This window comes from Taudactylus pleione, unplaced genomic scaffold (genome assembly GCF_031769625.1).
Source record: "Taudactylus pleione unplaced genomic scaffold, aTauple2 ptg000092l, whole genome shotgun sequence".
Taxonomy (NCBI): Eukaryota; Metazoa; Chordata; class Amphibia; order Anura; family Myobatrachidae; genus Taudactylus; species Taudactylus pleione.
In genome coordinates this window covers 4,017,961-4,090,049 of record NW_028284494.1, presented here as the reverse complement: position 1 = coordinate 4,090,049, position 72,089 = coordinate 4,017,961, and the positions used below count along the sequence as shown (strand labels likewise).

Below are 72,089 nucleotides of genomic sequence, written 5' to 3'. Positions count from 1 at the left end.
ACCGAGTATTCATAGGCGAAGCATTTCCACTGGTTAAAAGGCGCAAACTTTTCGCACCGGTGAAATGTCAGACAAATTGAATACGGGGATACGTTGAAATAGGCGAAAATGACGTCATCGCCAAAGAAATATCGCGGAAACAGATTTTTTGCTTCTAAATGAATTCGGCCCTTAGAAGCATTGCTGCAAGTCATGTATTTATTATTAGATGACAAGACCCATATGACTTACTTCCATTTTTGCTGGTCACATGTAATGAAGTCATACTAGGGATTTTTCTGTGATTACATTGTTCAAAACACTGCTTGTGACTGAGATGACTTCACTGCATATTCTCAGCTGATGCAATGCTCCTGTGCGAGTGTGAAACGGCAGAAACCGGCTGGATCATTTCACTGAACTGTCCCCTACAGTTCTTCTCAAACCTTATCTAGTCACGGCACAGAAGGGACAGTACATAATCTACCAAACACATACCAGCTAAAAAAAAAATATACCATACATACATATAGCCGTATATATGTATTACTACTTTCTAATCAGCGGTTAGCTACAGGAACAGAGAATAAATTGTTTGCCTTTGCACAGTTACTGTAACTTGATTAATTGGACACTCTGATGCAGATGAACCACAAAAAAAGAAAAAAATATATAACGGTTCTCATGGTGAGTTGCATGCAGTGACGGCTCTAGAGGTGGGACCGCATGCACAGTCCAAAATTCAAATAGGGGAGTCACACCAACTGCCAGTGAGTCCCAGCTGGCATTGTTTGGCAGCGTTTGGGGTGACAGTTGGTGTGGCTCCCCTATCTGAATTTTAGACTGCGCTGTAGCCCCACCTCGGGAGACGCCACCAGTCGCATGTAATTCCAGACACCGCGATTGCAAGTCCTAACTGATTATGCACCTGTATTCTGCGTCATATGCATCTGTGACTGCCGTCGCCCCCAGCCCTCGCTAGATGCAGCCACATTTGGATTTCCATGCAGCTCAGGATCAGGTACAATGTGGCCCTAGTTATCACATCCCAACATTTTTAGATGGTTATACTACTGTCTGAGGGGCCTATTCATTAAGCGTAAAAATTCAATGGAGATAATTAGCTTTAGAACTCTCATGGAGTTCTAGCTAATTATAGGTGGAATTCATCATTCCACCTCTCCATAAGTATCTATTCCGAAAATCTGTCATTTTTGCGATGACAGCTTTTCGGGAAATAGATACTTTTCCCTGCCTACACTAACTTATCGCATCTGGAAACAGTGCTGCGCATTCGCTGTTACATCTGTAAAACCAGCGCAAGCGCAGCACTGCCTACAGATGCGTTAAGTTTCGGACCCCCCCCCCCCCCCCCCGACCCCCCCCGCCCGACTTTCCTGTCCGCGCAGCAGCCTCCGGCTCCGTCCTGCTGGTCTGTCATGTGGTTTCCCAGCAGACCACATGACAGATTAGAAAAAAAAAAAAAAAAATCTTTTTCTAAACTTTCTTGTGCTCTGCTGGGGAGCACACATGACAGACCAGCCTCCGGAGCCTGAGGACGGAGCAGAGTGCCGGAGGGACTCGTCGGGGGACCTGCACACGCGGATACAGGTAAGTGGATTCTGCTATTCGCCACCTCACAGTGGCGAATAGTAACTGCATCAAATTCCGAAAATTGATAATTTTCGGAATTTGATGAATACCACAATTTCCACATCCCCATACTAATGTACTAATGTATGGGGAGTGTGGAAATTAACGCAGGGGAACTTAGCAAGGAGATATCTGTGATATCTCCTGTGTTAAGTCTGTTCATGAATACCAAAATAACGTTATTTAAGGAAAATGTCCTTAAAAACGTTATTTTAGTGTTGATGAATAGGCCCCTAAGGGTCTTATTCAGTAAGGATCGCTAATCGCAGCTGCAATTTAGAATGGAACGCAGCAGCGAAAATATGCTAATGCCTGCCAAAGCAGAGTTGTCATAAAGACACCCCTTGCTGCCTTCTCACATGCGTATGACGTCGCTTACCTGCATAAACATTGGTACCATCGAGGAACATCGGCCAGTTACGCACATTTACAGCAGGTCTGACCTTCCGCAGACACTGCAAGTCTCGTTGCACACAGTCAGTACTAAAGCTGCATTTGCAATCACAGTGGCTAATTTATGCACGCCCATGCAACGGCGTTCAAACGGACAGACACGTCTGCATTTTTATGACCACTCCCCTGTCACCACCCCCAAACACTCACTGCCTGTCACTCACTATGCGATGGCTTCCTCTGTGCATCCGTGATCGCAGTGCGATCACAGCGCACACGCAGTTCGGCTTATGCGCAATGGCTAACAACTGCTCGATCTGAGGGCTTGATTCAGACCCGCTCGCTAAGATGCATACTCTCGCTGCTGCCGATGGTATGCATTGTGCGTATTCATCGCAGTGCGCATGCGCATATCTTAGCGAAAGTTCACAATGCATTCGCTCGCTGCGCATAGACAACCCAGCAGAGTGAGTAACAGGAGAAGCCATTTGTAGGTGGTAACAGGGGCTGCCATTAAAAACGGGGAAATGGAGGTGCAAACACAGGCGTGCCTGAGCATCTCAACGGCGGTTTAGAGGCTTGCATAATCTAAAGACAGCATCATAGCACACGTCACCTGGCTTGTTTTTACACTGAAGTGCTCGCAGTGCTTGTGGCAGGGTATGGGCAACCTCAAGCGCTGCGATTGCATCCGATGTTACCCGATGTACCGATGGTTGCCTACACTTCCTGGACATGATGTACACAAGTGATCACTCTAAGAAATACTGGGCGTGCTAATGCATTTCTGTGTGATAGCACTGCCTACGCAATTTGCATACACGTCGTTCAAAAGTATGCATCTAGCGAATGGGTCTGAATCAGGTCCTGAGTGCGCAGTTGTATTAGCGATCTTTACTGATCCAGGCCCTAAATGTGCAAAGTGGAAATAACAATTTTAGTCCCATTGTGTTTTTCTGGTAATGGAAAGAATTTTATGGCAGGTGAAAGCTGAATAGGCTTGAGAATAGATAAGAATCCTAGGTTTTTTGCTGATTGGCTGGCTTGATAGCCTTGTTGCTAGGCAGATTAGTTTAGGTTTTGGTCAGCTGGTATGTTGTTTGACCAATGGGTTGATTGGAGGTGTGTTTGTGAGAAACTGTATATAAGTTAGAGTTTTTCCTGAGCAAATCCTCTTTTTCATTCTGGCAAGCCCCCCTTTCGGGACCAACCACATTACAACATGTCGTTGCAGTATAAAGTTGTGTTATGTGTGAGTTATATGCACTTCATACATATCCATGATTAGGGGGCTAACAAAGAGCCTGTGGTAAGTTTTCCCACAACGCACAGGAACCTGAGGGCCTGATGGCGAGATTTACACAGTGCCGATATTTACGCAGATCGAGCAATTGTTAGCTATTGCGCATGCACAGCGTCTGTATTGTGATCACACTTGCAAAGAGAGTGACTGGTAGTCAACATTTGGGGGAGGTAACAGGAGGTGGCTAGGCAAACGCAGGCATGTCGGGACCATTTAAATGCTGTTTCATGGGCGTGTATAATTTAGCCATTGCGATCTCCTTCGCAGCATGAGAGCTCTCAGCGTGTCAGGAGAGACGCAGTGATTGAGATAGGTCAGACTTGACTTACAAGCTGCGTGGCTGCCAGATCTGCATTGATGTTACCGATGTTTATGCTGTTGTACATCGTCAGACAGATATGAGAAGGCGGGAAGTGGGCGTCCCTATGCTCGGGGAAGCTTTGGAAGATATTAGCATATATTAGCAATTGCGATCTGTATATCTCGTAATCAGAGTTTGAAAATTATTTTCAGGAACTGTTGATGTTTATTCAGTAAATCCATTTTGCTTTCTTACAGAACCGTTCTATGCAGACTATGAATGTATACAGCCATGTAGAAAGTTGTCATCATAACAATAGACCAAAGCATTGGTCAGTTGTGTTTTCTTTAGTAATACAATTTGTTTTATATTTAATTTAGCATCTTTCTTTTGTTTATTTCTTTAAATAAATATTACAGTGTCTGTTCTGAGTTTTGTGTGAAATTCACTTTTGCCTGTACAATATTCTCATAAGAAAAACTAAACAGTAAATTAGATCATTTCACTCTACTATGAAATATATTAACTCTAACCACAACATTTTGTCATTCTAAACTACTATATTCAATTGCCTTATTGCTTTTATTAGAGTAACAATAATATAATACTAAGTAGTGAAGACGCCAAATTATATAGAATGCAGACTGTCTGGGATGGAAAGTTTCCGCTTTTCCTCTTGATTAAACAATCAGTATGTTTTGCTCCAACAGCAGTTATTATATAACTATATGTGCTAAACGATGATATACAGCAAATGTTTCTGAACAAACCATCTACTGTATCTGGTTGCTTTGTGATGGTGAAAGTAATTTAGAATAGTGCAAAGCACGCAGTAGGGATGGCCATCGACCATCAATAATTAACAACCATTGATGGTTAACCACCGACGGCCAATGGTTTCGCCATCGATGGTGGAGATCCAATGGTTTTCTGCCATCAATCGCCCAGAGCCCCGCAATGTTATTTTTCATCCTGGCAGCTCAACCCCAATACGCACGCAAATCCCCGCCCCCAACTCTGATTTGTCCACTGTCTGGTGAGAAAGAGAGCAGGGTTGACCATCAGTGAGTACTACCATTACCATCTGCCCATTTATTTTAAGGCGGCAAAAATTTAAAAGGCAAAACCAACTGGTCAAATTATTGTCACTCTTAAAAATTGGGCCAACTCCAACATCTCACAAGCTATTCCATTTCCGTCTTGATGCCACAAAACAACATGAATGATGCCACAAAATAATATGTATGATGCCACAAAATAACATGTACTGTATGCTGCCACTTTGCATTTTCACAAACAACATTTAATCACCATCATTAAGGGTGAAATTTACTAAGTGGAAGTTTTGCAATCGCAGTGGTTTTCCAGCAGTTTTGCTACTGGGTAAGCAATGATGTGCGGTGAGGTCAATGGCTGGGGAGGCACACATGGAGATGGGTCTGAGTGCTGGGAGCCTGTCTTACCTCCTACTCACTGTAACTCTCCCCTCACTACACTAAGCTTCAGTGTCCACTGATTCTCCTACCTGCATCACTGAGGGGCCTATTCATCAACACTAAAATAACGTTTTTAAGGACATTTTCATTAATTAACGTTATTTTAGTATTAATGAACACACTTAGCACAGGAGATATCACTTATATCTCCTTGTTAAGTCCCCCTGTGTTAATTTTCATACTCCCCATACATTAGTACATTAGTATGGGGATATGGAAATTATGGTATTCATCAAATTCCGAAAAGTATGTATTTTCGGAATTTGATGGAGTTACCATACGCCACTGTGAGGTGGCGTATAGTAGGTAACACTTACCTGCTTCCAGCTGGACAGGTCCCTCTGGTCTCTCCTCTGGCTCCGTCTGCTATGCTGACATTGTGTTCTCCCAGCAGAACACAATAAAGTTTAGAAAAAAAAAAATGTTTTTTTTTCTAAACAGTACTGTGCTCTGCTGGGAGAACACGTGACAGCATAGCAGATGGAGCCGGAGGCTGCTGCGCGGGCAGGTAAGTGCTGAACGGGGGGGCAAGTGAGCGGAGGGGGGGACACAAACTTACCGCAGGTGTAGGCAGTGCTGTGCATGCGCTGGTTTTACAGATGTAACAGCGCATGCACAGCACTGTTTCCAGCTGCAGTAAGTTAGAGCAGGCAGGGATAACGATCTATTTCCCGAAAAGATGTCATCGCAAAAATGACAGCTTTTTCCGAATAGATAGTTATGGGGAGGAGGAATGATGAATTCCTCCAGTAATTAGGTAGAACTCCATGCGAGTTCTAAACCTAATTACCTCCGGAGAAACTTTAGGTATGATGAATAGGCCCCTGAGTCTTTTCTCGCTTCTGCTTACTGAGCTCTGATCTCTAAACACTGCAGTGCACTTTCTGGTCACATGACACATTCAAGGTGTCCATCAGCACTCCCAAACTCAGGGGCATACCTCTATTAGCTCTCTTTCTGTGTAACTAACTGCCTGTGGTGTGGCCCCGCCCCCAGCTCTGCAAGCAGTATCACACTATACAGAAGCGAGGCTGAGCTGTTGCTGCCTCATCTCTCGTCTCTCTGCAGTCCCACGGAGCTCCACAAAACTGATGAGTGCTAACTATAAAAACTATTACAATAAACAGAAGATGTTTATAGTTATAAATATTTTCTTTGTATTATTCTAATAATTTTTATATCAAATCTCAGGAGTATAACAGGGCAGGCTCTGCCTACCCTGACTGCACGTCCCTGTGGGTAAGGGTTTTGAAATGAGCAAGGATCAATGGCAGGCTCTGTTTAGATGGTCACACAGGGCCTGATTCAGAGCCGCTCGTAAGCGGCCGCTCGTTCGTTCCGAGCGATGTTTGCCCAACTGCGCATGCGTACGGATCGTAATAAGCATGCGCGAACCAGTCAGTGCGGCCGAAAATCGTTTGTTCGCTAAATAGCGAATGCCTGCTATTTTGAGTGGCAGGAGGAGGCGTATGTGGGTGGTAACAGGGGAAGGTGCTTGAAAACGGGGAGTGGAGATCCGAACGCAGGCGTGCTTAAAGGTCAAAACGGGCGTTTTATGGGTGTGCATAATTAATACAGCAGCGTCATTGACCACGTCACTGGGTTATTTTATAGTCAGAACTGCTCGCAAGATTGCGGTAGGAAAAAGCAACCACAAGAATAGCGAGCAGTTCATACGCTGGTCGATGTACTAGATTAATCTAATAAATAGCGGACATGACGTAGTATGCGAGCGGCCAGGGGGAGTAGTTATCCAAAAAACGACCGCAAGTTTTGTTCGCTCGTTCAGACCTAGAGGCGTGAACAGACCGCAAAGAGCGAACAGTTCATTTGAATAGCCACCCCTTTTTTCTGAACGAACGACCGCAAATAGCGTCCGGCTCTGAATGAGGTCCACAGACCTTTAGTAAATGTATTTTAGCTTTAGAATCCACTGTCAATCCGCAGTCCCATTGGTTTTAAAACTGGGGGCAAACTACTGTTTAGTAACTGTTGTACCAAACCTTAATGCACAATGTGGAAAGGAGAATAAACAGATCATTTAATCTAAAGGAAACGTGGGATTCTTTACTTGAGTATGTGCTTTGCTGGAACAGTCAAACAATCTAATAGGGATAGGAAGCAAAAAGAATTATTAAATTATCCATTCATTCAATTGATGACAGAATTAAAGGTCGACAAACTTGTACAAGTAGTTGGGTGACTTGCTATTTTACTTATTATAAGGAAAGAGGATAGAATACTTTTCTCACAGCATAATTTCCATTCCAATGCCACAAATGTTGTTTATATGGAAGGTTGATATGTTAGCTCGCACTGGGCACGATTCAGAGGTGGCCGCTGTTGTGGCATCGGACGCAAGTGGCCGATTATTTGAGTCTGCGCATGCGTCCAAGCCGCACTACGTATGAGTCCCGATGGTTACCGCCCGAAGACGCAAAGCGAATTTGGACGCAGAGAGAGGCAATTTCAGCATGAATCCCTGGGTGGTGACAGGTGATTGGCTAGCCAGACTTGGGCATGTTGCGTGCATGTGGCGGTCAGCAACTGCGACTTTTTCCGCAGTTGCACTGATTTTGGCAGCCCTGTTCAGAAGGACATTCTGTGCCTCAATAGACCTGGAGCTATATACAATGGTGTGATCGATGTGCGTCAGATGGTGCGACTTTTTGCGCAAAGCCGCGGATTAACACAGCAGCCGGTGGGTGAATCTCGAATGTACGAGAGTTCCATTGGCTGCTGTAAAGATAAAGTACCAAACAATCAGCACCTAACTGTAATTTTACAGGCTGTGTTTGAAAAAGAACAGGAGCTGATTGGTTGGTACTTTGTCTCTGTTTTTTAGCTCTCTCTCCCCTAATTTTATTTCTGACCAGGAAAGTATCAATTAAAATGTATTCAGTTACAGTGTAGGATGATGTGGGGCTCTGGGCATAACTCAGACCGTGGTACCCATGCCACTTTTATTTTTGTACCACATTATGGGTCCGATTCTAAATCGGACACATTTGTGGCCTCTTTTCCGTACGCCGCAGCCGTTACTTGCTATCTTCCCGTCTCTTCAGGGGCGTTACTAGAGAGGAGGGGGCCCGTGTGCAGTCTCTGACACGGGCCCCTTCTTCTCTGCCCGGCGGCCGGCAGTGCACTGAGCTGTGCGTGGCCAGCACCGGAGTTATAGACTCTGGGCACTAGAGTGCGCCCAGAGTCTATAGAGTATGCGCAGGTCACCGGGAAAATGGCCGTGGTGGCCATTTTCCCTGTACTGCGCATGCGCAAACGACAGGAAAATGGCCACGGCGGCCAATTTCCAGTCATTTTTACAGCGCCGGATCCCCACACCGACGGACTCCGGAGAGGTAAGTAATACTATGGGTGCAGGGTGTGCGGTGCGGGGCCCCCTGCTCCCCGCACACCCTGACCCATTATAGATACGCCCCTGCGTCTATGCCAATTATGTATACCATTAATAACTCATTTTCATTCTTCAAAGTCATTTATCACCTTAACCCATGATTTGTCACTTCTTGACGTCATTCATCAAATGTCATCACTCTTCGCAAAAAATGAAAAATGTAAGTTAAATTGACCACAAATGTTTGGATGCTATATATATAATAAATGTGCTTTCATTACATATTTTTTTCTTTATCATCCGTTGCAAGGGAAGTTTGCCAATTGTTTTCATGCTGCTACTTCACTTCTAATCCCAGTATCGCAGCTGTTTCCTCAGGTTGCTAACACTGATATGGTCAACGTGTGGAGTTATAGACGGGGGGGGAAAATGTAAACCGATTTACATAACAAAATGGTGTGTCAAAGCGCTATGCGACACCAGCTGTTCTTACTGGGCATGTGCCAAAAAGTATGCCACATACTAGATATAAGGCAAAAGCTACTTGCATACATATGCTTGCAGATCTGTGCAGGGTTTATGTAAGCAGTCATTTATCAATTCAGCTGCTTCATGTAAGTCGGTCAGGGTGCTACTTGTGAATGCAATAAGCTCCTGGAATCAATAACAGTCTAACACATACAAATTTATTCCAGTAGATATGGCCATGTCTCTTTTTCTCAGCGTGTATCAATTTACATTGTGTAGGATTTCAGTGAATGTAACACATTTTGAAGTGTGAATATTGTGAGCACCATAGCAAAATGCTACTGGGGAATTAACGTGATATCTATGAATTCTAATTGGTTGCCTCCCCGAACATGGGCAGGAAACACAGAGAATCTAAGGTGTTTCCTGAGTAGTTAGGGAATAGAGATTTCTTAGAATGTATAAAATATGTATAAAAATTATGATACATTATTTTATTTGAAACCAACAATATATTTTCTAGGAGACACAAAAAACAGAGTGACTAATCATTTACTACATGTAGAGAGGAGGGTTTTGGGTAGACTGTCTAAGTTAACATTTATATAAAGTGAGTATTTAAAGTTTGATCAACAATAGTTGTCATGTGTTTACTTTACACCAGGGACAGATGTGCAAATACAGGGCCTGATTCCCTACGGATCACTATTGCATTTGCAGCAGCAATTACACACGCAGGTCTGCTGCAAAAATATGCTAATGAATGCAATTGCAAAGCCGTGGCACAGCCAGCATAGAGATGCCCAGTACCACTATCTCACATCCGTAATACTTTGTAGTGCTGGGAACATCGAGTAACATCGGCCCCTTACGCACAATTACAGCAGCTCTGACCTTACTCAGAAATTGCCAACCTCGTCGCACACAGTAAGTACTCAAGCTGCGTATGCCGTTGCAGTGGCTAATTTATGCACGCCCATGTAACTGCATTCACACGGACAGGCACGCCTTCGTTTCTCTGACCTCTCCCCCGTCACCACCCCCAAACGCCCGTCCCCCGGTCTGCGATGGCTTTGTATCTGCATAGGTGATCAAAGTGTGATCGCAATGCTAACTCACGCACGCGCACTGCGATTCATGCATAGTATGCACCATCGGCTGATCTGCGTCTGCTGATGCAGTTGCGATCTGTGATGACTCAGGCCCACAGTGCGATGGGTCTGGAAGTTTATTGTAGACAGTAAAACAACTCCTTGGGGCTAATTATCAAACTGAACCAGCCCTGCATTTCATACAAAAGCACCTAGTTTCTGTCTACCTTGTCCCCTGACATTCCGATTCTGTGACTACCTCTACAAAATCAAATTCTTTTGCAAGATTGCAAGGCATCTGGAAATGCTTTAAAGTCTTATCTGCTACTACTTTATTACAATACGTTCATGAATTTCACTCTTTTACATTAAGTCCTTGCAAAGAAAATGTTCCTGTCCTTTCGTAATATCATTGGATATACAGGGAGCTACCAAAGCTGTACGCACAGACCAGAACTGGGCAAATGCTGCTGATATATATTGGGCAGCATGGTTGGTGTAATGGTTAGCATTACTGCCTCACAGCTCTGAGGTCATGAGTTCAATTCCCACCATGTCCCTAACGGTGTGGAACCTGTATTTGCCTGTGCTTATGTGGGTTTTCTCCAGGTACTCCTGTTTACTGGATAATGCTGCTCTAATACAGTATGTTATCTACCTGGCACAGTTAAGTTCTGGATGCCTATTGCCCCACTTGCCCCCCGTCTTCCTTAGTGACTGTGTATATTGTAAGTATGTCTTCATGGACTGTGCAGAATGCCAGGTTTCATGTTCCATATGCTGCAGGTCCCCAAAGAATGTTGGCACAAAAATGTCTTCATTTAGCTAAATTATTAGACAAGTCTCAGAAGAGCTAAGCACTCTAAAACCAATTACTCTTCTCTACTAGCACTTAATAAGTGATTGCCAATAGTAACCTTTGTTAAGCAAGGTCCCCAAACTGCGATGTTTCTTCCTGTCCAGAATGCAGGTATTCTACCACCACCTCTAAGCATGGGGGAGGAAACTGGTATTATTTTTATATAACCATTGGCAAAACAGCTGTCAAACTCTATAGTGTGCCAAGGGCGGAGTCCTTCCTAGCTGCCAGCAATGTGTTTACTGTATTGAGTGGTAGATCGCTGGAATGCAACCTTTTCTCTTTAGAATTCCCGGGCCTTATTGTAGGTTGGCTCACCCCAGGGTGACACACTGGGCGCTGGCAGAGCAGACATGGATGATTCAGCAGTCTGAAGTGCAGTGCCTGTGCCAAAATCATCAGAACATAGAACTAAAATCCCCTTGGGCAATAGGGTGTTATCATGATCAACCGCACTCACTTTCCTGAGAATGTTTGGAATCAATGAAATTAGAGGAAACAGATAAACTAGCGGGAAAGTGCACAGAATCCATAAGGCATGCTCCCTAATTGATCATAAATTCAATTTACAGTATGTGTGGCTGTCTTATTGGACTCTGATTGACTGACCTTGAAAACACCTCTGGACTTTAACAGACTTCACTCATATTAAAGGAAGAGTAAAGCTGCTTGAGGTTCCAGGCAACCTAAACTGAATGCTGGTATAGACAGGTATCCAATGTTAGACTCCCAATGTTGTGTCATTCCAGATGAGATTGCTTGTACCAGCCCAGTAGCATATAGAAATAGCTGAGTGTGGGGCCCCATGCCACACGTTTCTTTAATTGTTTTCCCTTGTTCTACCCACATTTTGTTTTCTTTTTGGAATCTGCCATTGGGGGTATGGGGGCCTGGCACCTTTCTATGGCTGTCAGATGCTTATTAGTATAACCATTGCCAATGGGATGCTGGCCAATTCACTCCTGATGGATGGACTCTTGTCAGGGATCCTCAACCTTATAAATTTGCCCTGACGCTGACAATAGGATTTGATGGGCTCATCTCTCTGTCTGTTAGATTAGGACTAGATGACAGAGAACAAAATCTGATCTTATTCACCTCCCTGATGGTCCAGCTGTCTCACCCCATCTCTGTCTATCTGTCTTTTGGTTCCTCTCCCTCTGTCCTCTCCACAGTGGTCAGCACTCCTCCATCCCTCAGCCCATATGGGGCTTGTGCAGGCTTTTCACATGTACAAAGATAACACAGAAGGCAGACACAAGAGTCAGCCTCCTACAGCATTCAACTCTGCAGAGCAGGTAAGTGTGCTGGTGGGGAAGTAATGTAATGTTGTAAGTGGTATTGATTATACGTGAAGTTATTAACACAATGTTATCCATGAAAAGTTTATTCAGTAACAATAAGGAACAGGCAAGTGACATACCATGGACTTGACAGGCTATATGCTAATAAACTGGTGGGGAATAGTAGCAAAATCCAGCCAAAATAGCAATAGATAAAGCCTATGAGCACTTACAGGAAGGTTGAACCACACAAACAAGACAAACCAGCAACAGCAGAAGAATGATAAAAAAAAGACAGGGGCATATAAAGTCCCAATGTCATAATAGGTAACCAATACCTGTATGAGAATGACATATTGTGTTTGTGTCATCTAGCCATTATGACTTACAGTAAAGTAAACAAAAACATTTCTCTATACCATGGGTTTTGGTTCCAGTGCTTTGTCTGGGACTTCAGGGCAGTGAAACGGTGGAAGAGATTGGAGCTGACTAAAGCTGACCACACACTGGAGCTGACCAGCCAACAGGAACAGGAGTGGAGATGACTGCCCGATACTTGGACTGCCTCTATTCACTACACCAGAGGTTCCCAGACATGGCCCTCAAGGCTCCCCAACAGTTCAGGTTTTAGTTATCCATGGTTGAACACAAGTGGTCAAATCAAATTGACTGAGGTACTAATTAAGTCACCTGTGCTCAACCATAGATATCGGTAAAACCTGAACTGTTGGGGAGCCTTGAACCACAACAGTCTGTAGTTGGCTGAATGATGATCGCTGGATCAGACAGGTTTTAAAATCAAACCGAACGATCCTTACCATTTTAGCAGTTTTCAGCCTGTGAACAATCATCATTAATTCATCAGTGCCATACAATGAACTAGCCATTTAGTTGGACGGTTGGAACAATTATCGTGCAGTCTATGGACAGCTTTAGAATCCCTTATGCAAATGAGACAAAGATACAAACTGTTCCTGGGCAATGGCTGAGATTTACCCTTGTGCTCCCACTCTTATGCCGACGGAGGAGTAAATCACAGTCACCGGATAAGCTTTAACACAGTGTGTAATGTTTCTATATTTGCATTGTCTCCATGTCAGAAATTGCTGGTTGGATAATGTAAAGTCAATAGTCAGATGATGACATTTTAAACAACAATTAAGTTAAAACCATTTTAAGGAAATGTCTGTGGCAGGACAGATGTGGAGAAGATAATGGTTTTCCGGGTCTATATAATACAATTCCTTTTAAAAGATATGGTTAAGATTAAGGGTATGCTAATGCACTTCACATCCATTTCCTGCGATTCGGCCTCGCTAATGTACTGGAGACCAAACCTCCTTATCATTTATATATTGCTGTGCAATCTCAAACCTTTTAAATGGAAGAATACCTAGACACCGTGTGTTATTTTAATTGTCATTCCTCCCATTAAACACTTATAGAAGTAAGAACTGGAAATCCTTTTATAATGACTCAGAGCAAAATAATGTTGAAAGTATGCATTGATTGTTTGGCCGAGGCAATCAAGGTGTGTTTCCTGAAAGATCTATTGTTGACGGATGACGAGGAGAAAAGGACTGTACTGTGAGCACAGAAGTGCAACAGCAGCAGTTCTGTCTGATGAAAGCTATGTGACTGGGTAAGGTACAGCTCAGCCCACTCCTGAAGCACTGTAATGTTCGTGTCATGTTAGAGAAGGAGGGGACAGTCATTGACTGTATTATAATAAATGTATCATTTAACTAAGTTGTTTTATTTTATTATTATACTGTATTTGATGTTCAGCACTGCAGAATAAAGATGATAAAAAAGTTATATTGGAAATTGCACTCCTGCGCAACCCCGGATCTTGCAACTGCAATTGCCAATGACAGCCAGCGGGTCCAAAATGGTTCATATAAAGTACATTAGTATGACAAGCATAGGTGCCGAGAGTCTAAATTCCATAGGTGGCAACTTACAGGGCGTGGCCATGCACCACACCTAGCCACGCCCCCCTAATACTGGGACCCAACGGTTTTTTTGTTGACAAGTCAAGTGGCCACTAACAATTTGGTTTTGTTCCTGACCCTGTATTGTGATGAAAAGTACCAGTGACTATTACACAGTACAGATCACACACTGGTCACTTTGATACTATGCACTGCAGATCCCATCCTGATGACTGTTATAGGAAAATGAGCCCCCTGCAGAGATGAGATAAATCATGTTTGTGTAGTACAGTGAAATCCACTGTAGCAATGTAGCTCATTGTACGTAGTGTTGAGATTACATGTGGAATCGCCACAGTACTAATTAATAATAAGTGTTTTTCCCACACTCTGACCAATCAGAGCAAAGTTGCTGTGTATTGACCAATATGACGGTTCTGCAGTGCCAGCCTTCCAGACGCTCACTCCTGAAAGGCCTGTACAGCTGCTCGGAGAGCTGTGGCCAGTGCGCGATGCTCTAGCATGGTAGCATGACGGCATGCATTCAGGGGAAGGGGGCGGCAGTGGCACAGGATACACTGAAGCCCTGTTAGGTGGCTGCATGTAATTCCATAGCAGCTGGACTTCGCTCCTTTCCCCCAGTGCTAAAGAACTGTGCACGGAGTAACTTCCCTCCCGTTATGCAGCATACATTAATTGCAGCAGACGCTAATCCCCTTCATAGTTGTGCTAAATTAATGACCAGCACGGTAGCACTAATCCTGGTAGTACGGTAGCACTAATTCCCTTCATAGTTGTGCTAAATTAATGACAAGCACGGTAGCACTAATCCTGGTAGTACGGTAGCACTAATTCCCTTCATAGTTGTGCTAAATTAATGACAAGCACGGTAGCACTAATCCTGGTAGTACTGTAGCACTAATTCCCTTCATAGTTGTGCTAAATTAATGACAAGCACGGTAGCACTAATTCCCTTCATAGTTGTGCTAAATTAATGACAAGTACGGTAGCACTAATCCTGGTAGTACGGTAGCACTAATTCCCTTCATAGTTGTGCTAAATTAATGACCAGCAAAGCATGTACACCTGCCTATATTTTGACTGCAGGTTACAGTACACGCAGTGACCTTTATTGTCAATGTCGATATTTTTATATGGTCAAAATGCTGACAGCCACAATGTTGTCATGCCTATATTTTGACTGCAGGTTAAACTACTGCATGTGTAGTTAACTGTGGGCCTGATTCAGAGTTGTACACTGATTTTGTCGCTGCTGCGTTTTCGTAGCTGTGGATGTGTGAAAATATGCTAATGCAACAGCGGCCGGGACTTGTACTGAGACGCCCACCTGAGCCATCGCAGCTGTCTGCACCTGGGTACACACATGCAGATCATGCACACATCGACTTCCTGAGTGAGTCTATGGTCACTTACAATGGCTGCTGTGACTCAGATGCTGGAGCCATGTTCCCTGCATACAGGATCGCAGATGCAGGATGTGACACGCCACCGAAACAGTGGATCATACCTGCGATTTTAGCCGACACTCCCTGTTGCCTCCCCAAAACGCTCCCTGACTGTCATCACACTGTGAATAAAGGGCCTGGTTCAGAGGTGGATGTAATTGCACACAAGCGGCTGTGCAATTCCGTCCAACTAAACTGCTAATGGAGCAGGAGGTGTCTGTAGGAAACTTCATTTTTGTACATGGAGCACTGCCACACTGGCACCGGAGTTAGAAATGACCTCGACAAAACACTTCCACAGCACTGGAATGGCCGCGCAAAATGCGGCAACGTGTCTCCTACGCTGACCACCACAAAGTCCCCGATCTATCAACCTGTGACTTTTATTTATGGGGATATGTCAAGGACAAAGGCCCTCATTCAGAGGCGGTCGGAGGATGCAAGCGGTCGCTCAGAAACTGGGCGGCCGCTTGCATCCTGACCGGCCGCCTCTGTTTCGGTCGTTAGGCTGTGGGTTAACACCCACAGCTCTAACGACCGCTAGGGTGATGGTCGCGATGGTCATTGACCATCGCGGCCATCGGGGCTTATGACGAGACCCTAGGCTAGGGTCTCACTTGTCATAAGCCCCGGAGAGCTTCAGGCTCTGTCAGAGCCGTAAGCTCTCCACTGACATCACTAGTGATGTCAGTGGGACCTCCCCCTAACGGCAGGCGTTCCCATGGGAACGCCTCCGTTTGGGCTGCCACCCCCCAGCCCGCCTTCCAAATGGGGCGAGCTGTCAATCAACATCGACAGCTCGCCCCCTTTGGAAAGAGACCCGCTACGACCGGCGCTGTCGGTCGTAGCAGGTCTCATGCATGCGCACGAAGGAGCCGGCTCCCTCGTGCGCATACGCACTAGACAAACATCGAGGCGGCCGTGCGGTCGTAGACCGTATGGCCGCCTCTGAATAAAGCCCAAAGTCTTCATAATGCCCCATCCTGTTACTCTCCATGGTCTGAAATAACATATAGCTGGAGTTTCTGCAGACCCTATTAATATCTGCTGTGTGTCTCAAGGTACACACATCTATCATCTGTAAGTTGCTGTAATAAACTTCCACAGTTTCTCTACTAAACAATGTATGGTGAGGATAGATAGATAAGATAGATAGATAGATAGATAGATAGATAGATAGATAGATAGATAGATAGATAGATAGATAGATAGATAGATAGATAGATAGATAGATAGATAGATATGAGATAGATAAATATGAGGTAGATAGATAGATAGATAGATAGATAGATAGATAGATAGATATTAGATAGATTGATATATAGATAGATATGAGATAGATAAATATGAGATAGATAAATAGATAGATATGAGATAGATAGATAGATAGATAGATAGATAGATAGATAGATAGATAGATAGATAGATAGATAGATAGATAGATAGATGCTTAAATTCTGTTTCCACAGTTGACAATAAAGACAGGATTGAGGTTGCGCTCCCTACCTCCCCTCACAGCTGTCATCACTGGCTAGCCCACCCCTTGCCCCCTAATACTACCTTGCTGTCAGTATCCCTCACTACCCCTGTATTGCCGCAGTGGCCTTGCCATATCCTCAACTCTGCCCACCTTGTAATGTATTTCACCCTCAATTCCAACTTTACTCTCTTCTGACATCTACGGCTCCCGATTTTTCGGGTAACCCCCCCGCACCCCCTGAAGAGTAGGCATATCTCCCGCATCCCACCCACTTCCTAGTGAAGTGAGCAGGATGAGGCGATTTTAACTGGAATTTTCGGGTCCGTAGGGAAGGGGCGGGGCTAAATGGTGCAAATGGTATCATTTAGCCCCACCCCCTCCTCACGGACCCTTGAATCATGGGGGTTTTCTTTGAAGGGGCGGGGCCTAATGCAGTCTATCGTCTGACCCCGCCCCCCGAAGAGGAGAGCAGCAGGTCCCCTCCTGCTGCTCCCGGAAAGCTGCCTAGGAATGTCGGCAAGTATGGGATTAATGCGTGACACTTGCACACCCAGATCTGTGTTTCATGGGCCCGCAGCCTAACCCTAACCCTCCCCCCTTGCAGCCTAACCCCCCCCCCCCAGCCTATCCCTATCCCTCCCCCTAGTGCTGAACACTAACCCTAAACCTAACCCTAATACTTACTGTCAGGATGTCAGCAGTCAGGATTGTGGAGACGGTATTCCGACTCCTGTTGAGATTCCGGAACCAGTATTCTGACTGCTGGCATCCCAACCGCCGGTATGCCGACTATATCCTGCTCTGCCAAGGATCTGTGATAGACTTTCATTGAACTGTCCTCCCAACTGTATAGGAATAGTGATATCAGTCTCTCTATAATAGCATTTAATTTGATGATTATTTTAGTTGGTTTTGGGACAATACAGTATGCACAATAACACTGGTGTTCACTAAAGTACCACATTCATCATTCCTCACTGTACTGTCTGAACCTGCACTATTCCCACAGCAGGAAGCTTAAGCGATCAAACAGCCTTGCAACTGATACTTAAATGTGTGTAGCAGCGATTACTTGCCTGCAAACTCTAATGGATCCTCTGCTTTCTCTCCTCCCAATCCAGGCATTTTACAGTACATCTTATTCATTAGCTCTTTTATGTCTGTCATTTGGGACTTTCTTGAAATAAGACTCTCTAGAGGAGTATGCAGCCTTCATTTCCTATGTTTTGGGTGTGTGAGGATTGGATATCCTTAAAGAAAGTTGGACCGCAGTGTCCTTCAAGTTTAATTAAATACACCAGCTTTCACATCCTGCCCAGCGCTGTGCTCAGTATAAACACACTTAGCGGCTATCATGCCATTGATCTTTCCTGTGGGTTTGCAGAGTCAGATATTGTTTCACATTCAAGAAATAACACAATGAAATAATAACCTTGTTATATCATATCAACTTAGATCATGGATGTATGACGTCATAGTGTTTAGCTGATATTCATAAATTAAGTGTTCCATCGATAATCACTACATTTAGTATAAATGCTATATGGTGCTCTGGACACTTAGGGCCTGATTGAGAGCCGAACGCTCTGACCAGAGCGCTCGCTCTGAATCAGTGCCCTCCTCCATGAAAATGGAGCGGCCTCCTGGCCGCTCGCATAGCTGTGGGTGACCACCCACAGCATATGCAAGCGTCCATGATGATGGTCGCGATGGTCTTGACCATTGCGACTATCGGGCTTGCGACGGAGACCCTGCGGTAGGGTCTCGCTGCCGCAAGCCCTGGAGTGATTTTGGCTCTATCAGAGCCAAAATCACTACCACTGACATCACTAGTGATGTCAGTGGGGCCGGCTTCAGACGGTAGGCGTTCCCATGGGAATGCCTCCATCTGGCAGGCACGCCCCCGGCACGCCCACCAAAGGGGGCGTGCTGTCAATCAACATCGACAGCACGCCCCCTTTGGTGCGAGACCCGGAGCGATGGAGAGCCTGTCGCTCGCCGGGTCTCGCGCATGCGCACGACGGTGCTCCCTCCGTCGTGCGCATGCGCAGTGGGGGAACATCGACCAGCTTGCGAGCGTCCTGCACTCGCGAGCGGGTCTGAATGACCCCCTTAGGGCTCTATTTACAACAATCCGCATTTGTAATGCAGATTGTAGTGTGATATTACTGACTGAATTCGCATTGCGAATTCAGGCACTATCACAGGGATTTACTACAAATCCCTTGCAGGGACAGAGCTTGCGATAAAGCTCTGTCCCTGCAAATCTCCTCCGCACAATTATCATGATATTTTCACAAAAAATACTGTGACAAGTGCCGACGCATGCGCCGACCGACCGTCGTTAAGCCCCACCCCCCAGGGCTAAGACCTATCCCTGTGATCGCGGACCCCCCGCGCATCCCCCCCTCCCTTAATTACACTTACCTGCAGTTATCGGTGCTCCGGTGATGTCCTTTGTGGCTCCAGTCAGCTGACAACCCATGCTGCACTGGGACTCAGTCAGGTGACGCCCGGGTCCCAGTGCAGGCTGGGAGACCAGCTGACCGGAGGGAGGACATCACGGGAGCCCCGATCACCGGTCCCTGGACTCAGGTAAGTTATTTTTTTACTATTTTTTTTTTTAGCAGAGATCAGCGTGTCATCTGTTCAGACCACACAGCTGATCACTGGGGCCAGCTCCAGGCTCTGCTCTGCCCGTTAGAGCAGAGCAGAAGTCTGGTAATCAGGGAAGACCCTGGATAACGCCACCTCCAGGTGGCGTTATTATCACAGGGCTTTCCCCTGTATTTTTTCACAATTTATTTTTAGTAACTTTGGCCAGGTCACATTTCCCATTACAATTATGGGAAATGCGATCTGCTTACTAAAAAATAAGTTACAATTAGGGCTTGGAGTAGAATTGAACAAATTATACTCCAATTGCCCTGTAGTAACTTTAGGTGATATTAAAATAATGTGAAAAAGGTGTGAAAACACCCTTTTTCACTTTATTTTAGTAAAAATAATGTTAATAAATAGAGCCCTTAGTGGTGACAAATATAAAAATATTCGTATTCTTGAATAAGCTTGAGAAGATATAAGCACACTGTTTTTTATTTGGTACAGTACTAGTTAGAGATGGTTTTTGTTGACACCTGTAGTTTATAATTGTAGAGATCAGTTGCCAATCATTATCTGTTAGCCTATTAGCTGAGAAATTGGTTTGTACCAATATTTATTCATTGTGAGAAATTGGTTTGTACCAATATGTATTCGTTGGCATATATTATATTCTTTTTTCCAGCAGGTGAGGCGCAGCAGGCGGAAAGCAGTACTCCTCGGCGGCTCAATTTAGCACAGCAGAGCTTGGCTAGCATTCCCCCTTTGAGAGAAGTGAGTCAGTTACTACTTTAGGGGAGAACCAGGTCTTCATCCTAGGTAGGGACCAGCACTGTGCTAGTTAAGGGGAGGTGGTACTACCCAGGCTTGAGCATGGAGCGGAAAACTTCAACCCATTTTTGGTAAAACAAACAATTATTATGAGCTGTAGACCGAGGTAGCACTGCTTTTTCACCACCAGGGCTAATCAATTCAATTCTAATCCGATCTAAATAAATTTGGCTGTGACCTCTTTTTTTCCAATTCTATACAGTTGTCTGTGTCATATTTATTAGTTAAGTTAAGCCTAAGAGTGGTGTTTAAAATAATACAACTATGGGTGACTTAATAATAATAATAATAATAATAATAATAATAATAATAATAATAATACAGTTCTATAAATAAACAATAAAAAAAACATTTCATGTTTTTCTCAGTTTATATGGATATTTTGCATATCTGAGCCTGTTTTAGGAGGCAAAAAATATATATTTATATATATATACAGTATATATATATATATATATATATATATAATTAATATTTATTTATTTTTTATAAAAATTAACTTTTTCCCGTGTATTGCCTATTTTGTTATTGCCTCTTAAAACAATTACAATCATAGAGTCAGGACTGTTAGCTGTATGTTATGGCAGAGTGCGCAGAAATGAATATAATCAGGATGGACTAGAACAGTGCAAAACACCCAATTACATAATCAGAAAATACAGAAAGCACTACAGTGAAAGTTATGAACTGTAGTGCTTTCTGTAAACGTGTCTAAGTATAAGTTTGAAAGTTACTGATTGATTTGAAATAGGAATATTTAAAAATTCAATTTTATAAATATTGAACTATTAGTAAGGTACTATCAAATACTATTCTGATGCTGGATAATAAACTAGAAGTGCCAATACTATCAAAAAGTTGTTTGTGAAATGATCTTTGGATGTACCAAGCAATATATAGAGTATTTTGTCTGTTACACAGTTTGTATGCACCATATATAACTGCCCAAAACTTTGTGCAACGCTTGTTCCCATGACCATCCCTGTCTATTGGATGCAATAACTACGTAAGCTACAAAAACAAGTTGAGAGATATAATCAAGCCTAGCGATGGGGTACAAAGGGGACACTTGTACTGGGCTCCAAGATTCCTAGGGACTCCAGCCCCTCAGGAATCTCAGAAACCCAGTTCATGTATAACCCTTGCCCCTGCTGTAAGTAGGGCATGGGCACAGGAAAAAAGAAAGAGGAAGGCCTGCAGCCCAGTGCAGCGAGCATGACACCATGCTGTCATACTGCTGGGTCAGAATAGACCCGAGTCTGAGCCACCAGGGAAGAGGAACAGCAGGCAGCAGATAAGCAGATAAGTGTTGGTTGGGCTGGGCTAGAGAGACACAGGTCAGGCGGTAGGGGGCTGCAGAAGAAGTGTGAGGACACAAGGGCTGGGGAATGAAGCCGAGAGACACGGGCTCTGGAGTAAATTTGAGTGACACAGGGACTGGGAAATGGATCTAAGAGAGACAGGCTGGGGAATGAAGTTAAGAGACATGGGCTGGGGAATGAGTCTGAGAAAGACAGGGTGGGGAACGAGGCTGAGAGACACAGTGTGGAGAATGAAGCTGAGGGACACAGTGGAGCAGATGAAGCTGAGAGACATGGAGGAATGATGAAGCTGAGAGATGGGTGGTGGTTTAGTTTATTGATGCTGAGAGACAATGATGCTGAGGGGAGATGAGGGGATGACTGGAGATGGAGAGATACAGAGTGGGATGAGGTTGCAGATAGTGATGGTGCTGGAGCAACACAGGTGAGGATGAGGCTGATACACACAGTTGGGGATGAGGCTGGAGAGACACAGGGGATGAGCCAATGGCTGCCCTGTATGTACCTACTAGGAGGGGATAGGGAGTCCCAAAAACTTGTGTGCTGGGCCCCAAGATATCTGTTACTGGCCCTGGAAATAAGTAATTGGATATAATATAATAAACTGTATTTTGTATCACATATATTAGTCACTGCTGGTAAAATGTGAACAATTTCATGGCCAAATGTGCAAGAAGCTGAAAATTCCAGTAAATGTTCTGAAAATTGTGTTCAACTAGATGTTTATACAATGGTTAGTAGGTCTACATATTCAGATTAAACACTTACATATTATTAAAATACATAAATGTTATTAATATACATATATGGAGAGCTGATACATGTTAATAACACAGAATACTAAAAGTTGATAATGTTATATCTGTTTAAGCAGAAGGAGGCTAAGAAAGATATTAGATGGGCAAATGCTATGGCTAAAAAGGGGATGAAACTTAATTTTGTATATATTATATAAGTGTGATGTAGTCATGATGTTGACAATTACAATTCATAAGTCGACATCACAATTGTTGAAATGTCGACAAAGAACATAAATACATTACAGATTGTGCAGATAAGAACTACTAAATGAATGCATGGTCTACTGAATATCAGTTGCAGATCCGAAGCAGGGCGATTGCCCTCCATAATACAGACATGTTTTCCTGGAGGAGTGCGGTATGTGCTGTGGACCCTGGAGGCCACAATAGGAGTTGAGCCTGGTGGCTGCAAGTTATAATTGGCCCCCATGGATCCGCCACAGCTGAATATCCCAAGACTATCGAAAAAAGGATAAGGGGATCACAATATTTATAGCAATATTTATAGCATTCCAGAGAGGAAGAGAATATTTAGAATAAGGGGACATGCAATAAAACTGGAGTGTAGCAGGTTTAGAGGAAGAAGCATTACTTCATGATAAAGACAGTAGATAGGTGGATTACAGGTAGTAAAGGAAAATGTAGACATACTTGGGATTAGAATTAGATATGAGGTTTTACTTAGGGCTAGAGCAGGGTTCTATGTTGCCCTGTGCTGGGCCTGAACCCGTGCTGTCATTACATCACCCCACAGGAATTAGGGAGCACTGCCCAGAGCTTCCCTTGGACTCATCAGGCTGCTCTGGAACAGTACAACTGATCGCAGTGTGCCATTTCAGGAAGCCTGCAAGCCAAATGCAGGTTCTATGGGGCATGGACAGTGCTGCCACCAGGACGCCGTGCCCTGGACAACGACACTATTCGCACACCCCAATTTACGACCCTGGTTATATTAATCTAAAAACAAACAAACAAGAAGCTCCAATCTGAGGGTTTGAGGAATAATACTACAGACTAGATGAGAAACATGGTTCATACCAAACAACAATTTGTATGTTCCAATGGAATTCATTATGTCATTTCAAATCTGATTACTTAAAGACTTTATAATTTTATATACAAGTTGTTGCATGCAAGGTGAAAGTTATTTGTGGGCCACAATGGATATTCGGGGAGCTGTATCAAGCTTTGGAGAGAGATAAAGTACCAGCCAAACAGCTCCTAAAGCTGGGTACACAATGGAGCAATAAATTATTAGGTCATCAGACTGCCCATGTACCCCTCACTACTAGAGACAGACTTCTCCCCATGCCCAGGTACCTTAGAGGCAAGCTCCTCCATGTGCCAAGTTACCACTCACTACTGGAGGCAGGCTCCTCCACATGCCCATACTCACTATTAGAAGCAGGCTCCTCCACATGCCCAGGTACCCCTCACTACCAGAGGAAAGCTCCCCCATATGCCAATGTACCAAGTGCCAGTTTAAGACATGTCCCGGGCCCCCCTCTGTCAGAGAACCTCCTGCTGCCCTCTATTGATTGGCTCACCAGTCTGCAGCCACTGACCACCATCACGCTCTCTCATTGCCCCTGGTTTGGAGGGCCCCCACAGATCTTCAGCCTAGAGGACGCCACAGGCCTTAATCTGGCCCTGTCTGTATTTTCTCCATTCATATTAGTAAATATAAAGCTATTCCTGAAAATCTAATAATATTAGATAAATTTAAAGATACAACTAGGAATGCAGGAATAATGCAGGAATCCATATTGCTACAGGCAGAGTAATAAAGAGAACCGTGGATTTGTACTTTTCAGGTTTTATGAACAGTAAGATTACTATTGACTGTAAATTTTACAGTGACTACTCAAATTGCCACTTGCAGTATTGTTAGCAAATTTCAAGATGCGTATGCCCCCGAGTCCACACCAGCAGCAACTGTGTACACAGCAAGTCATCATGAATCACCTGTATGTGCCCTAGCCCAATATTAGGTGCAGTTCATAATTATAATACGGGGGATATCTAATAATCCCCTCTTTTTCCACATAGTCTCTGACTGAACAGTCATAGAGGTGTGTTAGAAAAGCTGCAAAATAGCCAATAAACAACTAGAGATATAAAGTAACATTAATACAAAAGTCCTAAAACCATCCCCATAGAGAAACACCCCGAACCTGCTTTTACAATGGTATATATGTTGACTATTAATGTGCAGAAAGCACTAATCATGGTATAACCATTTTTATGAAGGTAAAATCCCATCCTAACAATGTACAATATAATTTCACTGTAGATAATGTGATAAAGTTCAACGAGCAAAAGAAAGAATTTTAATTGTACTTCTAAACTCCCCTGGATGCAATGCATTCCAAATCTTGTTAGTCTACGTTGTTTGTACTTTACCGACAGTGACATCAGCCAGAGAAGAAGATTGGCTTTACAGTTGAATTTGCTCAGAGGCATTTGTTTAAAGCAATACAGCTCAGTGCACAGAAACAAAATTAGTAAAAATGAAGACGCATGGATAAACGGTAAATGATTACCAATATGAAAACAAAGATCATTTATTTTTCGGTCAATAGATGAATGTTTGTTGAATTTAAGGAGCATAACTTTAATGCAAATTATAGTTTATATACTGCAGATAGATAGATAGATAGATAGATAGATAGATAGATAGATAGATAGATAGATAGATAGATAGATAGATAATACACAATCTATATAATAAAATCGACTACTGATAGAAATTATGTCATCATGCTGGAATCAATGCAATGACAGTTGGGATGAACTGTGAGCTCTCCCACAGTGTCAGAGATGCACAGGAGAGAGTGAAAGGTCAGTGAGAGAGAGAGTGGTGCATGTCACGATCCTGCTGGCCGACCCCCAAGATACGCCAATCTGAGAATCGCTGCCCATGACTTTTACAGGTTACCTCAGCACATGTGGTTAACTGAAGCTGGTAACTGCCACCAGCAGAAGAAAATGTAATGCCATGTCTTGCTATGTACACCATTTCCTGACACTTCTAAACCCTACAACAGACTATGTGATCATGTATTTAACGCTGCTAAAATTTTGATTTGCGACTAACTGGAAAAAAACGCATTTGCCCCCCATTCCTGCATTACTTAATAGAATCTGGTACACTGCTTCCATGGAATATTTAACTGCTCTTCTCCATGCCAAAATTTCATGAAGTATGGGCCCCCTGGTACTCTCACTTTAATAGGACCCTTCCAGGTCTGGTTTAACCCTCATTTTGTGTTATCTATTTTTTATTATTATTTTATTAACTTTGCTGCTTGGTGTCCCCCCCCTTTTTCTTTCCTTTCCCTTTCATCTATTTTTTTTATTCTATATTCAATATTGTATTTATTAGATATTATTGGTTTTTATACCAAATTTTCTGAGAAAATATTCAAGAAAATAAGGTAGTTTGATGTTTATCAATATTTTTCTTTTCTATGGCTGTATGTTATTATTTTTTTATTTTATTTGTTTGTTATCTACCTTTTGAAAAATAAAGAGATTAAAAAAAAAAAAAGAAAATGTAATGCCAATGCATAAGGTAAGCTTCTGCTCTCACCTGCATACACAATTATCGATATTTAGAAAAATAGGTAACATGAGCCACAGGAGGCCTTGGGTCATAAAATCACAGATCCAGAACTAGAATTAATGTTTAATTCAAGAATGTCTACAAAGCTTATGTACAAAAAGTTACAAAAATATAATAATGTTAAAGAGAATCACACCGTTACTTACACTTCCAGAAAATAAAATAAAATAACATATTGGAGAAACAAACCACTCAAATCACGTTGGATTAAATGGTTCTGGGATGAGGCCTTCCCAGTGACGAATTAGGGATCATCTGTATGCTTTGATAGCCTCATGCAGAATGAACAATGGGCCAGGGTTGAGTCACATATTTATGACTGTTTTCCCAGGCACCAACCTCCCTGGGGTGATTTTAACCCTTTTCAGCTCAGAGTGGATTGTCCAGCTGGCTGAAACTTAGGGTTTTCCTGGCCACATGAGCAGGGGTTCTTTAATTACACATTCAGCTCTCTTTGACGTTGGGAAGCAGGCTGCGACTAGGTGAAGAAATTCATACCTGCCGAGACCGAATGTCTTCCAGTGTAAGCAACTACTTTTTGATCACTGTTCCCAAACCGAACACGGCTCATAATTACTGTTTTATCAAGGGTCTGGCCAGCTGTCCTATAATTTCCACAGACATATTTCTTTCATGCCCTATACAGCGAGACAGGGGGTTATTAGAGAGAGAAAAATGAATAACTAAAAGCCAGACAACACCTGGCATTGCTGCTAGTATAATAATAATTATAATAATATATTATATATTGTATGATAATAATAACAATAATATGGTATGTAATCAGGGGCGGATTGGGCCGCCAGGAAAGCGGGAGAGTTCCCGCTGGGCCGGTCCATTCTCCCCTCTTCTGGGCCGGCTCACTCTGACTGATTAGTAGATCGGCCGGGCCGGCTGCATAGCTTCCTGGATATGCGTTCCGCTGTAGAATGCAAACCAGAAGCTGTCAACAGTGACAGTCATCTGCTCCGTCTAGCTCCAGAAACACAGCAGCGGGGTAGCATTGGATTAATGTTCCCTTTACCAATATATTTTAAAAGCTGTACCACTTCATGTGTGCAGCACGCCGCTGTATGCCTGGCTCGGCATATGCACGGTGCCCCATGGGAGTTGTAGTGTTTTTTTAAATCCATGGGGTGCTAGTCTGTGGCTGGTGAAACTCCATTTCCCAGCATGCTCTGGGAAACCCTCCCAGGTTTTATTTTTTTCTCCTGTGGGAGCCAATGTATTTTAATCTTTTCCAGTGGGGCCCAATGTGTTTTATTTTTTCCCATTGAGGCAAAAATAAAAATTTCCTGTGGGGGCCAATGTGTCTGTTTTTATTCTGTGGGGACCATTGTGTGTGCTTTTTTTTTCTTGTGGTTTTTTTTTTCTTCCAATTGAGGTTAATGTGTTTGTATTTTTGCTTCCTTTAGGGGTCCAATGTGTTTTTATTGTTATCTGTAGGGACCAATGTGTTTGTTTTTATTCTGTGGGGACCGATGCCTGTGTTTTTTCTTGGGGGATGGCGACAATGTGTTTTATTTTTTTCTTGTGCAATGTGTTTTTGTTGGCGCTTGCATTCAAGCTGCACCATGCATGCATCCCGATGGTGTTTGTACAGATTCAGACGCACACACCAATCAGCGTATTATAAATGTGTTGGGTGTTCCTAGCTTGGAGCTTGGCTAGTCAGACACAGATGTAACGTAGTATGGGCGGGTTGCTAAAAGTGTTTGCTTATAGAGACGATGAATTGCTCACATTGTAGGCCATACACAGATTGATGATCTGCACCAAGCATAGGGCTAGTGCAAGTTTCAATGGTGTGACTGATGGTGGCGTTTAAAGACACACAAAGCCTGATAGCAGTGTCTGTAGACACTGACAGCAGGCATCTCTTTCCTTGCACATTAGGATGCACGGATGTACACCACGGAAGGGCATTTTAGTGGCATTAGCATAAAGTTGCAGGCACAAATGCAGCAAAAGATGCAAGGAAGGCCGCAACTGCGCCTAACTCAGAACTAGGTCCTATGAAAATGGATTCTGTCCCCCTTCGACAGACCGCGCCCCTATTAGGGCTGCTTCCATAAATTTCCCAGGCTGCTTTTTAGACCCAATCCGCCCCTGTACAGTATGTAATAAGGATATATCTACCCCAAAAACAAAACAGTTGCATTCTTGAGTGTTTGTTATTGCATGTTTTCTAGAGATCTGAAAAAAGCAATAAAAATACAAATGTCTGACACTTGCGGCCAAGCAGATGTATCAAACTATTGTTTTAGGGTCTGTCCTCCGAAAACAGTACATTTCAGAGGCTTTCTGTATTAAGTATCAAGAGTACTGTATGTATTAAAAGGGAACCACAGCAGATATCATAGATTTTTGCACTTTTAGGGTCTGGGGTACATGTGTGCTCCCCCCTCTATACACATGTATGGTGAATCCCCCTCCCTCCATACTTCTTCATGGTGATTCCATCTTACCAGTGAGTCTTTGCTGCTACCAGTGAATCATCCTTCGGAGTATATCACTGAAAAAATGGCACTGCCAGACACGTATATGGAGGAGAGGCTCCACACTGGCAGCAACCAGTTAGTGCAGGGTATACAGTGAGGGGTTCCCCTGGAGCCAAGGCCTGTGTGCATAGCATACCCTGCACCTATAAAAGACTCACCACTGTTTCAAGCTCTGAAAACTGTTTTTGGAGTTTCACTTTGATAGCTAACACCCTTTCCTATGGAAAGAGCTTCGGAGAGTGATAAGGGATCCTTTCAGAAGCCTCTGATCCCTATGGCTCTCACAGTGCACACACATGACCTAATTTTGCATGTGCACATTAACACTGCCTGGACAGAGACTATCAGGGCACCTTTCCTGGTATGAGCGCTATAATAAGTGCCCCACCCCAAAAAAAAATTAAAAAACATTCCAAATCTCTGTGAAATGTTGTCATTAAGAATGTTGTTAATAAATAGGCCCCATATATATAATTGCCAATATTTGATGAATCCCGTCTGACATGTCCCAGAGTTGCTGTATCCTGGGGTAAACTGTAGCACCTTGCATGCAGCAGCCAATTAGTCCAGGTCCTGGGTACAGCTAGTTTTATTTGAGTGCACAAAATGAACAAAACATAAAAATAAATCCAAGCTTGTCTGGCTCTAACTAAAATACAATTCCCTCTCTCATGGTGGAAGGACCTAGGACCTCATTCAGAGTCGGTCGTTGCGGCCGCACGGTCGTAAGGGAAAACGGGCCGGATATGCAAATGATGCACTCACAAGTTGCGTCCTTAAGATCGGATCGTTAGCTGGCCGACTAAGGGGAGGATGCGGCCGTAAGATGAAAAATACGCCCCCTTCTCGTACGCATTACACGTCATCTCCGGCCATAAAAGGATTAATCGAGACCATCGGTAACCATCGGAACTGGTCGTAGAGCTTAAGGTTGACCATACCCTCTCTTAAGCACTACGATCAGGTCAGTGTACAAACCACCCATGTCACGTGTGCCATGACACTATTTTGTTAATTATGCACTCCCATAAAACGCCGTTCGTATAATTAGGCACGCCTGCGTTCGGATCTCCACTCCCCCGTTTTCAAGCACCTTCCTCTGTTACCACCCACAAACGCCTCATTCTGTCACTCAAACTACCGACCTGGCTGTGTTCAAGGAGAGAGGAATTTCTGATCGTAGCAGCTAGTTTGCGCACGCGCATTGCGAACTTTACGCATGCGCAGTTTAGCGAACATCGGTGGCGTACGACCGTGTGGCCGCAACGACCGACTCTGAATGAGGTCCCTAGTGTCCAGCTCATAAAAGAGTATTTAGCACAGTATTTACAATCACAAGCAATGGTCTGTGGGCCTGATTCAGGGCCCTCCTACATTAAAATGGAGCAGCCTCTTGTACGCTCGCATAGCTGTGGGTGACCACCAACAGCTATAGCGAGCGTCCATGATGATGGTCGCGATGGTCAACTCAAGACCATCGCGACCATCGGGCTTGCGACGGAGACCCTGCGGTAGGGTCTCGCTGCCGCAAGCCCTGGAGTGATTTTGGCTCTATCAGAGCCAAAATCACTCCCACTGACATCAATACTGATGTCAGTGGGGCCGGCTTCAGACGGTAGGTGTTCCCATGGGAACGCCTCCGTCTGGCAGCCATGCCCCCGGCACGCCCACCAAAGGGGGCGTGCTATCAATCAACATCGACAGCGCACCCCCTTTGGTGCGAGACCCGGAGCGACGGCTATCCCGTCGCTAGCCGGGTCTCGCGCATGCGCACGACGGAGCTCCCTCCGTCGTGTGCATGCGCAGTAGGGCACCATCAACCCGCTTGCGAGCATCCTGCGCTCGCGAGCGGGTCTGAATGACCCCCTGTATCTCTGAGCAGGCCTCAACCCGCTTCCCAGGCAGTGAGTGACAGACTAGAGAAACTGACCCACCTTTTATCAGTCTCTCACAGGTGGTCTGGCAATCAATTGCTAATTAGAAGCTAGGAACCTGGGGCATATATATCTCCCTTAGATAACATCCCCAATGGTTTTGTCACTATATAAAAGGCCACTAAGATGTGCATATTATTTTAGTATGCAACCTTTGCATATTGAAAAACGTCCCTCCAGCTGTTGTGAAACAATGTGCTCTGCATGTAGAGTAGGGTACAGTATATACAGTGTGCTCTGTATGTACTTTGTGAGTGTCTATCATCAGATAATTTATATTGCAAGCATCCTTCTAGTGCAAATAACTTACCTGCACTCAGATCCTGTTACTGTATCACAGCACTCCTAGATAATCCATTTGAAACTTTTGTTTCTAATTTGGTGCAGGGCAAATTCATAGAATGCAGAGTAATAATTAATAATAATAATCCAAAAAAATACAGATCCAAAACACAAAACCTTGAAGAGTGGTTTTGGCAAAACCAATCCAGACCCAAAAGACGAAGAAAGATCCAGATCCAAAATCAAAACACGAAAAGTGGCCGGTGCACACCCCTATCTCTAAGTAGTTCCTGCTTTATGTAAGCGACTTTGAATAATGACTACTGATATGGATTTTGGATTACATCTTCCAATAAGGTCCCCAGCAGCAACATCTTTAGAAAAAAAATTGGAATAACATCTTTAGATAAGGACTATATAACAATTTCTGGCCTGCCATCCTTACCCTTTCAGATACCTCCCTCCTTTTTATCTGCAGATATAATTTAGAAACAACGGATAAAGCAAATTCTTCATCTGAAATAAGGCTGCATTACTTAAAATGGGTACACACTTGTCCAATCTTTTGGGTATCTAACTCTAGACCAGACTGTTCACACAATCCTACTGGAGACTTGTACGCATATTCAACACCTAATATATGACTCCACGTCTGTCCAATTTTGCAGCAGCTCTCAGATCTGCATTTGCTAAAACAATCTACTAAAAGGTTTGTGTCACTGTACACACTGTACCAATCTTTGACAGACCAGCTGCCACTCACAGGGAAGAGCATATCTACATTAGGTGCAGAGAATAGGGCTGCTACGTGGCCCAGGCCGCCTCCAGGGCCCGGTCACTGCCATCTCCTGAGGTCTGGCTTTTCTATTCTCACCAGAGTGTTGCTGCATGGCATCTGGGCCCAGAGCTGACCCAAGCTACAGCCATCTCTAGCTGCTGCCTGCATGCATTGTGATGTCACAATGCAGGTCACAGCCCTATATAAAGGATGTTCAGCTACTGGCAGCCATTTTGTGGTGACATTTTGTCCTATATTGATGCTCTCTGAGTAGTTCCTGCTTTATTTAAGCGGCTTTGAATAATGACTACTGATATGGATTTTGGATTACATCTTCCTCAACAGCAACATCTTTAGAAAAAGAATCTGAATAACATCTTTAGGTAAGGACTATATAACAAATGTTGGCCTGCCATCCTTACCCTTTCAGACACCTCCCCCCTTTTTATCTGCAGATTTAATTTAGAAACAATAATGTGTACTGTCTATTCCTCTCTATAGCTATATTGATTAGGCAAAGTTCGGTAATGTGCTTGCTTACCCACATCAATGATCATGGTACAAATTCATTGTCGTCAATGGATATATTTGCCTGAAGTAAAGTCACTGGTTTGCTGATTCAGAACACATACAGTATTACGCCTAGAAACAGGAAATGAGATACATTAGTACTTTATGTGACTACACAAGGGTGCAGTGTGTCCATACTTCAATAAATGAGGGGAATTATGTGATGTCTGAACAGTAATAAATGCAATGTAAGCAGCAATGATCTGAACAGAGGTTTGGTGTTTCCATGGATATATTGTTGTTCAGATTATTAGTCTGAAGTGTGATATCCATTCATGTTTAGCAGGTCAGGCAGCCGGCTGCAGGGGTGAAATTATCTGCTACAAAGGAAAATAGGAAGCAATTTTCCCCTATGGATAAGATGATGTACAGTACTCTGTAATTCCACCCAGCCAGCCTGACCTTATTGCTCTGAAACACACTGACCCAGAGTTTATAGTTTTTCTCCCTTAGGCCCTTTTTTGCTAAACTGATCATATTCTCTGCCTACTGACAAAGAACTACCACGTTCCACACATAGGGGGTATTCAATTACAGACGAAATCTGGCTTTTTCGCTGTCGTTGGCAAAATCGTCCGTCCGATCGGCCGATATCGATTGATTTTGCGGCCGATTCCGCCAACGACGGGCGAAAAACGGCCGTTTTTCGCCTAAAACTGGAGAAAACTTTTCTCCAGCCTAGGGCAGGCGAAAAAGTTGCACACTTTGTCGAAAATTTCGGTCAATTTTTTTTTCCACGAAAGACGCGTTTAACGTATTGGGGCTGGTATTTCAGAGGGCCATAAGGATGCGCCAGTTGTTTTAAACATCGCCCGTGGCTGGCGCAGGAGGTTTTTTATAACCGCTAAAAAAACGCTTGCGCCAGCCACGTGCGATGTTTAGAACCTTTGACGCATCCTTATGGCACTCCGAAATACCAGCCCAAAACATTAAACGGATTTTTCACTGAAAAAGAAAAATTTTGATCTAAATTTCAGCTGTCGATTTTTGCCACAGTGTACAACTTACGATATTTTTTTCCGCTAAAGTATCATTAGGGGGGCTGTCCAAAGGTTTCTGAAAGAAATACCCACATTATTAGCCAAAAATAGGGATTTTGCATTATATGTAAATGGCAGTTTACATATAATTTATGTAAAACCTACTGTATTTAATAAAGGCTGAACACAGGATATATCATAGATAGATCCACCATTAGGCTAAGTAACGCTGCAGACTGCAGTCCCATTTTTTTTTTCAATGGAGACTGCAGACTCTGGCCTAATTTACCAAGCTCCAATAATCTTAGCATTTTGGAGCTTGTCTGCCAATAGCTAATACCACTTTGATGGCATTAGCCATTGCAGCCTGTGGACTACACTACCGCTGGAAAGGATCTTCAGGTCCCTATCCAGTACCTGTGGTCATTTAGAAAGCAAAATGTTTAGATCAAACACTTCACAGGAAAATGTGATGTCCCAGCAAACAAACATTGTTAAATAGATCTAATAATTTGGACCTAAACAATGTCATAAGAATTGTTATGTGTCTGGAATTTGTTGCTGTATTTAATTAGAAGCGAAAAGCCGTTTTCCGCAAAAAAGTATCGCCGATTGCGGCTTTTCGTGTGGTCGGAACTTGTCTCCAAATTCAATTCCAGGCGCTATTTATTCACCTACGTGGAAAGTCAATGCAATGTAATAGGCAAAAAAGATTTCCCTAAGAATTGCAGGAGAAAACAAGTGCAACATTTTTATTTTGGGGTACAAAGGTGGGGAAACCACTCAGAACCCTTGGGACAGCCCCCAAGGGACAACTGTGTCAAAAACACCAGAGGAAAAAACCATAAGAACACCCCAAAAAAGTAATTTAATTTTGGAGGCGAAAAAGTGCAAAGAGGGGGGGACAAACATAAAAACTAGCGAAATAGCCCTCTTAGGGGTCTGCAAGTATGGGTCAGGTGTTTTAGGATTGCAGGTGCATGCAACAAGTGCGTTTTTCACATTTTAAGCTTCACTTTAGAGACTTTAAAACATGCTAGCACCCATTTTTAAGTACCCCAAATTTGACGGGACTACTTATTTTCACATAAACAAAACTGCTTAATGCCATTCTTCACCACTTTTACAAGGACGCTAATAACAAGAATATTCAACAACTACAGAATCCCAAATAGTTTTATTAGTCCTACTGGAACACTACTACATTGATCCCCAATGTTAGTGCATGTTTTTGGGGTTCAGACTGATTTCCCCAATTCTGACAGTACTTTCCGCCTGTTCCACATTCGTCGCTTGCCATTTTAGCCTGTCTTGTGATTGAACATGACGAATTTTAGCCTGTCTTGTGATTGAACATGACGAATTTTAGCCTGTCTTGTAATTGAATATGACGAATAGCGGGGACGCGCACGAGAGGTTTTCGCGATGTAGGCGAAAAGTCGGGCAGGCGATACTTTCTCGCCAATGTGAAACTAATTGAAAACCGCCCTAACCCTGAAAAATTATAAATAGGGTCATCTCTTACCCCGGAGGCCACACTGCTACACAATGAGATTTTCTATGAAAGTCATACGAGAGTGATGATTACTAAACCTCTGGAGGAAGCCTTTGTGATATTTACTCGTTTGCTCATATATCATTATGACATACAGTAGCTGCACACAGTCATTAAGGTGTCTATTCACTAAGCCTTGGAGAGAGATAAAATGGAGAAAGATAAGCCAGCCAATTAGCTCCTAACTGTCCGTTTAAAGGCTGTGTTTACAAAAATTACAGTTAGGAGCTGATTGGCCAGGACTTATATGTCTCCATTTTATCTCTCTCCAAGGCTTAGTGAATAGACCCCTAAGGGGGAGCTGTATTAAAGGTTCTAAAGAGCAGAAAACTGGACAAGTGTAGAATTTGGCCATAGCAACCGATTAGCTTCTAGATGGCATTTCTATAAAAGGATAGGCCGAATGGTTGCTATGGAGAACTTCTCCACAGGTCCACTTCTCCAATCTTTAGGTTACAGGGGTATTCAACATGTGGCCCTTCAGCTACTGTAAAACTACACATCCCAGCATGCACTACCACAGTTTTAGCATGCCCTAATAGCTTAACTGTGGCGGGCATGCTTGAGTGTGTAGTTCCGCAGCAGCTGGAGGGCCGCATGTTGGATATCCCTGCTTTAGTAGGTTTGATACATCTCCCAGTGTGGTGTTTTCCTGGCAGGAGTAATGCAGCCTTCATTCACTCAATAAATCTCCTGTGTGTTCATGTGTCATAGACAATAGCTGCATTGTGTTCTAGATACAGCAAGGCCCAAAGACCATTATCTGCTAATAAGTAGCTGTAACTACCGAGCAATGACAGCTATTAGGTACTTACATTTTGGTGTTTGAAGATTGCTTGAAAGTAAATTAATATCTTACAACTTTCAGTAAAGTGGACACACTTGTTTTGGGCGCTCAATGGAGCGATTCAATTGTTGCTCCGTTCGGGTGCGATAGCCGCCGGCACCGGCATTTCTGCTCGCACCCTCAGGAGCCTGCGAGCAAAAATTTGTGATAAACTCGTGGTTAGGGCGCCCAAACTGCTGTCCCAACCAGGGCTTTAGACGGGTTCAGTCGTTATACCCTGCTAAAGCCCGGTGTAATTGGGCGAGAAGACCGCGATAATTAATTGAATCGCCCGCAGTGTTATACTTGTTCTCAGACCCAGGCTTGCTAAGGTTCTTCCCTTCTGCACTCTATTACCCCTTTTACAATGGAGCTAAAACCCGGGTTATTGAAGGGTTAACCCAGGCAGCTCCCTGGTGTAAAAGGGGAGAGGGTTGGATCGCCGGGTCGAGTGACCCGGCAATCCAACCCAGGTAAATAGCAGGGTTTAACACGGGCATAGCCCGTGAAACCCTGCTGTGAGAACAGCGCACTCCGGGTCACGATGACCTGGAGTGCGCTGCAAGCCGGCCGATTGGTCCGGCTTCAGTGGTGCTTGGAGATTACGTCATCTCCAAGCGACCACTTACACGCCAGAAAGGCCGGGTCTATGCAGACCCGACTCTGGTGTGAGCGGCGCCGACTCGGGAATATCCCGAGTCAGCGCCGGCAAAATTCCGGGTCTGATCTGAATAGGAACCCTGTTCCAACTACGGGTCAGACCCGGAATTTTGGTGGAAAAGGGGTATTAGGGAGTATAAATGTATGGAAAATTAGGTTTGGCAAGTAGACAGCTAAAGATAGAATATTCCATTGTGTAAAATCCAGGCCTCTATATTTATACCCATCAATGAGTGACATATTTGCAGACTACACATCTCATCTGCACAGTGTATTGACATGAATGGCCTCTGAAGTATCTATCACTTAGTAAAGCTAACCAAAGCATATGAGACATTCCATTCTTCTTTTATGAAAAGAACTTTTCACACTCTTTACTGGCTGTCTATGTTAGGAGAGTTATCGTTTATGGATCAGTTCGAGCATTTCTGTGAAGGTTACCCAATTGACAGAAGAACATTCAATACTGCATTGTGTTCTGAATACTCTCGTTAAAAAAAGTTTTTAACAGAACTCAACAGAAAGCTGTGTTTGTGCGCTGAGCGGAATAGCTTTGAAACTTCATGACCTTGTAACCAAATAGCGGTGATCTGTAAAGGTATTACATGATAGCATACGTTACACAATAACATCAATGGCACCCCACTGTACATATACTGCGGATGAAGCAATAATCTTTTAAACCTTAGTATGATCAACACACTTCAGCACGAACGCCAAATTGTATTATAACTACCTCAGTACTCTAGGGGTGTATTTACTAACAAGGCTTTTTCAAAGCCACCAATAGTTGTAAAAGGGCATTATAGAGACTGTCAGCAGCCTCCGTCCCTGGCCCAGCACACATATCTGTGCGCTGGTCTGGGGAGAGTCCGTGTCTGCTCACTCCGTGCCCGTTGTGCCTCTGCACAGCTATACAGCGGCCAGCAGTATCGGCAAAGCAGAAGAGTAACGGAGATCCGCCACTGGCACTATGCAACACTTTTATTAATCTGTCTGAATGAAAAATAGGACTCCAGGACCAAACTTCCAGTTGTAGGAGTAGGACAAGTTGCCTTACCCTTCCCATCTGTGTTGTGTTTTTTTATGCTTTGTACTCCTGTTGTGTGTTGCATTTATATGATTTACTGTACTTGTTTTTAGATGATCTCTTGCTGCACCAAATACAAGACAGTAACTCTGGAAACATGTTCTGAGCTATACTGCACTCATTTTTGGAAGAAGCTTTTCCCTGGAAACCCTTCCACGAAAGCTATATTTTAAGAATTGACTTTGCAATTCCTTTATTCATATACAACCAACAAAAATTGTGCAAAACGTGCCCATGCCCACTAATATATATAACCAGTCATTGAGAGACTGTATTTACAAATTCCTGTGTGCGCCTAATATGCCTTTATTGGAAATATGTACAGTATATATTTTTTGTACAAACAAATTAAACAGGTATTTTCATTCTGGCTTATAGGTTTGAAACTCAACAATGGGGCTGCTGTAGCCTAGAACACACAGAACCCTATTCCGCCCACTTTCATTAAAGTTGTTACTAAAATTCAATTTCATTCCAAAATGGAAACATTGAGTGTTCCTTATTCTGTCCCCCTCTGCACCTCTTATGAAGTGGTTTAATTGGAATTAACTTTTAATGAACAGAGAGAGTTCCTGAGTACCCATCAGAACAATGTGTGTCCCAGACTGAAGGATATATCAGGTGGCCGTACACACTGCATGACCCGGTGTACGACTGCGCAATTTACCCTTCCACACTGCATTCACCTGCATGCCGTCATCAGCGTGGTTGGCCCATCTGGCATGCAGCACATCAGAGGGGACGGCCCCAACGACTTTGCACGTAAACGCGTGATTGAGGGGACACACTGAGCGATAGTGACGATATATATTATTCCGATCCGCGTTGGAACAATATATTGCCTGATGTGTACCCGGCCTTAGAGGGAGATGTATTAAAGCTTCTAAAGAGTGGAGAAGTGGAGATATTGGGGAGTGGTATAAGAGATAGACAGTAATTAGATAGACACCAGATGTCAGACAGACAAAATGTTGACACACTAAAGGTCGCCATGTAAGAAGGTTGACAGGAACAAATGGTCAACAGGGTCAAAAGATCGATACAAAAATGGTCAACACATGTTTTGTGTTTTCTAGCCCTAATCTTCACCCTAATCCTCCCCTTCCAGTGCCTAACCAAATAAATAGTAATATTGTCGACCATTTTTGTGTCAACCTATTGACTGTCTAACATCTGGTGTCTATCTAAACATTGTCTATCTACAGTCCGGAACCCGAGATACTGCCCATAGCAGCCAACCAATCAACTTTTAGATAGGCTTTTTCAAGTACATTCTACAAAGTGAAAGGTAAAAGCGGATTGGCTGCTACGGGCAACTTCTCCACCCTCCTGAAGATTGGGAAAACCTCCCCTTAATGCTGAATCTGATACTGTGTCTTTTTCAGATTAAGTAAACCTCCACAAACTTCATGATTTTTGTTGATTGAGATCGCTTTTGTTGTCAGACGTTTATCCAGTAATGGACCCCATACATCAGAGATGGATTGCCGCGATCCTGCAACCCGGCATCGCAGAAATCCAACATGTTGAATTTCGGCAATTTGACGATCGTGATCAAAAAATTATCACAATCATCAAATCGGGGACATTCAACATGTCAAATGTCCGCGATCCGGCGACGGACCGCAGAACATCGATGGTGGGCGATCGGAAATTTCCGGACGCATCCTTGCATCGCGGCGATCCATCGCAGATGTATGAGCACCTTAAGACAGGGTTTCCCATCTCCAGTCCTAATGAACACCTAAACAGTGCAGGTTTTACAGATAAACCTCAGTATCTTAAGTGAAATAATTAGCTCCACCTGTAACTTTTAAAATGTCAGCCAGTAATGAATACACCTGTGTGCACCAACAAAGATCTATAAAACATGCACTGTTCAGGTGAGGACTAGAGTTGGGAAACACTCCAGTAAGATGTAAACATGTATTTTTTTTGCATACCCATGTATGCATCCCTTTTTGTTTTCTACCATCACTGTTAAAACAGGCTGACTCAAAAATGTATGTACTTGACAATTCAGGATTGGCTAATGAGATTTTTGGGTATGAGCCCTCCAATACAAAGTGTTCCCAGATGTGCTTATAGCAGTGTGTGATCCGATGTCTCTTCACAATGTCTGCACGACCAATATTCATTGCTGGGCTTGATATTCCTCACCTTTGACAGAACAATCGGAAGAGTCTATACCAGATTAGGTTAGAGCAGTGGTTCTCACGACCCCACACAGGTCACGTTTTGCAGGTCACCCAGCAGGTGCACAGGTGTAATCATTACTCACTGACACATTGTAAAAGGTCCACAGGTGGAGCTAATTATTTCACTTGATTTAGTGTGGAGACCTGGAAGACATGCACTGTTTGGGGTCCTGAGGACAGAGTTTGAGAACCTGTGGGTTAGAGCACAGGTTCTCAAATTCAGTCCTCAGGACCCCAAACAGTACATGTTTTCTAGGTCTCCTCACAGCATCACAAGTGAAATAATTAGCTCCACCTGTGGATCTTTTAAAATGTGTCAGTGAATGACTACGCCTGTGCACCTTGCCAGGTGACCTGGAAAACATGAACTGTGTGGGGTTCTGAGAACAGAGTTTGAGAACCACTGTGTTAGAATGATATGCGGTGAGGTCAATGGCTGGGGAGGCACACATGGAGATAGGCTCCCAGCACTCAGACCTGTCTCATCCTCTACTCACTAACTCTCCCCTCACTACACTAATACCCCTTTTACACTGGAGCTAAAACCCGGGTTATTTCAGGGTTAACCAGGGCAGCTCCTTGGTGTAAAAGGGGAGAGGGTTGGATTGCCGAGTCGAGTGACCCGGCAATCCAACCCAGGTAAATAGCAGGGTTTAACACTGGCGGTGCACGTGAAACCCTGCTGTGAGAACAGCACACTCCAGGTCACGATGACCTGGAGTGCGCTACTAGCCGGCCGATTGGTCCGGCTTCAGTGGTGCTTGGAGATGACGTCATCTCCAAGCGTCCACTTTCACGCCGGGTGTATGCAGACCCGACTCCGGTGTGAGCGGCGCCGGCTAAATTCCGGGTCTGATCCGGATAGGAACTCTGGTCAGAATTTTGGTGGAAAAGGAGTATTATACCTCTTTTCCACCAAAAACCCGGGTCCGACTTGGGTTTTCAGACATGGTTCCATTCCAACCCAGGACAGACCCCATTTACACAGCACCATCGATCTGGGTTATTCTCAGGTCAGTCCCGTTCACACTGAACCTATGTCTGCCCTGCTAGACTTGTGAGGTCACAAAGAGTGGGAGGTCACAGCTCCACAACCACCAATCAGCTAATTTTAGGCATGACCCAGGTTGGATAACCCAGGTTGCACTGTTTACACTGCACCATTACCCAGGTCCATGCTGGGTCCGGCCCTGGTAGCTACCTGGGTTGGATTGCTGGGTCACTTGACACGTTATTTTTCAGGGACCCTTTTACACTGATCTGCGACCCAGGTAGACCCCAGCAACAACCCAGGTTTTTGCTCTGGTGTAAAAGGGGTATAAGCTTCAGTGTCCATTGACTCTACCTGCATCAGTGTCTTTTCTTGCTGGTGCTGACTGCACTCAGATCTCTATACACTGTAGTGCACTTCCTGGTCACATGACATCCAAGGTGTCCATCAGTGCTCAATGCATGCTCCCCATAATCAGAGGCATGACTATTTGTGCAGCTTACTGCCTGTGGTGTGGCCCCACCCCCAGCTCTGCAAGCAGTGTCTGACTAGAGAAGCGAGGCTGAGCTGTTGCCGCCTCTTCTCCTTGAAGTCCCACAGAGCTCCGCAAAGCTGGTGTTAACTATAAAAATTACATCAAAGAATGATTTTTTATAAGTTACTGTATATTTGTATTCTAATAATTTTTAGATCAAATCTCAGGAGTATGCCTCCCCTGACTGCACTTCCCTGTTTGGTTGTCTTTAGACCGCTCTCCTAAAACTTGACCCAGATATACATATGACTGCATCACAAAACATGCCAACCCAATTCATCTCCTGTGTATAGAAAATACTACACTTTTCTTCCATTATAATAACTTTGTACACTTTGTAACGTAAGCTCTTGTGACTAATACCTCTTTTCCACCAAAAACCCAGGTCCGACCTGGGTTTTTGGACATGGTTCCAACCCTGGTCAGACCCATTTACACTGCACCTTTGATCTGGGTTACTCCCAGGTCAGCCCTGTTCACACTGAACTCAGGTCTGCCCTGCTAAACCTGTGAGGTCATAAAAAGTGGGAGGTGAATGCTCCACAACCACCGATCCGCTCATTTTAGGCATGATCCAGATAAGATAACCTGGGTTGCACCGTTTACACTGCACCATTACCTGGGTCCATCCTGGGTCCAACCCTGGTAGCTACCTGGGTTGGATTGCAGGGTCACTTGACCCAGGTTATTTTTCAGGGACCCTTTTACAATGAGCTGCAACCCGGGTAGACCCAGCAATAACCCAGGTTTCTGTTTTGGTGTAAAAGGGGTATAATCAGAAAAATGAGAGTGTTTAGTATACTATAGTAAGGGCCTTATTACAAGTGATATGGTTATCAGTTAAAAATCTGAAAAGTGACAGGAGCTTGTTGGAGCACTATTTATAAACAGCCTGTAAAATGATAATTAAGAGTTGATTGGTTGGAGCACCATTTAAGATTAGTAACGAGTTATAACAAGCATATCACTCATTAAATCAGGCCCTAAGTATCTTAAACTTCCCATGTAGTAGGGATCTATTCATTGGGATTCATTTGTTATGAACTGGTCATGGTATTTTGAAATACTTATTTGATGTTCTTCTTGGGAGCAATAGCATTTGAAGTAAGGACTATGGAGGTTATTTTGAATCCTGTGATTATACGAATGATCTTCAAGTATAATATAAACCTGATTATATAGTACTTAAAATTGACATTTAAAAGTGTATGCAGTCATGACTCATGAGAATGCAGCGTTCAGAGGCTTGAAACAGTCTCAAGCCTCAGTCATGACACAAGTTCCTATGGAGTCAATATTGAAGTTTTTTTTTTTTTTTTGTGCCAGTGTTCACAAGATCTCTCTGCATTCTTGCAAATGGGACAGGCACATGGGGGGGGGGGGGCAAATGCAAATGGCATGGAAACTCCAACAGCAGACCAGCTCGCCTCGATCAAGCAGATGTGTGTTGCCGTGTGGGACTGCGAATAAAAACCCACGTTCAGGGCTACCACAAGTGCAGGCATATGTGTGCATTTAGATGCGGGACAAGCTGGATTGCTGCCAATTGAATCAACTCCATAATATCTCCTCTGAGCTGCAATTAGAAGCCATTGATGTTGCTTTAGTAGATTTAAAAGAAATTGCTCTGGACACCTGTACAAAGTTCCTGGACCTACAGTGTCCAACACAGCAACGTTTAAGCAAGGTAAAATGGGCAACTACATTTTTTTGCTGGAACCTTGGTAAACAGACCCTTGGGATGCCGTAGTGGAGTAGTTTCTTCCTCCAACTGACCCAGGCTGGCAATTTATGTTACAAGCTAACAGCTACAGGAAATAAGCTTATTGACTTGGATGATCTGTTGGAAGCCTGACACCCTGGTTTCTGGAGTGCTTACATAGTTTACCACCTATAGCAAAATAGTTTTTTTTTCACATATCTATAATGCAAAGGCCCCCAAACTCAGTTATTACAGTCCAGATTTTAAGGATATCTATTGCTTGGTCACAGGTGACTTAATTAGTAATTCAGTCAATTTGATATAACCATCTGGGCTCAGGCATGACTATCCTTAAAACCTGGACTGTACATTATAGGTTAGCAAACTCTTGTTATACTATATACCAACAGCAAATGTATCTTTTTGCAACTCCTATAGATTTTCCATGTTTTCACCCATTTTTCCAACTGTAATGGATTACAAAGTAAAAACGCACTTGGTAGTTTCATGTGTTTATTGCCAACGTAACGTATACAATGTATACTTCAAATAATTAAGGTCCAAAAAGGTCAAATACTTCACTTTTGGGCTGTAATAAATTATTTATAACTAGGAATGCACTTGTCCAGCCACAAATGTGGGTATTAAACAATATTATATATGGCCATAGTTCACAGTTTAGCAGCAGTCGGCTGCATTGATCACAGCGATTCCATAACTTGACTTTCCTTTAGAGCCAACATTCTTTTCAGAATCGTAGAAATGTTCAGTCCAAATCCTCGTCCACCAAATTACTCTATGGAGCAGAAACAGTCACCCCACTCTGACGGATTCTTTACCCCCCAAAAAACAAAGGTTCACAAGTCACCACATTACTTTCCACAAAGCATCCTTCCAAAGAACACACAATGGATCCAACAAAGCAGGATGAATTGATCTACAATCTGGTTCCAGCCCAGCGCACCAAGTAGGAAGTTTATTCGTACCACCTCCACTTTCCAACATGCCAGGTCCCCAAAGCTTTATAGGTCTTGTCACAGTGAAGGACTTTATCCTATAGGTTTCAGACAGCCCTCTGCCACATTAATTGCACCTTTGCAGCAACATGTTCAAGGCGTATTCCATTCTGTTTCTCAGGTCATTGGAGCCACCAGACAAGAGGAGAGTACTCAGACGGAAAGTTGTAGACATCCTATCCTCGTTGATGTACGTTAGTACATATTCATCACTTTGGTTGGCTATGATTATTTTTGTGTGATCATGGTAGAAATTAACCTAAGAGAAAGAAATTTAAATTAATAATTGCTGCCAAGTTAAAAGCCATCATCAAGTTTTACACATTTATATAAAGGGACAAAACTTGCTATGTATTTACCTGAAATGTGCCATCATTGAAGAGCATCATAAGAGCCTTGTCTGACTTGAGCCACTGGAGGAGATATAAGCGGGGTCTACACACATCTGTCACACCGGGCAAGTCACCACCCTGAAATAAAAGCATAAAGTTAATACATGTCAAGAAAACTTACTATAAAGTGGCACTAGTGTTACAAGTTATAGCTTGAGTTGGTAATTATAATTACACAGGCCACTTAGTGTGAACCTAGACTAAGCTCTCACGAGCAGGGCCCTCTTTCCTCAATTACTCTTCACTACCTACAACGGCACCTATCCCTTTGGTTCTGCTGCTTTTTTGGGTATTATGGCTGCTGATGTAGCAATGTTTATAACCCATGTCCTGCAATGCACTACACTGTTAAGCTGGCCACACACTAGACCAACTTACATCAAACCAGCCAACTAGTTGATTGGTTGGAATGAAAATCTGGTAAGGTATGAAGGCAAATGACAATCAGCAGTTTGCTCCCAAACGCCAGAAAATGGACAAAAACTTAAATGTTTTATCTAAACAATTTGTTCAAACTTGTCTGAACGACCATTTTCATCTGTTTTCTGATATTTAGGAGCAAATTGTTGATCAGTTACTCCATTTCCTTACCAGATTTTCATTCCAACCAATCAACTAGTTGGATGGTTGGATGAAAGTTGGTCTAGTGTGTGGCCAGCTTAAGTCACTTAACTTGTTTTGTACATAACGTTTCTGTACCTTGTAAAGGCACTGCAGACACCTTGTGGCACCATATAAAGGATAATAACTTCAGTTGAATGGTAAATTAAGGCAGGTGTTCTCAACCACTATCCTCAAGTACCAGTAAAAGATCATGTTTTGTGGATTTCTGTCTGTGGGAGCTGGATGCATAATTACTGATCCAGCTAAATACATTAGCTCACCTGTGCATGATTAAAAACACCTAAAAACAGGACCAGTTGGTGGTATTTGAGTATTAGGTTTGAGAACCCCTGAATTAGGCGCACAGTAGTTCTAGGATGTCTAGGCGACATGCCCCTTCTCCCATATTTCATTAACTAAATAGCTTGAGCACCCCCTGCATAAAATAACCTGGGTATATGTGAGGGACATTCTGTAGAGTCACAAAGTCGCTTCATTATTGCAGTGCCCAGTTTTAGAACCCAATTTCACAACACATTTAAGTGCAGATTCAATTAAAAGGCAGACACTTACATCCATGAGATTTTCTTCCATATAATGGGAAAAATATTTCAAAACAGTAACTTGACTGATGAACTGTTCAGGGGCCTCTGTAGCTGGAAAGATGGAGCACTGACCGAGCTCTGCATAGTAGTGTACAGTCCTGCAAAGGCAAATGCCACAAGTGTAAGACAACCAGGCCAGGGGAATGAAAAACAGAGATACAGGCATAGAAACAGACCATTAATGGGCAATGCTTACTTTTTGTCATTCAGCAGGCTCATATGTGCTCCATTATTAAACAGGACGCCAACTGTGTGATCCGACAGCTGGTAGCCAAAACCGTACTTATTGGAGTAGTCAACCCACTTTGTGACCCAGTGAAATGAGGTGCTTATGTTTTCTTTCGGTATAGAGTCTGTATCTGGCATGTTTTCCAGGCAGCCTCGGAGGACTCTGGCTACAGTATCTGCCACACTGCCCATCGTGCTGTCTTCTAGACCTGGAAGGAAGGAGTACACACACATTACTATCAATTCCATACAAGTCAAGGGAACTGCAGAAGCCTATACCACCCCATGTATTTTAGAGCTCCGCAATCACCATGCACTGGTTCATTCCAGGGGCTAACACTAATTGTGCAGCCAGTGTTCTGATTACTAACTGTGCCAAGGCAGCTGGCAGCTTAATACTGCTGCCCTACTGCCAAATCCCATCACTACAGTACTACCCCAGCTCTATCAATAGACTTACTGTGATACTTACATTCACTGCTGCTGCTACAGCTACCCAGGGTCCCTCGCACAATCATTCGTATAGTGTCTCCCATCTGCTGCTTGACAGGTCTGTCAAGGACATTTAACTTTGAGACTGTTTTGCTTTCCTAAAAGGCAAGAACAAAAACATAAGAATCACACAAAGGAGTAAAAAGGCCAAAGTGTTCTAAAAACAAACCGCTTCTATTTCTGCACATTAAAGGCTCCCTGTGTACAACTCCCACCCCTAGCAATCTGCAAATTCAACCAACCTCATCTGTTCTGGGACTCTGAGTCTGGTGAGAGATGGAGGTTTTCTTCAATTCTTGTCTCAGCTTGTAGATTTCTTCTTCCTCCTTTGCAAATTTATCTGCAGAAAAGTGCAGCCTGGTTAGCGAGCAATTACAGGATACAAAACGAGTAAGGGGCCGGGGGCTGCCTCCATTTAGATTACTCAGTGTTTAGAAGTAACTTACTGTGATTTTCTAAGTATTTTGCCTTCTCCTTCTTCCCACCAAATAGCGCTGCAGCAGCTTTTTTGAAGAAGCTCTTAGCTGGGCTGGATAGGTGGAAGTCAGGCGCAGTGTGACAGCAGGAGGATGGGAGTCTGTCTGGTGTGAAACCCTGATTGGAAGGAGGATGGGGGGGGTTTGTTAACACCTGCATTCACTATGAGGGGCCGGCAAAGATACATTTGCAGAGTCGGCTCATTACAAACCTGTAAGAAGAAGTCGTGTTGAATGATGTCTTCTAGGCTGGGTCTGTCCTCTGGGTTCCTGGACAACATGCTGGCTATGAGATGCTTTGCAGATACCATTAGTGATGAAGGGAGGGAATACCGTGCCTCCCTGATGCATCTGTAGGTCTCTTTAAGATTTGTGGTTTCAAACGGAGGTCTTCCTAGTAGCATGGTATACCTAGAACATTATTAAAGAAACATTTAGTGAAATAAGATCACACATCATACAGGAGCTACATCATAAGCTTTCTTATGATAAAGTGGTGAGGTTGCTCATAGCAACCAGCTTCTAACTCATTTTTCTAGCACAGCCTTTAAAATGACAGAAGCAGATTGGTTGGTATGGGCAACATCTCCACTTTCTCTCCCCCCCTTAATGCTCTTAACGGATGTCACAGGCTGTGTTTGAAAAAGGACCGTTAGGAACTGATTGGTTGGTACTATCTCTCCACTGCTTAATACATCTATCCTATAATAACAGCCAGGACGGATTAAACTGGACAGATTTGTTTGGTTCTCTTCCACACTATTAAAGTCCTGACTGAAGCTGGGTACACACTGAGTGAGGTATACCCAGCAGATAGGTCGTCCCAACATATCGGATCCTGGTTACACATCAGAACAAAGTAATGGACGTAACAATCCCTTGTTCCATCCTTAATTACCTACAATGGGACCTCATGCGATATCGTCCAGTTGGACGTGCAACACAGCAGTCGGGATGATACTGCATGCAACCGCGCGTATTGGCTGTACACACTGAGTGACGCGACAGATATGTCGTTACAAGTCGGCAGGGAACATATGGTGCAGACGTCTCAATGTGTACCCAGCTTAAATCTACTAAACCAGTGATTCCCAACCACGGTCCTCAAGGCACACTAACAGTCCTGGTTTTAGTGATATCCATGCTTAAGCACAGATGGTTAAATCAAAATAACAGGTACTAATTAAGTCACCTGTGCCCAGCTATGGCTAGCCTTAAAACCTGGACTGTTAGTGTGCCTTGAGGACCGTGGTTGGGAACCCCTGTACTAAACAAAAGCTCATGCTTAGAGCCCAGTGGGCAATGCGGCTCAGATAGATATAAACTATACCTTGTTTTAATGCGTTTTTTTATACAAAGAGGGGCACGAGTGGGCCCAAACCAATATCTTGCACTGGGCCCTGGTTCTCTCACTACCCAAACAGATCACAGCCTACACATCTAGCCAATATACTTAGTGCATCTTCACATTATAGGGATGAACTGGCAGCAATACTTACATTACACAGCCCAAAGCCCAGATGTCAGATTCACAGCCATGCCCTTGCTTGTTAAGCACTTCAGGCGAGAGGTAATTTGGTGTGCCGCAAATTGTTCTGAGGAAGAAGAGCCAAGAAGAGATTGTTAGACCCCCATAAGATGTGCAGTACTTTGCAGTGGCATCACAGGAGAGCCTAGATTACTACACCTACCTTCTTCTCTGTTCCATTGGTTCTAACCGTGCCGCCAGGCCAAAGTCACCCACTTTCAGCTCCATACTTTCATTGATAAAAAAATTTCCTAGGAAAGAAAAGGCAGAATTATAGCTGCTATATAAACCGAGGACCTTCAACTTGCAACCAAAGCCTCAGGTCAAAAACTATGCATTATGCCATTGTCTGTATACATTATAAACTGCATTACCAGTAGCTTACATTAAAATTAGGCAAATTAAGGTCAGTACAAGCACTTGGTGAATACAAAGGGGAAAACCAAAAAAAAATTTTACCTAATTTTAAATCTCTATGGAGAATTTCTTGCTCGTGCAGGTATTTCAGGCCAGAGACAATCTGTTTGAGGTAGTATCTCACTTCAGGGTCTGTCAGTACTTTCCTTGTTTTCAAGATGTGTGCCATTGACTGGATAAGGGGGAAAGGTCATTAGTTTGTGTAGGTGAGATATTGCACAGATAAGGGGCACAAACACATTGCAGAAAGCAGCTAAAGCTTGTGTGTAGGGATGCTTACCCGCCTGCTGCAGTATTCCAGCAATATATAGATATTCTCTTTATCTTCAAAGTAGTGATAAAACTGCACAACATGCCTGTGATTCAGTGTACGGTGCAATTCAATTTCTTTGTCAATCTGCAAAGTAGAGGTCATGTTATTTTCAGATTGCAAGGAATTGTGCAAAAACACTACTTGGTAACTAATGGATAGATATAGCAAGCTCAAATGCAGAGATCACACAAGATAAAATAACAAATGACCCACCTTTTCTCTCTGATGAGGTTTGGACACCCTGCTATGTGGGATAATTTTGGCAGCATAAATTTTGTTGTTCGTCAAGTCTGTCATTTCATAGCACTTGGCAAATCCTCCCTAGAAATGAGAGCAAATAATGATCATGGGATGGGCCAAGCAGCTTAAACAATAGCCTAGCGATGCATTCCTACATCTAAACCACGGAATTGCAATGTTACAACATTTAAAATGGACATACTAATTTTACAACAAGGGTGTGCTACATCACACAAGGGATTCAAGTAATGCAAACCAATTCAGGCTCAGGTGAAAAACCAAACCATGGGGGTCAATTCGATTGCAGTCACTACACAATATGCAGCTGCAACACCATTGGAACACCAGTAGCTGCACCAGATCACCCCCAATTCAAAAAATATGCAATTTTGGGGTGAACAGTATATATGCACAAGATCAAAGGCATCACTCACAACTCAACTGACCCCACTTGTATCTACTGGGCATACTGAGAAATCACGAATTACAATAGCCAGGTATGATACATTAGATAGCTATTCACATATACACGGTTGTTAATCCGGTTACACATGCTCATGTTGACCTGTTGCTGTTTGTCAAGGCATGATAAAGACCCCATAATATTGGGGCCAATGAGAGCATATGACAGTGGCAGGTTACAAGATGGGTAGGTGGGGGGCTTATTGGGTGGTACAGACCAGACATGTCTGCAAGTCATAAATCCAGCACAGCAACATACTATGTAGGTCATACATCCAATACATCAATATACAACATATGTCATACATCCAGCACGGAGAGTCTCCCAGGGAATCATGCACTTGTCACCCTCACGGACTGTAGCCATGGTGCATAGTAAGGGGGTAACATCCACAGAGTTCCAAGCAGATCAGCCACAAGCCCTGTCTCAGCATCTACCTTGCCGAGTACTTTGCCCCTGCGGTAGCGCCGTCCGGTGATGGGATCGGTGATGATCCGGGACTCCTCGGTGGCAGAGCCGGGGCAAGTGTGGTGGACATGCTGCTCTCCCTCGGCCGGTAGCTTGCACCGTGTCCTGCTTGGGTCACAGACCCTGCCCAGCTCGCAGACCCGGCTGCCATTGCTGGGCTGCGTGGTGATCGTCCTCAGTAGTTCCATAGCGCCCAATCCCTGTACATATACAATATCCCAGGGCTGTCAGGGATCAGAACCGACTGCGGGGGAGCGGGGTAGGCACTGCCTTATATCAGCTTCCACAGGAACGCCCCTCCGTGACGTCACAAAGCAGCCGGCTCTAATCCTTGTTCTTATGTTCTATCCTCCTGGTCATTGCCTGGGCATATCCCTGCTGCCGCTGCTGCTCTCTGTTACCATGTCACCCCTATGGCAGCAATGGAGCAGCCTCTACAACACTGGCATGAATGAAGGAAAGAGCCATTTTACAAATAGAGGGAGCAAGCATTTTATTATTATCATTGCCAGGCAGAAAGATTATGGTTTTAATATTTAGAATTTAACCTCTGACTTGCTGGTACTGCCAAAGTCTGCCCTCCAATATCCTTTATAGGTCCATCACGATCGGCGAATGTGGTGAGATCACTGTCACAGCCGCCAGCTGATAGCTGTGTTTGCCTTTAAGAGTAAGCTCTTCAGGACAGAAGCCACCTAATTTCCTGTCATTTATATTTTCTCTATTATTATTATTATTATTATTATTATTATTATTATTATTATTATTATTGTTAAAACAAGACAAAGTCTGTATCTAAATTTGCAGACGTTTTTGTTAATTTTGAATACAAATCAATTTTATACCGTCAATGGTTCCCAATCTCGGTCCTCAACGCACCATAACAGTCCATGCTTCAGCACAGAAAATTCAATCAAGTTGACTTGAGGTACTATTTAAGCGACCTGTGCTCAAGCATGGATATCCTTAAAGTCTGGATTGTTAGGGTGCCTTGAGTACGAGTTTGGGGACCTCTGTGGACTTATAGTATTTTTAATTGATTTTCACCCCAGATTTTAGCAATTGACAATGTTAACAGTGGGGGTCACTGGTTTAGGATAGATCAGTGACACAGCCCTAAGCATAACCAAGTGCTCTATGTGAATCAGAATGTATTTTATATGACACTAACCACATATGACTGGATAATGTTGACATAACCTAGATGTAGAATATCTGGATGTAAGAATATCTATTGATCTGTATCCAGGTTGTTAATTGACCTTTATATGTGCCTCTCATTTTTATGCAATGCTTTGCTAGGCTGGTGATGCCATATTTATCAAAATAATACAACTTACTAAACAAAAGGGATATGCCATATTGGGGATTTCCCTCACCCAGTGCAAGTTGTTGATGTTTATAATGTACACGGTGCACAAGCATATAATGCACAGAAAGCTGCACTGATAGGCAATAATACCAGCATGTAATGACATTTTTTGACATGTGAGCAGTCTGGGAAGCCAGAATGCAGGTAGGAGGAAGCAGGAGGGGGTTTGTCTCTGATGTCAGATCTCAGAGCTAGATTGACTGGTGTGTTTTTTTCTTCTCTCTAGTCCCTGAGTGACAAGCTGAGGCATGTCCTTACCTCTCAGCTGTCAAACCAGAAAATGTAAAGCAAAGGTGAACTCTTTGATCTGCTGATCACTGTGAGAACGCATCAGGTAAACTATTATCTGCCCAGATTGTAAAACAATTATCAGGATGCACAAAAATGTGGCGGCTGTTCATGACCCTTTTAACATCAATACAACAGCAGAGCTAGGGTGTATATAATAAAAACCTTTAGCTACTGCAAGCCAATGAAAGTCAGACTGGAGAAGATCCCTGACAATTACCAAATGACAGATATACATATTCAAATGAGTAACAGCAAGCATCCGCCAGCCTGTGTTTAGCACACCACCAAGAGGAGATTAGCATATTTAATCAGGGTTTCCACGATAATCTTCATAAATCATCTACCATCCTGCAGTTTACATAACTCTTGCTACATTTTACATAAAGCAGGACTCCTTTAGGCCTTTTTATTATGATTTTAATCATCATGTTATGTGACAATCTTGGCACTAATGGGTTATATGCTATTGATCAGGGTTCCTGTGGGAAACATGTTTAGAGAGGTTATTGATGTTAATTAAAGAAAAAGGCTGAACATGCTTTCATCACATAGGAAGGTAAGACAATTTGTATGCTGGTATTTTGTATATTACATTCCTGTAGATTAGTAAAGGTGAAAATGGCTGAGTGTCACAGCTGCTGATTCCCAGGTGTGTCATTGTATGTCTCGCCTCTCAAGTGATTTATGTGTGGCATCGTGTGACATTCCAGTATAGCAGTGAAAGGCAACTGGTGGCTGCCAGGGCATGCTGGACTTGTAGTTCACATCTTCATGGTCTATAAGTATAAGTATACACCAGATTATGACACCTGTCATTCTAAAGGGGAAACAAACACATCCAGTATACAGTAGATTCTAAAAAGCATTTGCTGTCTGGCTAACAAACTAACTGAATAAACCCACCAATAAACACAATTTTACCTAAAACCATATAATCCACAGAGGTATATACAAATGTAAAAGTGAAAACTGTATGTAATTGAAACACTGACACAATGTGAGTTACATTAAGGCAGTAGTTCCCAAACTGTGCGCTGCTGCACCCTGGGGTGCCTCGAAACACTTGCAGGGGTGCCTCAGGTTGGTGGTCCAGCAAAAAATCTAATTCTTTATGGTCAATGTAATGTAAATATGTGCACAAGCAGAAGCACAAACATGTCCATCACTATATAACCAAACCTAAGAATGACAGGTAGCACAATTTACTTGTACAGGTTGAGTCTCCCATATCCAAAATGCTTGGGACCAGGGGTATTTTGGATATCGGAATATTCCGTATTTTGGTATATTTGCATACCATAATGAAATATCTTAGGAGTAGGGCCCAATTCTAAACACAGAATGCATTTATGATTCATATACACCTTATACACACAGCCTGAAGGTAATTTTATACAATATTTTCAATAATTTTGTGCCTTAACCAAAGTTTCTGTACATTGAACCATCAAAAAGCAAAGGTTTCACTATCTCAGTCATGCTAAAAATATTCCGTATTTCGGAATATTTGGATATGGGAGACTCAGCCTGTTCTACTTCACTACATTTTTTTCTGAATTTCTCAATAACAAACTTTTGGCTTAGGGGTGCCGTGAAAACAATGCTGATGCATTAGGGCACCGTGATTCAAAAAAGTTTGGGAACCGCTGCATTAAGATAAACAATTATACAAACTAAAGGTGCCTATACACTAGAAGACTCGCAAACGATGCAATGTCGTCAATGATTTCCCTTGAACTCCCCGGAACTCCCGGACAAACGATATAGTGAAGAAAACTGTGCAATGTGACCAACGATCTGCGCCAAATCATTAACGAGATTGCCAGATTTTACTGTATGTGGGAAAGATCTGAGGATACGGCCAACGACCCGCGGGACTGCGCAACATTATTCCTTCGTGGACACTGCGCAATTTGAACGATTTGTCGTTCCGATGCATCGGAATCAGCCAAATCCTGCAAAAAAATCGTCTAGTGGGTACCCAGCTTTAATGTATTTCTTTTTTAGACCAATTAATGAGGTTGATTCTGAGTTGGGAGCAACGCAAAAAAAAAACCCAAGAAGCAACTTTTGCAATATGTCAAAACGTGTTGCACTGCAGGTCGGGCAGATATATATTGTGCAGAGAGATTTAGATTTGATAGTGGCGTGGCTAAACTCAACTCTAATTCGCCCTATAAAAATAAAGCTGTCCAATATTTGTGGGCTACAGGGCTGCCATCAGAAATTGTGGGGCCCGGGACTGACAAAATAGGCAGGGCCCCCATACACCCCCCTCGCTATTGCTAACTCTCATGATACCCTGTCACCCTGCTATTATCTTGTACCCCTAGATTGCTGTCTTTGGTTTATTTCCACATATTTCTAAAATAAAAACTGCACACAAATGCCTTAAAAAAACTAGGACATCCTTATTTTATACATCCTTGGTCGAGGCTTGATGGTAAAAGGCCCACCGTCCGCATCTTTCAAAGAAAAAAAAAAAAAAGGGAAAAAAAAGTCTGGTCTGGATGCTACTTTACTGCTTTAAGTGTAATGCAATCTAAATTTCGGAGGTCTTGAATTACTTCAGTTGGAGATTTTTCATTAGTAATATATTGCAACATTGAAATGAACACTACAGCTTGGAAGAGTGCAAATGTGAGGATAGTTTAATGACTTTAGTTTATGATGTTCAGATAAATAGAACGTGCTGGCATTAATTCACATAAGATTCCTTACTTTCCAAAAGTGTAAGAAAAAGACAGAGCGACATCTAGTGGCTACCTGAAGTTATGAGCACTGAAAGAAAACACAAAAAGTGGGTGCAACAGATGCATGCATTATCATAACATGTACTTCTTAGTACTAGAAATAAAATAATTAAATAACCTGTTGATCCCTCTATACCCCGTTTGATTAAAATTATCATAATTACGAGTAGGTGCATACTGTTGCTTAGGCTAATGACTTGATAAATGTAACTGCCGACCGACCGACCTGACGATTTCCCTAACGATTGAGCACAAACAATATTGTTCATACACACTAAACAACCATCGTTGTCTGTTCAGAGGATTGTGACCAATCGATCATTTCTATTTGGTCGCTGTCAGATCTTTCTGTTGAACTGTGCCAAATGTCATTGAAGATGACGTTTCCAAAACACCCAGTGGGCAACCTATTACGCGGTTGTTTAATTGACTGTACTCACTGTACGCTATCAACACCATATCTTTGTCAGCCCCAAACCACAACTTATTTTTTCTAAAATCCATATTTTTAGGAAATATGGTCGGGAATTGCTCTGGGACCCCTGCAGCTACTCCCCTATTGACTAGTTAAGCAATTGGAAGTTTCCAATCAACTTAATTAGTCCAAAAGATACCTTCTGGCAGCACTGTTCTCTCTTCTGCATCTTGAGGCATGCTGAAGGCACTTCCTCCGACATCAGCAGACTGGGTGAGTATGTGAGAGTGCTGTCATGCTTGTCAGTGTGTGTGTGTGACCTAGTGACCCACTGTCATGTGTGTGAGACCCCGTCCAGTGTGTTTGACCATGTGACCCCATGTGCTGTGCATTCAATTACCTCACACGGGTCGGCATCTCCGATGCAGGATACAATAGAAGCCAATCCCGGGAGAGAGAAGAAGCAGCAGCCGAGCACAGCAGAGACCGGAGCCGCCGGAACAGGTGAGTTCTTTTTGTGTTTTCATGCACCGCAGGGTTTCCAATGCTGAAAGCCCCGTGTGCATTTCTTTAAAATGGGAGCGCAAATACCCGCGATGATCCAAATTGGTCGCGAGGTCAGCATGATTATTTACGGTTAAAACCTCGCGGGCAGTTGAATATGCCCCAAAATCTGCAAAAATTGTGTGCTTTGAAACTCTATTGCTTAGTAAATATACAGTAGCCCTAAAAAGGTTAGGGTCTGTATACTTGTGCTGAGTAAGGGCCTGATTCAGAGATGGACGGAATTGCACAGCCGCGCACAAGTAGCTGTGAAATTCTGTCCATTTAAAATGCAAATGCAGAAGGAGGTGGGGTCACCATCTGAACAATTGTCCACATTGTCCAGTATGTACGCACTATTGTACGCTCCCGCAGGTCTATCATCACAGTGAAGGGCAATCTGAAGATCAGGCGGATGACACTATGCTTCTGGATGTGGCGAGGGAACAGCATATCAGGCGGTCGTACATCAGATCGTGCAGTGTGCACGGACTGCCCCATATATTGTCCGGACGCATCTGCCGTTGCTGGGTACACACATCGTCGTGTGTGCCCAACATTAGTGGGCTACTGAAGACTGGAAGGTCTTATGGAACGCTGAATCAAAAAGTGGAATCTTTGGCTCTTCACGCAGTGTTTTTGTACACCGGCAGGTAGGCAGAATGATGGTTGGGTTTCAGATGCGGCTTTTATATATTATATATACACATGACAACGATAAGGACAATCAGGACCGATTACAGTGTTAGTGGAGCTCAGGATGAGAGCTTCCTTTGGCACTCTGAGCTCTGGGTGTGTGGCCGATGGGAGTGGGCATGGCTGCCCGCCCAAAAAAATTGCGGGGCTACGAAGCTGCATGGGGGGGGGGGTTGGGCGCCATTTGGGGGGCAAAGGGGAGTCGGTATTACCTGGTGAAGGCAGACGGGTTCCTCTTCCTTGTGCTGCTGTTGTCCATCTTCTGTCTTCCACGGCCGCTCCCAGAATGCCATGCGCAACGACGTTACACGGCGTGACGTCATCACGCCGGGCATCGGCATTCTGGAAGGGTTGCTGGGAGACTGGCAGTCCTGAGTCGGCAGGCAAGAGTGGTCTTCCTTGCCCACCCCTAGAACCGCCACTGAGGACAATCACCAAAATACAATAATTGTATTGAAGACTTTTTTTTCACGGCACCCCTAAGCCGAAAGTTTGTTCTTGAGAAATTCAGAAAACAATGATTGCTTAAGTAACTTGTGCTTACCTGTCATCCCAAGCTTCAGTTGTGTGATGGTAGACAGGGTTGTGCTTATGTTTGTGTTGTTTCCTCTTACATTGACCATAAATAATTTGATTTGGTGCTGGACCTCCAACCTGAGGCACCCCTGCAGGGGTCGGCACCCAGTTTGGGAACCACTGAATTATAGTATTACTTTGCCACCTTGTGGACATCAGTAAAATGAAATATTGCATTGCCGTTAACGGACATAACTATATTTTCTAAATGACAATGGTAACTTGCAGCATAAAGCCAAATGGACATACTGATAAATAATTAGATTTTTTTCCAGTTTATATACCTTTTTACTGCCCAACAAGCTACCACATTTTACCTATTTAAGAATAGGTATTTAATTCCCCATTGTGTAAAGTCACCATAAACCAATTCACACGCGGAAACACACTGATTCCACATAAACTGCAGAATCAATGGGTTTTTTCACCGAGCACAAGCCCGATTTTGTGTTTTTTCCTCGTACTGTACCTCGCAGCTCCATTTTCCTGGGGAATAAGTTCTGTTTCGGACATAAGAACGTAGCAAAGTACCCCTTTGCCACATTATATATATAATTTATATTCACACATATACTGTATATATAGTACCCAGAAAGCTGCACTTTTCTTATATAAAGCAAAACTGATTTTAAAGGCTTTATTGAAACCAATTGTAAATTATATAATAAAATCAATTGTCCTGGTTCTGTGTAGCAGTGCATGTGATAATCTAATGGTTTATGGGTGGGTAAAAAGGTAGTCCTCTATTGCCATCTGCAGACCTACCTGAGTATTGCCTGTTACATTCACTGTGTGCTATTACTATATAAACAACAGTATGTTATACTTTATAAATTAGAAATTAAATACATAAAAAGTACATTTAAGATATCCTAATGAACTTATGATTCATAATGCGTTTAACATTTTACCCAATTTTGAATAAAAAAAGAACAGGAATCTAGGTAGTTATAGAAGTTACTTCAATTTTATTTTTTATACTCAAATAACAAATGAAGTGTGAGTTAAAAAAATAAACATGGGATTACATAAGTATTTGAATGTATATCCAATGGATGAGCAAGTGTTTTTTATTCTTTAGATTGCTGTTATTACTATGTTGTTTTTATATTTGCATTAGAATTATTATAGACACTCTTTTTTATAAGGGATGTGATGCACATACTTAGAGAATATCATGAAATTTGTATTCTGATAAAATGACCTACTTGTTTATATTCATAAGCAGCTGTTGATTAATTAACTATGACCAGGAATTGGCTAAAGGGGATTTAAATGCTAAGCAGAGTCTCTGATGAAATCACTGAGCGTGAAGAAATGCGTCAGGCGATTGTACACAACTTTATTTTGATTGCTGGACCTAATTGGACCTGCCTAGTATTACACATGGGATACATTATCTCAGCCAGAAAATGTTATTACATTCATGGAACAAGAGGGGTGGGAACACTTTAATGTGTTAAATAGCTCTATACCTGCAACTGTTATACTGGACAGTTTGTGACAAGGCAGGCTGTTGTCTAAAGGTGGGTAAACATTACATGATATGTTACCTGATCCGGTGAATCGGGCCGACATATTGTCCACATCCACAAATGTGTACCCACTATGTCGGACCATGCGCGCTCCCGCAGGTCGTCCATTGGGAACGTTCCGCCGGCCTGCATGTAAGGCTGATGGAACAGCCCAACTGCCAACGCCAGGCAGGTGAATGGAGCCAGTGCCCAACATATTGGACAGTCGGGCTCCGGGTCGTGTAATGTGTACCGGCCGCCCGATATGCCGGACTCTCGCATCGCTGGGTACGGCCGCTCGATATGCCGGACTCTCGCATCGCTGGGTACGGCCGCCCGATATGTCGGACTGTCGCATCGCTGGGTACAAACATTGCTTAGTGTGTACCCAAGCTAAGTGTAGTCAATAGCCAAAGCAAATGCTCATGACAGGCTGTAGGCATATTGTAGCAAAAATCCTGAACAGGGTCAGAGCCAGAGACAAGATGATCATAGTATAAGCTGGCCTGTCAGACACTGCATGGCATAACCTATAATCAGCACCTGTGGCTTATAGCTTCCTGCACTTAACACAGCAAAGGGAGCCAATCAAGAGGTTCATGGTGAGCCAGGCCCTACTAAGCCAATTTGCTGCAGTGCAATCACATGATCGCATCGGACTGACTAGCCTGGATTACAAATAAAAGGTCGCGGTGGGGAATGTATGTGCCCCATGGTGAAGCATATCTGTTCGCCATGTTCTTGGAGACCTGCACATGTGCAGTAGAGTCTGGCAAAGTGCTAGAGTCTGCAGGCATTTGCACTGTGTGAGCGGAGCGGTCCCGGATGGAAGCTGCACACAGACCCCCTCCTCTCTTAAAACGCCCTTGCACTAATCCCAGCTAGTCTCATGAAGGTGATAGTTAGAGGGAAACCGGCAGCGACGTTCGCACCACGTTGTGGTGGTCACTGTGGAACAGCTTAACACTGCCAGGTTCATTCCTGTTGAACACATCCATGTTTATATTTTAATGTTGAACAATAATGCTACAGTCATTTTCATTCACTGTCAAAGAATCTAATGTTGATATAGTAGGTTTAGAGGGAAGAGTGAGGCAGATTGTACACTGCCTCCTGGCATTTCACACATTGGGAATAGTTGGCTTTTAAGACTCATCGATCCCTATGGTGATTACATGAAAAATCTGTTACAGCTTGTTATGTGACCTTGGTATATGGCACAAACACAATGCAGTATATAAAAGGTTTTTGTGTAGTAACATTAGATCAGATAACATGTATTTGATATGATAGCCATAAAAGCCACAATGAGGTTCACTCTCAAAATGCAGGGAAACTTTATGTAATCGAGCCCTTAGCCACATGAGAACAGGGTATAAATGTTACAGATGATGCTCCAAATATTGACAATGATGAAAGGATGACACCGATACTCCCCAAGAACATGGTAGCTCTCTAATCTATCGTGGTCTGTTAAAGCCTTTTCAAAAAAGAAATAAATGCACTTTCATCAATAATTATGAATTAATCCAGGTTTATTTTAATATATGAATGATGTGTCTGCTTTAAAGTAACCTCAAAAATCAATATGTTATTGATCAATGAGGTTACAGGAGTCACAGGGTACCAAATGTTAGTGCTGATCTATATTGAAGAACTTTCTCTGTTTAGCTTTATTCTCAGCTAAAATAATGATATTCCTGATGGTACTCAGCACTACGCAGTATCGGCACCTCTTGTTCGTTATCAATATTCATTGTTAGAATTAGTTCTGGAAACAGACTGGCATTGTGTGTGCCGGAATGCCGACTACATCCCGACCGAGACATGCTCTGAAGGAGCCCAGTGTTGCAAACATTAAAAAAAATAAAAAAAAAAATGTCTGTTCTGCGAGTTAACAGAAGGACAGCCAATCAGGAGCCTTTTCTTATTTTCACAATAAGACAAAGCCAAACAGGATGGTGCAATAGGAAATTCTTTATTTTAGCTGGGAGCTCTTTTTTTTTGTTACTTTAACGTGGGCAAGACTTTAGATTTTTATTATTTATGGGATAACTATTTGTTTTATTATGCATAAGGCTACATATGAGGCTACAATTAATATTTATTTATTAACTGGACACAATTTTATTATTACCCTGGTTTGCACAACCCAAAACTTGCTTAGAACTTCTGAAAGTGTTTAAAGCTGGATGAATCTGACACATATTTGCCTACTCTCTTGAAAGTTGCGAGAGACTTAACGATTTTTTGGATAGTCTCCTGCAACCCTGGAAGAGTGGGTGATTCTCCTGAATCCCCTTTACTTCATAATGGAGTGGGCAGGATGGTGGCCCATATACAGGGGACAGGGCTAAAATGACACGATTCACATAATTTTAGCCCCACCCATTCCCCACTGACTCACAATATGGGGGTGGGATCTAATGACGTGGAAAACCCAGCCCCATCCCCTTAATGTTCTGCTGCATCTCCTCTTCCGTAGAGGAGCAACTAAAGTCGTCAAGTATGATCTGACATTTGACTACACGTACAATCGGAGAGGCATATTGTCTTGCGCCACTGTGCGTCAGCGACTCACCAGGTCCGGAAAGCGACTGCTGGTATTGCTGGAGCTCCGGTCTCCTCATGCACCCCACCTCTGTTCACTGGATGCCTAGTTTGTTCATATCCAGCTTTGGTCTTCTTCTACGGGTGCCGCCTTTTTGGTGAAGACTGGCACAGTTGGATCTCTCTTTATTTTCTCCTGCTGACCACTGCAGCCAGTCACAGATATCGTTGCTTTATTTAAGATACTCACCCCATCACCTGCTTGGGGCTTATTCTGAGATGTCAATGCCGCATGCAGTTGGCCAATGTTTCAAGTCCGTGCATGCTTCCCAGGCACACAGCGCATGTGTCCCGATTATTAGAACTCAGAATCGTAGAACAGATTTGGATGCAATTATGGATTTCAGTGGGCGTTCCCTGGAGGTAACAGGGAGGGTGGCTATGCAGACACGGGCGTGTCACTGTAAAAGATACACTGCCGTTCACACAGGAGGTCATGGTCAGACAGAGAAACTGCGCCAAACATAGGGCTGGTGCAATCAGCAAGGGGGCTAATTCTCCATGCGACTCAGAATCGGCCCCCTTGTGAGTAGACTTCCTGACCCCTCTCCTGTTTCCAGTAAGTGTGTGCTCCATGTGTGAAGTCTCCTGTGCACCAGACCCTATTAGCTTTTAGACCATCGCTGCTCTACTTGCAACCTCGACTATATGGCTTGTCTACTCTTATATGAGCCACTGCCCATGATCCTGACCCTCAGCTTGATCGACCCCTTTCTGGATTCCGATTCTGTACTGTGCCTGCTCTATTTAAAACACTCTGCTAGTCGGGTCTTATCCAGGGAGCCGTGACCTGCGGGGTTCCTGCCGCAATTGGTAAATTCCATTTGTGAGGTTCTCTGGCAGAGTCCAGGGCCCCGTTAGACTCTGCGTTCTTGGGTGAGGCTCGCTAAACCAGTAGGGACGACATAGAATCCTAAAACTCATCCTGACACAGATCAGGGCTGTTCACACATGAGGGCAATACAAAAAGAGATTTTTTTTTCCTTTGTTCAACTAAACTTTATTGGAATGTTTCATATATAATACAGAACAAAAATGGAGACAATGGCAAAAGATGAGACACAAAGATATGTCTTAAAGAGTAACAGTTGCATGATACAAACTACAATAGATTAAAAAAAAATAGAGAGAACACAGTACTGCACATGAGGTTAGGAGGAGGCATGAAGAGATCAGGAGGGAGGGACAAAGGACCTCATTCAGAGTCAGTCGAAGCGGCCGCACGGTCGTACGCCACCGATGTGCGCTATACTGCGCATGCGTACAGTTCGCAATGCGCGTGCGCAATCTAGCCGCTACGATCAGAAATTTCTCTCTCCTTGAACACAGCCAGGTCGGTAGTTTGAGTGACAGACTGAGGCGTTTGTGGGTGGTAACAGGGGAAGGTGCTTGAAAACGGGGGAGTGGAGATCCGAACGCAGGCGTGCCTCATTATGCGAATGGCGTTTTGTGGGAGTGCATACGGTTTATGGGAGTGCATAATTAACAAAGTAGCATCATGGCACATGTGATATGGGAGGTTTTTACACTGACATGATCGTAGAGCTTAAGAGAGGGTATGGTCAACCTTAAGCTCTACGACCAGTTTCGATGGTTGCCGATGGTCTCGATTAATCCTTATATGCCCGGAGATGACGTGCAATGCGTACGAGAAGGGGGCGTATTTTTTGTCTTCCGACCGCTTCCTCCCCTTGGTCGGCCAACTATCGATCCGAACTTAGGGACGCAACTTGCGAGGGAATCATTTGCATATACGGCCCCTTTTCGCGTACAACCGTGCGGCTGCTTCGACCGACTCTGAATGAGGTCCAAAGTATCTTTCATTACAGGGCTATAGGCGGATCTTGTGAGTAAAATAACACTAAGATGAATTTTATTTTGGGTCACACGAAGTGATTGAAATGGGTATTTACAAGATGTGGTATGGAAAGTTTAAGTGAATGAAACTTCATAGTATTACAATTGAAGCAGTAGGAAAACTGTCTGTATGACATACAGTACTGCCGTATACCGGGCAACTTTGACCACTGGTTTCATGTATCTGTGAACTATGGGCCAAATTCAGACCCGCTCGCTAGGAAGCGTTCGCTCGTAGCTGGCGATGTTTAGCAATGTGCGCATGCGTATGCATCGCAGTGCCTGTGCGCAAACTATTCAGAGCGATCGGGAAGCGTACACTCGCCGGGCAAAAAACAGCGCAGCAAAATGAGTGACAGGACAAGCCATTTATGGGTGGTAACAGGGGCAGGCCACTTGAAACGGGGGAGTGGAGGTGTGAACGCAGGCGTGTCTGTGCATAATTAACAGGCAGCGTCATTGTACACGTCACCTGGTTGTATTTTACACTGAAGTGCTCGCAGTGCTTGCGGTAGGGTATAGTCAACCTCAAGCGATGCGAATGCTTCCGATGGTGCCCGATGTACCGTTGGTTGCATACACTTTCTGGAGATGACATGCGCAAGTGGGCATCTTAAGACAGGCTGGTGGGTGTCTGCATACACAAAGCAATCGCACACCAAGACATAGTGTGCGTGCTTATGTCTTGCCGTGTGATCGCCTGCCTTGCTCGGTGTGTGCCGAATTTGCATACGCTGGGTGCGAGCGTATGCATCTAGCGAGCGGGTCTAAATTGAGCCCTATATTCGTTACCAAGTATAAATTCAGCATTGTGTACAGTACTCAAATTGATGATAATGATTGCCATATATTTAGTCCAGACATAGTTGTACCATACTTGCCAACTCTCCCGCAATGGCCAGGAGGCTCCCAAAAATTGGGTGGCTCACCCAGACCCCCACAAGTGAGGACAAATCTCCCGACCTGACCGCACCCCCCCTTACTTACCCCCTCACCCCCACTTACCTGGTAAACATGGGAGGTCTGGAGGGGTCAGATAACACAATTCGCGTTGAACTGCGTCGTCAAAGCCCCACACCCACCTTCACAATGCCTGAAATCTCTGCATTGTATAGTGGGTGGCAGTGCAGCAATGACATGGTCGCGCTGCCACGCCCCCACACCGCCCACCATTGCCGCCGATATGTCCCCTGCAGCGCCGACATGGCTGCCCCCTTTTGGAGGAGACAGCCAGTAAGTCGGCAAGCCAGATTTGTTTGTTAAATTTAAGACTACAAAGACTACACATGTTTTAAGAGTGTAATGCTGGGTACACACCATACAATCCTCAGCCCAACAAGGCTATATCTGACAGCTCGGCCTAAGAATTGTTCAGTGTGTAAGCGGCACCAGGGCCCGGCAGTCAGTCTAAAACCCTTCAGTTCAGTTCACAAACTATATCAGCCATATTGGAAAGGCATCATTCTAAAAGTGTAGTGTGTACGCATTTCCTGGCGATATTTTATCCTAAAAAAGTCACCTTTGGCTGCATTTGTGTTTAAATCAGCTATGAGGTGTCTTCTCTCGGCTGGTCAGAATACGAACTAATGTTTTGTCAGTAGCGCAGGGGAAGGCAGACCACATAGACAGCAACAGCTTTTTCAGGATCCATATAATAATAACGGTATAATAAACAATATGAATACTGAGCACAGTTGAGTATATACCGAGCTTCTCAGGGGCGTCTTTAGAGAGAAGGGGGCCCGTGTCCATTCCCCGTCCGGGCCCCATCCTCTCTTTCTGGTGGCCATCAGCCAACAGATGCCGGCCACCCGAGCATTAGTAGACTCTGGGCCCTAGAGTGTGCCCGGAGTCTACTGCACATGCGAAAAATGGCCGCAGCGGCCATTTTTCCGGCTTTTTGTACGGCACTGTCACCCGACCTCGGATTGGTAAGTTTTAAACAATATGGGTACAGAGTGTGTGGTGTGGGCCCCCCATGGACCTGGGGGCCCGTGTGCACCGCACACCTTGCACCCATTATATATAAGCACATGGAGCTTCTATACAATACAAGAGTAATACTGTAAACCTAAAAAAATTGCAAAAGTTCCTCTTCCTGGATGTCTGTTCAGTCCAGCCCATTATTATAATTAATTTGCATTTTCCACTCACAGTTATCTGACAGTGTGTATGGAGACACTAATATCGGCGAGATGATTTTTAATTTATTAGATCGAAACGAGTATTGTGTAGTGTGGGCCTGATTTGTTCCGGATCACAACAGCGTACGCAGATCGGCCTTATAGTGCGTTCTGCACATGGCATGCACCACAGTGCACCCGAATGAGTTGGCTTTGCAATTGCACTTCGATCACCTATGTGTGAGGTTCTGAATTTGTTGTGGACCCGGGGTGGTGATAGGAGCAGACACAGAAGCAGACTTAAATGAAAAAGTGAAGTTTTTAATGGTTGGAGCAGGCGAGGTTCAGGCTAGTAGCGTAACAGACAGGCAGGCAGATAAGGCACGTGTACTCTCTCTCAGCCACAGCTGAGAAACACGTTGCACTGGCAAAGGAAGGAAGGCTCTGGACCTTCCTAAATACTCAGTGCCGCGCTGTGACTGGCTGGAATGAGCACATGACCTACCAGGATTGAATAGCCGGAATCACATGGCCGCAGGTAAGATGGCGGCGCCCATGCCAACGGAACGGAAACACCACCAGACCTCACCAGGCCTAGTGACAATGTGCCCGCACAGAACCACGCACAGCCAATGCCCCTCACCAAATACCAGCACCGCTGCCAGAGACCCCCCGCCATAACGACCTCACAGGTAATACCCGGTGAGTCCATAGGCGAAACTAGACATTTGGTAATGGGTGGACCCAGTTCCAACCCCTCAGCAGAACTTCTGTTACCTTGGAAGTATCTTTCATTCTAGGTCTAGCACCGGGCAGGGGGTGGAGAGATATGTCTGTGTAGTGGTCAAGGGAGAACAGTGTATTTGTGCAGGGGCGGAAGGGGGAGAGGTGTTTGTGTGGTGGTAGGGGGATATTTGTCTGTGGTGTTGGGGGGCGGGGAACGTATGTGTCTGTAGTGATAGAAGGTGTACAGTGTGCCTCCGGGGTCTATTTACTAAGCAGTGTTAGGAGACAGAGTGAAAAGTGATAAGAAAGTGATAAGGTGCCAGCCAATCAGCTCCCAACTGTCATTTTTCAAACACAGCCTGTGAGATGGCAGTTGGGAGCTGATTGGCTGGCACCTTATCACTTTTCACTCTGTCTCCTAACACTGCTTAGTAAATAGACCCCTCTATGTGGAGTGTGGGGAAGGGATGTTTATGTGTAGTAGTAGTGTTCACTCTAGGCGCCTGATGCCGGACCTAGAGCAAGGGCACTTCCACCAAAAAGGGGGTGTGGGCAATGTAAAGGGGCATGTCTTTATGACACGTCCCCTTTTCATCACTCTTGGGGGCGTGCCCGGCACTTACGGACATGCCAGGCTGTCCCCAAGTGCCGCGGTCACTGTGAATGGATGCCAGGCGTATGCACCTGTGGTGACCACTGCTCTGCCATTTCCCCACCCGTGGGACACAGCGGCCCGTGGGTGGAGGACAGAACCCGCAGGCTGTTTCAGCGGGGCGCCGTGCTGGAGGGCAGGATGCTTTCTGCCCTTCAGAAATGGGGCAGGGAGCGGCACCCCGCTGAAAAAGCCTAGTGGGAATGCTAACTAGTATTAGGGTGGATATAATGTGTCTGGGGAGAGGAGAGAATAATGTGTGTGTGCATGATGGGGCGTATAATGGGTCTCATTCAGACCCGCTCGCAAGCGAGTTGATGTTTGGCTGTGCGCACGCGTAGTGGAAGCACTGCGCGTGCGCAGGCCCCGGAGCGAGAGAGAAGTTCTCTCGCTTCGTGGCTCACTACAAAAGGGGCGGCTGTCGATGTTGATCGACAGCTTGACCCGTATTGAACGCGTGCCGGGAGGGTGGTTTCACAAACGGAGGCGATCCCAAGCGAAAGCTTGCCATTTATAGGCGGCCCCACTGACATCACCAGTGATGTCAGTGGGAGAGCTTCCGGCCCTACCACAAGGGTCTTTTCGCAAGCCACAATGGTCACGATGGTCACCATCATCCTGCTCGCTTGTTAAGGCTGTGGGTGGTAACCCACAGCCTAGCGAGCCGCCAGGAGCCCGGAACATTTTTTAGAAGCGGCCGCCCTCATTCAGAGCGAGCGCTCGCATTTTACGAGCGGCTCTGAATGAGGTCCAATGTTTGTATGGGGGATGTATAATCTATGAACAGAAAGGAGGTGTATAATGTGGGGCGTGCCCAGCATCTCCGGGATGCTGGGATGCCCCCGGGCTTCTCCTCCGTGCTGTGAATAGATGCTGTGCGCACGCTCTGCATACACACTGCTTCTCCCAACTTCCCCCCCACCGCGGGACACTGCACCCCGTGGTTGAGACAGTCCCAAAAAAACTGGACTGTCCCGCTGAATGCGGGACAGTTGGGAGCTATGGTATATAATGTGTGTGTGGGTGGGGGGAGGGGGTATAATGTGTGTATAGGTGGAGGAAAGGAGGTGTATAATGTGTATGGGTGGGGGGTATATAATGTGAATGAGTGGGGGGTATAATGTGTGTATGGGTGGTGTAATGTGTGTATGGGTGGGAGGAGGGGGTGTAATGTGTGTATGGGTGTGGGGAGGAGGTATAATGTGTGTGTAGGTGGAGGAAAGGAGGTATATAATGTGTATGGCTGGGGGTATATAGGACCTCATTCAGAGTCGGTCGCGAGCGCCGATGCGCTCGTAACCGACTCGATGGTTTGGCCTGCGCACGCGCAGCGGCCGCACTGCGCGTGCGCAAGCCCCGGAGTGACAGAGAAACTCTGTCGCTCCGGAGCTCGTTACCAAAGGGGCGGCAGTTGATGTTGAGGAGGGGGGTATAATGTGTGTATGGGTGGGAGGAAGGGGGTAGAATGTGTGTATGGGTGGGAGGAGGGGGGTATAATGTGTGTATGGGGGTGCAATGTGTGTATGGGTGGGAGGAGGGGAGTATAATGTGTGTATGGGTGGGAGGAGGGGGTATAATGTGTGTATGGGTGGGAGGAGGGGAGTATAATGTGTGTATGGGTGGGAGGAGGGGGGTATAATGTGTGTATGGGTGGGAGGAGGGGAGTATAATGTGTGTATGGGGGTATAATGTGTGTATGGGGGTGCAATGTGTGTATGGGTGGGAGGAGGGGGGTATAATGTGTGTATGGGTGAGGTAGGGGGTTATAATGGGTGCTGGGGATGTTGGGATCATTATACTGTGTCACCAGGTTCTCACTGTTCCACCCGAGTATCGACTGGGGACCATACCAGCACTGTGATTCCTCTCCCCTCTGTCACCTCAGCGGGTTCTCCTGCTCCGGCAGCGCCCAGCTCCCCGCCCGCAACTCGCACTCCGCGGTCTCTTCTTTCCCAGCACCGTGCGCTCCAGGCTGGGGAATGGGTTCCTCAGTTTCACCGCCCCTCTCTGCTGCTGCAGGCGCGGGGAGAAGGGCCGCACCATGGCCGCCCGCTTGGTGGCATCCAACAGGGAGACAAGCGCCGACTTGGTTCCAGCTCCTCCGCTGGCTCAGCCATGGCAGGATGGTTGCTGCTATTTCCTAGTTGGAGAAAGGACCTCTGTGACGTATCCACCACGTGACCGCTGCAGGAGGCTGGACCGCTCCTGCGTTACCATTCACTAGGGCATAGAGGGGGAATAAATATTTGTGGCTAGCGCAGCGAGCCACCGTGCCCGAAGCTTGGCGAGCGCAGCGAGCCCGCGCGGGGACACTTCTGGTCCCCCGTTAGCATCCCCGTCCCTCCCCCTTTCAGGCCGGGTCACGTGGGTGTGACGTCACAGGTCCATCTGCGCTGTATAGTCTAGTCCTAACCATGGCAGGACCTCAGAGGGCTTCTTGAAGCTGGGGGAGTAGCCGGGGAGAAGTGCGGAAAAGGCAGCAGTTGCAGTTTCCTGCCGCCCTCGACAACCCCGCCCCCCCCGCACGGGAATCCCTGCTCCATCCATCAGTCAGAGCTCAGAGTTCATCAGCAGCGCACAAGGTGACTTTGTAGTGCTGTCCTCTCATGCAGTCGAGGCAAGTTTGAAAGCCTGCTGGCGCTGTTTCACCATGCCCGGCGGCACTTCTGCTGACTTCAAGCAATATGGCGGAACTGGGCTGATGGGTGGTCCTGTGCACCCCTGGACCAACCCCCAGTTTCGCCTATGCCGGTGACTACCATGCCGAGAAACCCTGGCCGTGACACTATGCAGATACAACAAAGCCATCGCAGATCAAGGGCCGGGACATCAGTGTTTGGGGGTGGTAACGGGGAGTGGTAGGAAAAACACAGACGTGCCTGCCCATTTGAACGCAGTTACATGGACGTGCATGAATTAGCCACTGCAACGGCATACGCAGCTTGTGTACACACTGCGGGCGACGAGGTTATCAATTTCAGAGTAAGGTCAGGCCTGTTGTAATTGTGCGTAAGGGGCCGATGTTACTCGATGATCCCGATTTATAAGCCTTCCCTGAGCATGCGATGGGCAATACACCTGCTTAGAATAAAAGATCAGGCGAAGCTGGAAGCCGCTCTCTGCTGATCGCAGCCCGGACTGCCAGTCCCAGGGGGTGGAGTCATCTCCCCCTGGGGCTGCCTGTCCTGTGCGTGACTGGCAGGTGGCACTTCCAATGGAAAGTCACCTCCAGTCACAGTGCAGCCAGTGCAGTCACTGACTGCACTAGCTCAGTGAAGTGACTGATTTTACTGGGGAGGCTGCAGCCCCACAGCCCCTAGGTAAAATCTGCCACTGATAGTGAGCCCCTCTTCCTTGCACTTTTTGCTAGTTAAAAATTGATTGGTCGAGTTGCCCTCTTTGGGGTATATTTACTAAAGTGCGAGTTTTTAGAAGTGGAGATGTTGCCTATAGCAACCAATCAGTATCCGGTCTTCTAAAAAGTGCTAGATAAATGTTAAGTAGGATCTGCTATGGGCAACAACTCCACTTCTAAAAGTCCGCACTTTAGTAAATATACCTCTTTGTTTTAATTTTTTCTCTTATGAAAAAATATATTTAGCTAAACTAGTATAATATTAAAAAGTTAAACATGACTATTAGTTAAATAATATGTGCAGACTTAATAAATATTTACTATGTGCAATTACAGCTCAACAGCCACAATACTGCATATAAGTGCACCTTATTGAGTCTGTTATTGACTGTCATATTAATGATGATATTGAAAAGAGAGGTTCTTAAGCTGGGTACAAACCATACGATGGTGCAACCCAATGATGCGGCAACTGATGTAATGATACATCACGTGCGCCATACACACTGAGCAATCTGGCGTACGACGGTGTGATGTGCAATTACCTGTTGCACCCACACAACCTCCCACATAACCTCACTTCCGACAATTTCATTATCTATTGATGGCACAACCTTCTCCTCTAGCCCCCAAGTGCGCTTTCTTGGAGTTATCCTGGACTCTTCCCTCCCCTTCAAATCACATATCCACCACCTCTTGCAGTCCTGTTGTTTCCATCTCAAAAATATTTCCAAGATCAGACCCTATCTCTCCCAGGATGCTGCTAAAACCCTCATACACTCAATGGTCATCTCCAGATTGGACTACTGTAACCTCCTATCTGGCCTCCCCAAATCCCATCTCTCCTCTCCAGTCTGTCCTTAATGCAGCTGCTCGGCTCATCTTCTTCTCCAGACACTCTACATCCACCTCCCCTCTCTTACAAGCCCTCCACTGGCTCCCCTTCCATTTCATAACCCAATTCAAGGTTCTTACACTCGCTTACAAAGCCCTCACCCATTCCTCTCCCATTTACATCTCTGACCTCATCTCCCTTCATTCTCCTGTCCGCCCTCTTAATTCAACTAATGCACGCCGCCTTTCATGCCAACTTATTACTTCCTCCCACTCCTGTCTCCAAGATTGCCTGTGCTGCTCCCCACCTCTGGAACTCTCTCCCTCTCCCCATGAGACTCTACACCTCTCTACAATCATTCAAATGGGCTCTCAAGACCCACTACTTCATCAAAGCCTTCCAGCTCTTATCCTAACTTCCTGGTACATGTTCCTTCCTCCCTGTCTGCCCCATCCGTGTCACACCTGTTTGTCTGCTCTTCCCTTTTAGAATGTAAGCTCTTACGAGCAGGGCCCTCTTCCCTCATGTGCTTCTCCTTCCCTCACTCTTCCGATCATCTACTCCAAACTCCCCGCAAGGGCACCGAAAACTTGGTTGCTGACTCCCTGCTGCTTATGTGGGTGTTATGGTCGATAATCAGTGGCGTAAGTTCATCCCAGTCGCCCGGAGGCAAGTTCTAATTTGGCGCCCCCCCCCCCAAGAAAAAAAAGGGCAAATAAATGTGATGTATATGTATCAATATATACACACGCATGCTCACGCACAAGCACACAAACACACTAAAATAGAATGTTTCTATTGGGCCTATTTGCTAAAGTAAATTTGCAGGATATGCACAGGGAGAATAGCTTTGTTGCTGCTGCCGGTTGGTATATATCCACCCAGAAACCGCCTCTACGCCATTTTTTATTTGAAAACAAAACAGTCGAGTGATCGGTCTACAACAAGTAATTTTGTGTTACCTACACATTTCCTTTTACCTGTATCCCCTTCTGTCTGTCGGTACCTCTATATGTGTAGGCTCGCCAGATCATCCCTATTAATTCAGGACACACATGAATTACACAGGTTCTGTGGCTGGCTGATTCTAGTCCCCATATCACCTGGTTTTAATCAGCCACAGACAGGGGAGTTTCTAGAGAGGAGGGGGCCTGTGTGCAGTCTCCGACACGGGCCTCCTCTCTCTGTCCAGCGGTCTGCAGCGCACTGAGCTGTGCGCGGCCAGCACCGGAATTATAGACTCTGGGCACTAGAGTGTGCCCAGAGTCTATAGAGTATGTGCAGGTCAACCCGAAAATGGCCACGGCGGCCATTTTCCAGACGTCTTTACAGTGCCGGACCCCCCCACTGACGTGGGACAATACTATGGTTGCAGGGTGTGTGGTGCGGGGCCCCCCTGCACCCATTATAGATACTCCCCTGGCCACAGAACCTCTGTAATCCACATGTATCCTGAGATAAAGGGATGATATGGCAAGCCTACAAACTTGTGCCCCATTCTGACTCTCAGTTCCCCCCTCCTACCTCTCTGTGCCTCAATCTGCACCCCTTCTGTCTGTCTGGGCCCTTTGTACCTTTTGCATCTCTATGCCCCCTTGTGCCTCTATCTGTGCCCCTTTCTACTAATTTTTCTTTTCTAAACTTTCCTCTCTCAGCCCCCATTTTCTCTCCTGGCCACCATGACACACTCC

General features: G+C 44.5%; 1 protein-coding gene across 1 annotated transcript; it reads right to left on the bottom strand.

Moving 5' to 3' along the window:
• Positions 1-43,335: 43,335 nt before the first annotated feature.
• Positions 43,336-50,324, bottom strand: PLK2 (polo like kinase 2). Its single transcript, XM_088469388.1, has 14 exons — positions 50,050-50,324; positions 49,123-49,230; positions 48,877-48,993; positions 48,639-48,768; positions 48,343-48,430; positions 48,151-48,246; positions 46,864-47,062; positions 46,622-46,769; positions 46,418-46,515; positions 46,156-46,273; positions 45,652-45,892; positions 45,424-45,553; positions 44,215-44,325; positions 43,336-44,114 (listed from the first exon to the last, which is right to left on the bottom strand). The coding sequence occupies exons 1-14, from the start codon at positions 50,266-50,268 to the stop codon at positions 43,923-43,925; spliced, it is 1,995 nt and encodes a 664-aa protein (XP_088325514.1). The 5' UTR covers positions 50,269-50,324; the 3' UTR covers positions 43,336-43,922.
• Positions 50,325-72,089: the final 21,765 nt, after the last annotated feature.

Excerpts from the sequence above, each read along its gene's own strand:
- PLK2 (XM_088469388.1), bottom strand. The coding sequence starts at position 50,268 with ATGGAACTACTGAGGACGATCACCACGCAGCCCAGCAATGGCAGCCGG. Across the intron at positions 48,431-48,638 it reads CCATAGAGATTTAAAATTAG|GAAATTTTTTTATCAATGAA; the intron begins GTAAAATTTTTT and ends TTTCTTTCCTAG. Across the intron at positions 46,274-46,417 it reads AGAGTCCCAGAACAGATGAG|GAAAGCAAAACAGTCTCAAA; the intron begins GTTGGTTGAATT and ends CTTGCCTTTTAG.